At 36.1% G+C, this 72,089-nt stretch overlaps 2 protein-coding genes across 2 annotated transcripts; both read right to left on the bottom strand.

Annotated features, from left to right (window-relative positions):
* Nucleotides 1-39,626: 39,626 nt before the first annotated feature.
* On the bottom strand, nucleotides 39,627-42,132 carry LOC115927451. The gene is made up of 2 exons (XM_030993358.1): nucleotides 40,474-42,132; nucleotides 39,627-39,777 (listed from the first exon to the last, which is right to left on the bottom strand). The coding sequence occupies exon 1, from the start codon at nucleotides 42,122-42,124 to the stop codon at nucleotides 40,904-40,906; it is 1,221 nt and encodes a 406-aa protein (XP_030849218.1). The 5' UTR covers nucleotides 42,125-42,132; the 3' UTR covers nucleotides 39,627-39,777; nucleotides 40,474-40,903.
* Nucleotides 42,133-42,211: 79 nt separating this feature from the next.
* LOC115927733 lies at nucleotides 42,212-45,139 on the bottom strand. Its single transcript, XM_030993960.1, has one exon. The coding sequence runs from the start codon at nucleotides 45,137-45,139 to the stop codon at nucleotides 42,212-42,214; it is 2,928 nt and encodes a 975-aa protein (XP_030849820.1).
* Between the last annotated feature and the right edge of the window lie 26,950 nt (nucleotides 45,140-72,089).

The following is a 72,089-nucleotide window of genomic DNA, read 5'->3' as shown; positions in this document are numbered from 1 at the left end:
TTGATTTGTGTATGTTGTACTGTTTTATAAGTATATATCTAGGAATGTGAGAAGGAAGCTCAGTACCTAGGAATTATTTTTGAAAAGAATATTTGTGTTTATGGTAAAAGTTTTCATGATGACTTTCAATAAGATGATGACTTTAAATATTAAGAAGAAGGCTGGAAAGGGGGAGGGTAAAAGAGTAGAGAAAAGGATCGGGAGACAGAGCAAGAGAAAAAGAGGGAGGCAGAGCAAGAGAGGGAGAGGCTGAAAGAGTGGGGAGAAAAAAAGCGAGATGTGAGTAGATAGATATATAGAAAGAGAAATTTATTGACATGTAAACAATTCTTTGTCCTAGGGAGCTAGAGACGTAAACATTGCGTATACGTGGGCTGAATAACTGAAAATAACTCATCGTAGATAAAATTGTCATTTTATGTATTAATGCTTTTATAATTAGCACAGTCATGACAGGGAACATGGAAATTGTGAGTATTTTGAGAGCTGTTCTAAAGAATAAAGCTGATATTCTTTGCAACGAGAATATATTTTTGACGAGCCGAAGGCGTACAATCGCCGGGTTAGAGTTATGGTTAGGTTAGGGTTGGGTGTTTATAAAAGCATAATTAATACATCAAATGACAATTTTATCTGAGATGAGAGATATTAGATCATGAAATCATGAGGAGAAAAAAAGTTGGTCGAGCTGTCCCCCGAAGCATCCCACCCTAGACAAGTCGACCTGGTCTGGTCGAGTTGTCCACGGGCTTTGAGTCGGGTTGTTTAGAATTCCAAAATACATAGACATTACACTTTAACGAAAAATAGGATTCTCAAATCACATCTTGTAGTCAGAATATCGACATGATCCCAACATCTGATTTAAAAAAAAAATTGTGACCTTAAGTGTAGAGAATTTTCAGCGACAAAATATTCGAAGCTGGCAGAAAATCGAGAAAAAAATAATCCAGATATTGCTCAAACAAGACTGGAATGTACAATGCAGATTTCAGAAAAAGTCACCTCCCATAGGCATATGACACGCAAATTACGAAAATTCTGACATGTCGCATTTAATCGAAATTTTCACTACGATGACGTCATCAAAATGAAAATGTTGAGATAGAAATATAGAGAAGGAGATCGAGAGGAAGACGGTTATACGAGGGATGAAAGAGAAATAAGAATGCATACCGTTGGAAGGAGAGAGGATAGTATAACGAAACATGGTAGGGGTGAAATAAGAATACAAAGGGAAAAAGAAAGAGCTAGAGGAAATTAAGGAACATCCTATAAGACATAAAAGAGGGACTGGAGCCAAAGGCGGGAAAAGTAGAGAGTGAGAGAGTAGAGAAAGAGAGAGGCACTGAGACAGAGGGAGACATGCAGAGCAGAAAGAAGAGGGAGGCAGAGCAAGAGAGGGAGAGGGTGAAATAGTGGAGAGAGAGAGAGAGAGGTATAGTAGTCGAAGAAGATGATAAAATCAAATAAGAAACGAAAGCAAATTTAAAAAAAATTGACCCACCAGGAATCGAACCTGGCTCACCGGAATGGAAGCTTGTTCTTTAACCAATAGTGGAAATAGAAATAGTGGAGAGAGAGAGAGAGAGAGAGGTAGTAGTCGAAGAAAATGATAAAATCAAATAAACGAAAGCAAATTTTTAAAAAATTGACCCACCAGAAATCGAACCTGGCTCACCGGAATGGAAGCTTGTTCTTTAACCAATATACCAAAATATGTCCCATAGACAATACATGCAAAGCTGACAAACGGCCTAGGCATAGTCGCTATTTCAACTTTCAATTGAAAATTTCGACATGATTTCAACATCTGATCAAAAAACGGAGGGCACACTATAGCTCATAGTATCAGCTATAACATACTTCAATTTGGGGGGAAATAGAGCAAAAATAAGCGAGATACTGCTAAAAAAAAACAATGACATGTAGATGCATGACGTGAACGAAATTCACCTTCCGTACAAGGCATAACACGCAAATTAAAAAAATTCTGACATGTCGCCATTAATCGAAATTTTCACTATGATGACTTCATCAAAATGAAAATTGTAGACAATCATCTAAGCTACAAATTTGGATGAAAATTGATCAATATTTACAGAGATACAATTAATTTTCCAGAAATATGCTGACGTCGAAATATGCAAATTCGTATTTTAGGTTCCAAGGGCATGATGACCTCAAAACATTTGTAATGGCCAAATGAGACATGAAATCATATCTCGATTCATACTCTATCAAAAAATGAGAAAAAATTGGGGTCACCTTGCATCCTAAAGAGATATACAATTGATTTTGTATAGACATGTTTTTACCACTTTTAACATTATATTACCCTTTGACAAGCGCACAAATTTTAAAGTGACGCACGCGTGTGGCATTATGGAAGGTCGAGAATGACTGAAAATAGTTGAAAATTGTCAAAAATAGTGTCAGGAATACAAACCATGCGAAAAAACGGCGTTTTTACGCTTTGAACGCGCCGCGCGCACGGACGGACATTTTTGAAATGCTTAAAATGACCTGATTCGTATTCGTACTTTAATATTTAAGTGATATTGAGCATTTTGAAATTTTGATGAGCGCGTACGCGCGCGTCATGACCTTTATACGACCTTTGATGGCATGACCTATTGACCCTTGACCTGAAGTATATGTGATATGAATATGAATGACCTTTGATGACGCATCATGAAGATATGATTGATAATGTGATTTCACAAAATGGCGCCTGGATGACGTAACGATGACCTGATGACCTTAAAAAAAAATGCCTGCACTTGACCTTGATAAGCCTGATGACTGACAACAAATTGATGAAAATTGATCAACCCAAATTTGAGCAATCACGCTCACAAGAAAGTGGTGGAAAAATAAAAATGAACAATTGAGTGCGTTACCGATATACCAAAACATTTCCCTTATTAGCGATTACACGTAAACGGAAAATGGAATTCTCAAATCCCACTTTGCAAGTGAAATATGAGCATGATCCCGGCATTTGATCGAAAAATAAAGGGCATTTTGTGAAAGCTTATTGTCTCAGCTACAACATACTCAAAGCTCAGCATAAACAAAGATAAAACGACGGAGATATTGCTCGCGAAAGACGAGAATGTAGAATCCAGTTTTGAGAAAAAGTCATGTCCTATAGAGAATACACGCAAAATGTGAAAAATTGACATGCCTCCTTTAATCGCAAAATTACGCCATGATGCCTTTGTCAAAATGAAATATCGTGATGACTACATTTGTAGAGAATATTCTCAGGTAGAACATATCAAAATTCAAAAGAAAATTGATCAATATTTACAGAGATACAATCAATTTTCCAAAAATCTGCTGACGTCATAATATGCAAATTGAAATTATGAGTTTGGAGGCCATTATGATGACGTCATGAGTTAATTGAGGGTCAAATGAGACATGAAATCATATCTCCAACTCATGCTTTTTCCAACCATGATATAAAAGTTGGGGTCAATTGACTATCTGAAGAGCTATTTTGATTTTTAAAATGGAATGTTTTTGATCAAATTTGCATTATATTGCCCATAGCAGTACGCGCGGATTTTGAACTTTGACGCGCGCTCACGGCCTTATGAAAGGTCAAGAGTGACTGAAATTAATGTAAGTTGTCATTTACGGTAAGAGGAATCTAAATCATGTAAAAAAAAAGGAATTTGACCTTTTCCGCGCGTTGTGAGCGCGCGCAACGCGCGCGTGGACACTTACGGACGGAAAATTTTGAAATGCTTAAAATGACCTGATTCGTACTCTACTTTGATAGTTAAGTGATTTTGAGCATTTTTAAATTTTGACGCGCACGTACGCGCGCGTCGTGACCTTTATGTGACCTTTGATGACATGACCTTTAGACCCTTGACCTGAAATATATGTGATATGGATATGAATGACCTTTGCTTATGCATCATGAAGATATGATGGATAATGGGATTTCACAAAATGGCGCCTGGATGACGTCACGATGACTTGATGACCTTGAAAATGTTCCTGTCACGTCTCATGACAATGACCTATGACTGTGCCAAAATTGAATGAAATTGACGAAACCGAACTTGAGTTATCCTAGGCACAAAAAAGTGTAGGAAATAAATAAAAATAAAGAATAATAATAATAATAAAGAAAATTCTGACGAAAACAATAGGTGATCTGTTTTCAACAGACCACCTAATAATAATAAATAACAATCTTGACGAAATCAAAAGGTGATACGTTGACTTCGTTACGTATCACCTAATAACAATCTTGACGAAATCAAAAGGTGATACGTTGACTTCGTTACGTATCACCTAATGATTCCTTCAAAATTTGCAATTTCAACTTTCGATCGAAAATTTTAACATGATCCCAACATCTGATTAAAAAACAAAGTCACCCTTTTTTGTAGCCCATGGTCTCAGCTATAACATACCCCAATTTGGGAGAAAACAGAGCACACATAAGATAGATAGTGCTCATAGATGAATGCCATGTAGATTCATGATGTGAACGAAATTCACCTTCCATAGACATAACACGCAAATGACGAAAATTCTGACATGTGGCCTTTAATTGAATTTTGTACTATGATGACCTCATTAAAATGAAACTTAGTGAAAAGTGATCTTGTAGAGAATTGCCTTATCTACAACATATCGACATTTCAAAGAGAATCGATGAATATTGAGAGAAATACACTACATTTTTCATAAATACAATGACGTCATAATATGCAATTTTGTATTTTTGACTTCCAAGGCCATTATGATGACGTTAAGATGTACTTAATGGCCAAATGAGATATGAAATCATACCTCTGACTCATACTCTATCTAAATATGAAGAAAAAAATTGGCAATCCCTATTCATCCCAATGGACTTTTTATAGGCATGTTTTTGCCCATATATGCAATGTATTACAAAAATCGCGCGTACGGACGGTTATCTTGAACAGACGCTCATTCCGTTTTTAATAGTGATAGAGAGCTAAACATGGTATCAAATTTTCCGGAAAATTATGAGGAATATCGTGTCAAAAGTTTTTGCGGAGGAATTATTTTTCGTTCGGCCGTGACGAACGAAAACGCGCAAAAATGCGTGTTTTGCGCGATTTTTTATGAATGCTTATAATGGCCTGAAACGTATGCAAAAAAAATTTAAGACGATTTTGAGCAATTTAAAATTTTACGCGCGCATTTTTGCGCGCGCCTACGCGTACGCGCATTTTTGCGCGCATTTATTGAACTCAAATTAACCCGACGGATATTGATCTTAATCTTGATAAATATGAATGTAAAATTACTTTCCGTTATGAAGATATGATCATAAGTTGATTTTTACAAAATGGCGCCTGGATGACGTCACGATGACTTTGAGTCTTTGAAAAGTCACGCAGTTCTAAGTTAGACTAAGATCTATCATCATTGAAAGATTCATAACAATGGCTTCATTCAGTCTTGAGATATCCTGCGAACAAATTCGAGGAAGAATAATAATAAATAACTAGACTTTAATTCGTCACTTAGACGAATTAGGTGATACGTATGATAGTGGTTTACATAGCGAATAATGCATTACACGATATATTATTTTGTAAAATGCTTCTCCCATTTATATGCTTCTCCCATTATGATCTATTCATATGTCAAGATTAAATTGTGTCTCCTTGATCATCATGGATCTAGGGAAGATAGATTGAAACAATATATGACCTTTGACCCTGTGCAGTAACCAGTTACACATTTGACTCTAATTTACATCATGAAGAACACCTTTTGACGATTTTTATCTTATTCAAAGAAATGAAAATGTAATTGATAAATGATTATCATCATTATGATAATGATGATCATGATGATCATGATCATGATCATAAGCGCGATCATGACATCTTATTGAAAAAAAAGAGGGTTGATTTAGATAGCATATAGTCTCAGCTACAACATACTCAAAAATCAACAAAATCCAAGCCGAAATAACGGCGATATTGCTCGCAAAAGACAGGAATGTAGAATCCAGATTTGAAAAAAAAAGTCATCTCCCATAGGGATTACACGCAAAAAGTAATGGATTAAGTGAAAATAGGGTAATAATAAAGTAAAAAAGGTTATTTATGACATTATTTGCGAATCTACGTGTTTAAATAATCAAAGGAGATGGTACAGTGAAGGTCAAAAGGAAAAAACAAGTGAAAAAAAAAGTGTTGGAGACACCCGGAATCGAACCAGGGATCTCGAGGTTGGAAGTCAAGTGCGTTACCGATATACCAAAACATCTCCCATAGCGATTACACGTAAACGGGAAATGGAATTTAGAAATCCTACTTTGCAAGTGAAATATGAGCATAATCCCGGCATCTGATCGAAATATAAAAGGCACACGTGTGATAGCTTATTGTCTCAGCTACAACATATTCGAAGCTCAGCGAAAAAAAAGCTAAAATATGGGAGATTTCGCTCGCAAAAGACAAGAGTGTAGAATCCAGTTTTGAGAAAAAGTCATGTCCCATAGAGAATACACGCAAAATGTGAAAAATTGACATGCCTCCTTTAATCGCAAAAGTACGCCTTGATGCCTTAGTCAAAATGAAAAATTGTGGCGACTATACTTGTAGCAAATTGTCTCAGCTAGAACATATCAAAATTTAAAAGAAAATTGATCAATATTTACAGAGATACAATTAATTTTCCAAAAATATGCTGACGTCATAACATGCAAATTGAAATTTTGAGTTTGGAGGCCATTATGATGACATCATGAGTTAATTGAGGGTCAAATGAGACATGAAATCATATCTCCAACTCATAATCTATCTAAATATGAAAACATATTGGGAGTTCCCATCCATTCTGAACAGTTACAATGAATTTTGTATAGGCATGTTTTTGCCAATGTATGGTGGATAAAGATAACGCAGATCTGCGCGTGCTGTCAACTTTGACGGACGCTCATTGCGTTATTAAAAGGTGAACAAGTTATCAAAATGCTTGGAAAAATGTACCAAATATAATGACAGACAAAATTCGGCGATTCTATATTGCAAAATGCCAGTACGCGCGAAAATGCGCGCGCATGCGCGTGTGCGTAATTTTTTTATCAAATGCTCCATATGGCCTGAAACGGATGTAAAAAAAAATTGGGATGATTTGGAGCATTTTAATTTTTTTCACGCGCGTAAACGCGCGGACATAAGCGTACGCGCATTTTTGCGCGCATTTATTGACTTGAAATTGACCGGACGGATATTGAGTTTAATCATGATAAATATGAATGAAAAATGGCTTTCCTTTATGAAGATATGATCATAAGTTGATTTTCACAAAATGGCGCCTGGATGACGTCACGATGACCTTGACTGTCTGAAAAGTCACACAGTTCTAAGTTAGACTAAGATCTATCATCATTGAAAGTTTCATGATAATGGCTTTATTCAGTCTTGAGATATCCTGCGAACAAATTCGAGGAAGAATAATAAAAATAAATAATAATAATAATAATAATAATAAAGAAAAATCTTGACGAAATCAAAAGGTGATACGTTGACTTCGTTACGTATCACCTAATAATAATAATAAATAAATAACAATCTTGACGAAATCAAAAGGTGATACGTTGACTTCGTTACGTATCACCTAATGATTCCTTCAAAATTTGCAATTTCAACTTTCGATCGAAAATTTTAACATGATCCCAACATCTGATTAAAAAACAAAGTCATCGTTTTTTGTAGCCCATGGTCTCAGCTATAACATACCCCAATTTGGGAGAAAACAGAGCACACATAAGATAGATAGTGCTCATAGATGAATGCCATGTAGATTCATGATGTGAACGAAATTCACCTTCCATAGACATAACACGCAAATGACGAAAATTCTGACATGTGGCCTTTAATTGAATTTTGTACTATGATGACCTCATTAAAATGAAACTTAGTGAAAAGTGATCTTGTAGAGAATTGCCTTATCTACAACATATCGACATTTCAAAGAGAATCGATGAATATTGAGAGAAATACACTACATTTTCCATAAATACAATGACGTCATAATATGCAATTTTGTATTTTTGACTTCCAAGGCCATTATGATGACGTTAAGATGTACTTAATGGCCAAATGAGATATGAAATCATACCTCTGACTCATACTCTATCTAAATATGAAGAAAAAAATTGGCAATCCCTATTCATCCCAATGGACTTTTTATAGGCATGTTTTTGCCCATATATGCAATGTATTACAAAAATCGCGCGTACGGACGGTTATCTTGAACAGACGCTCATTCCGTTTTTAATAGTGATAGAGAGCTAAACATGGTATCAAATTTTCCGGAAAATTATGAGGAATATCGTGTCAAAAGTTTTTGCGGAGGAATTATTTTTCGTTCGGCCGTGACGAACGAAAACGCGCAAAAATGCGTGTTTTGCGCGATTTTTTATGAATGCTTATAATGGCCTGAAACGTATGCAAAAAAAATTTAAGACGATTTTGAGCAATTTAAAATTTTACGCGCGCATTTTTGCGCGCGCCTACGCGTACGCGCATTTTTGCGCGCATTTATTGAACTCAAATTAACCCGACGGATATTGATCTTAATCTTGATAAATATGAATGTAAAATTACTTTCCGTTATGAAGATATGATCATAAGTTGATTTTTACAAAATGGCGCCTGGATGACGTCACGATGACTATGAGTCTTTGAAAAGTCACGCAGTTCTAAGTTAGACTAAGATCTATCATCATTGAAAGATTCATAACAATGGCTTCATTCAGTCTTGAGATATCCTGCGAACAAATTCGAGGAAGAATAATAATAAATAATAATAATAATAAATAAATAACAATCTTGACGAAATCAAAAGGTGATACGTTGACTTCGTTACGTATCACCTAAAAAAAAGAAAATCTTGACGAAATCAATAGGTGATACGTAGACTTCGTTACGTATCACCTAATGATACGTATCACTCAATGATTCCTTCAAAATTTGCAATTTCAACTTTCGATTGAAAATTCCGACATGATCCCAACATCTGATTAAAAAACAAAGTACACCGTTTTTATAGCCCATGGTCTCAGCTATAACATACCCCAATTTGGGAGAAAACAGAGCACACATAAGATAGATAGTGCTCATAGATGAATGCCATGTAGATTCATGATGTGAACGAAATTCACCTTCCATAGACATAACACGCAAATGACGAAAATTTTGACATGTGGCCTTTAATTGAATTTTGTACTATGATGACCTCATTAAAATGAAACTTAGTGAAAATTGACCTTGTAGAGAATTGCCTTATCTACAACATATCGACATTTCAAAGAGAATCGATGAATATTGAGAGAAATACACTACATTTTCCACAAATACAATGACGTCATAATATGCAATTTTGTATTTTTGACTTCCAAGGCCATTATGATGCCGTTAACATGTACTTAATGGCCAAATGAGATATGAAATCATACCTCCGACTCATACTCTATCTAAATATGAAAAAAAAAATTGGCAATCCCTATTCATCCCAATGGACTTTTTATAGGCATGTTTTTGCCCATATATGCTATGTATTGCAAAAATCGTGCGTACGGACGGTTATTTTGAACGGACGCTCATTCCGTTATTAATAGTGATCAAGAGATAAAAAGGGTATCAAATTGTTCGGAAAAATATGAGGAATATTCGGTCAAAAGCTTTTGCTGGGGGATTATTTTTCGTTCGGCCGTGACGAACGAAAACGTGCAAAAATGCGTGTTTTGCGTGATTTTTTATGAAATGCTTATAATGGCCTGAAACGTATGCAAAAAAAATTTAAGACGATTTTGAGCAATCTAAAATTTTACGCGCGCATTAACGCGCGCGCCTACGCGTACGCGCAATTTTGCGCGCATTTATTGACCTCAAATTGACCCGACGGATATTGATCTTAATCTTGATAAATATGAATGTAAAATTACTTTCCGTTATGAAGATATGATCATAAGTTGATTTTTACAAAATGGCGCCTGGATGACGTCACGATGACTTTGAGTCTTTGAAAAGTCACGCAGTTCTAAGTTAGACTAAGATCTATCATCATTGAAAGATTCATAACAATGGCTTTATTGAGTCTTGAGATATCCTGCGAACAAATTCGAGGAAGAATAATAATAAAAAAAAAAAAGAAAATCTTGACGAAATCAATAGGTGATACGTAGACTTCGTTACGTATCACCTAATGATACGTATCACTCAATGATTCCTTCAAAATTTGCAATTTCAACTTTCGATTGAAAATTCCGACATGATCCCAACATCTGATTAAAAAACAAAGTACACCGTTTTTATAGCCCATGGTCTCAGCTATAACATACCCCAATTTGGGAGAAAACAGAGCACACATAAGATAGATAGTGCTCATAGATGAATGCCATGTAGATTCATGATGTGAACGAAATTCACCTTCCATAGACATAACACGCAAATGACGAAAATTTTGACATGTGGCCTTTAATTGAATTTTGTACTATGATGACCTCATTAAAATGAAACTTAGTGAAAATTGACCTTGTAGAGAATTGCCTTATCTACAACATATCGACATTTCAAAGAGAATCGATGAATATTGAGAGAAATACACTACATTTTCCACAAATACAATGACGTCATAATATGCAATTTTGTATTTTTGACTTCCAAGGCCATTATGATGCCGTTAACATGTACTTAATGGCCAAATGAGATATGAAATCATACCTCCGACTCATACTCTATCTAAATATGAAAAAAAAAATTGGCAATCCCTATTCATCCCAATGGACTTTTTATAGGCATGTTTTTGCCCATATATGCTATGTATTGCAAAAATCGTGCGTACGGACGGTTATTTTGAACGGACGCTCATTCCGTTATTAATAGTGATCAAGAGATAAAAAGGGTATCAAATTGTTCGGAAAAATATGAGGAATATTCGGTCAAAAGCTTTTGCTGGGGGATTATTTTTCGTTCGGCCGTGACGAACGAAAACGTGCAAAAATGCGTGTTTTGCGTGATTTTTTATGAAATGCTTATAATGGCCTGAAACGTATGCAAAAAAAATTTAAGACGATTTTGAGCAATCTAAAATTTTACGCGCGCATTAACGCGCGCGCCTACGCGTACGCGCAATTTTGCGCGCATTTATTGACCTCAAATTGACCCGACGGATATTGATCTTAATCTTGATAAATATGAATGTAAAATTACTTTCCGTTATGAAGATATGATCATAAGTTGATTTTTACAAAATGGCGCCTGGATGACGTCACGATGACTTTGAGTCTTTGAAAAGTCACGCAGTTCTAAGTTAGACTAAGATCTATCATCATTGAAAGATTCATAACAATGGCTTTATTGAGTCTTGAGATATCCTGCGAACAAATTCGAGGAAGAATAATAATAAAAAAAAAAAAGAAAATCTTGACGAAATCAATAGGTGATACGTAGACTTCGTTACGTATCACCTAATGATACGTATCACTCAATGATTCCTTCAAAATTTGCAATTTCAACTTTCGATTGAAAATTCCGACATGATCCCAACATCTGATTAAAAAACAAAGTACACCGTTTTTATAGCCCATGGTCTCAGCTATAACATACCCCAATTTGGGAGAAAACAGAGCACACATAAGATAGATAGTGCTCATAGATGAATGCCATGTAGATTCATGATGTGAACGAAATTCACCTTCCATAGACATAACACGCAAATGACGAAAATTTTGACATGTGGCCTTTAATTGAATTTTGTACTATGATGACCTCATTAAAATGAAACTTAGTGAAAATTGACCTTGTAGAGAATTGCCTTATCTACAACATATCGACATTTCAAAGAGAATCGATGAATATTGAGAGAAATACACTACATTTTCCACAAATACAATGACGTCATAATATGCAATTTTGTATTTTTGACTTCCAAGGCCATTATGATGCCGTTAACATGTACTTAATGGCCAAATGAGATATGAAATCATACCTCCGACTCATACTCTATCTAAATATGAAAAAAAAATTGGCAATCCCTATTCATCCCAATGGACTTTTTATAGGCATGTTTTTGCCCATATATGCTATGTATTGCAAAAATCGTGCGTACGGACGGTTATTTTGAACGGACGCTCATTCCGTTATTAATAGTGATCAAGAGATAAAAAGGGTATCAAATTGTTCGGAAAAATATGAGGAATATTCGGTCAAAAGCTTTTGCTGGGGGATTATTTTTCGTTCGGCCGTGACGAACGAAAACGTGCAAAAATGCGTGTTTTGCGTGATTTTTTATGAAATGCTTATAATGGCCTGAAACGTATGCAAAAAAAATTTAAGACGATTTTGAGCAATCTAAAATTTTACGCGCGCATTAACGCGCGCGCCTACGCGTACGCGCAATTTTGCGCGCATTTATTGACCTCAAATTGACCCGACGGATATTGATCTTAATCTTGATAAATATGAATGTAAAATTACTTTCCGTTATGAAGATATGATCATAAGTTGATTTTTACAAAATGGCGCCTGGATGACGTCACGATGACTTTGAGTCTTTGAAAAGTCACGCAGTTCTAAGTTAGACTAAGATCTATCATCATTGAAAGATTCATAACAATGGCTTTATTGAGTCTTGAGATATCCTGCGAACAAATTCGAGGAAGAATAATAATAAAAAAAAACTAGACTTTAATTCGTCACTTAGACGAATTAGGTGATACGTATGATAATGGTTTACATAACGAATAATGCATTACACGATATATTATTTTGCTTCTCCCATTCATATGCTTCTCCCATTATGACCTATTCATATGTCAAGATTAAATTGTGTTTCCTTGATCATCATGGATCTAGGGAAGATAGATTGAAACAATATATGACCTTTGACCCTGTGCAGTAACCAGTTACACATTTGACTCTAATTTACATCATGAAGAACACCTTTTGACGATTTTATCTTATTCAAAGAAATGAAAATGCAATTGATAAATGATTAGCATCATTATGATAATGATGATCGTGATGATCATGATCATGATCATGAGCGCGATCATGACATCTTATTGAAAAAATGAGGGTTGATTTAGATAGCAAATAATCTCAGCTACAACATACTCAAAAATCAACAAAATCCAAGCCGAAATAACGGCGATATTGCTCGCAAAAGACAGGAATGTAGACTCCAGATTTGAGAAAAAGTCATTTCCCTTAGGGATTACACGCAAAAAGTAATGGATTAAGTGAAAATAGGGTAATAATAAAGTAAAAAGGGTTAATTATGACATTATTTGCGAATCTACGTGTTTAAATAATCAAAGGAGATGGTACAGTGAAGGTCAAAAGGAAAAAAAAGTGGAAAAAAAAGTGTTGGAGACACCCGGACTCGAACCAGGGATCTCGAGGTTGGAAGTCAAGTGCGTTACCGATATACCAAAACATCTCCCATAGCGATTACACGTAAACAGGAAATGGAATTCAGAAATCCTACTTTGCAAGTGAAATATGAGCATGATCCCGGCATCTAATCGAAAAATAAAGGGCACACTAGTGATAGCTCATTGTCTCAGCTACAACATATCCGAAGCTCAGCGAAAACAAAGCTAAAACAACGGAGATTTTGCTCGCGAAAGACAGGAGTGTAGAATCCAGTTTTGAGAAAAAGTCATGTCCCATAGAGAATACACGCAAAATGCGAAAAATTGACATGCCTCCTTTAATCGCAAAAATACCCCATGATATTTTTGTGAAAAATAAAAATTGTGAATACTACATTTGTAGAAAATTGTCTCAGCTAGAACATATCAAAATTGAAAAGAAAATTGATCCATATTTCTAGAGATACAATCAAATTTTCCAAAAATATGCTGACGTCATAATATGCAAATTAAAATTTTGAGTTTGGAGGCCATTATGATGACGTCATGAGTTAATTGAGGATCAAATGAGACATGAAATCATATCTCCGACTCATAATCTATCCAAATATGACAAAATATTAGGATTTTCTATCTATTCTAAAGAGTTACAATGAATTTTATATAGGCATGTTTTTGCCCATGTATTGTGGATAAAGATAACGCAAATCCGCGCGTGCTGTCAACTTTGACGGACGCTCATTGCGTTAATAAAAGTTGAACAAATTATCAAAATGCTTGGAAAAATGTACCGAATATGATGACAGAAAAAAATCGGCGATTCTATGTTGCAAAATGCCAGTACGCGCGAAAACGCGCGCGCATGCGCGTGTGCGTAATTTTTTTATCAAATGCTCCATATGGCCTGAAACGTATGCAAAAAAAATTTGGGATGATTTAGAGCATTTTTAATTTTTGCGCGCGCGTAAACGCGCGGACGAGCGCGCACGCGCGCATTTACGCACGTTTATTGACCTCAACTTGACCGGACGGATATTAATCTTAATCATGATAAATATGAATGAAAAATTATTATTCGTTATAAAGATATGATCATTAGTTGATTTTCACAAAATGGCGCCTGGATGACGTCACGATGACTTTGAGTCTTTGAAAAGTCACGCAGTTCTAAGTTAGACTAAGATCTATCATCATTGAAAGATTCATAACAATGGCTTCGTTCAGTCTTGAGATATCCTGCGAACAAATTCGAGGAAGAATAATAATAAATAAATAAATAAATAAATAATAATAAAAATCTTGACGAAATCAAAAGGTGATACGTCTACGTACGTATCACCTAAAAAGAAAATCTTGACGAAATCAATAGGTGATACGTAGACTTCGTTACGTATCACCTAATGATACGTATCACTCAATGATTCCTTCAAAATTTGCAATTTCAACTTTCGATTGAAAATTCCGACATGATCCCAACATCTGATTAAAAAACAAAGTACACCGTTTTTATAGCCCATGGTCTCAGCTATAACATACCCCAATTTGGGAGAAAACAGAGCACACATAAGATAGATAGTGCTCATAGATGAATGCCATGTAGATTCATGATGTGAACGAAATTCACCTTCCATAGACATAACACGCAAATGACGAAAATTTTGACATGTGGCCTTTAATTGAATTTTGTACTATGATGACCTCATTAAAATGAAACTTAGTGAAAATTGACCTTGTAGAGAATTGCCTTATCTACAACATATCGACATTTCAAAGAGAATCGATGAATATTGAGAGAAATACACTACATTTTCCACAAATACAATGACGTCATAATATGCAATTTTGTATTTTTGACTTCCAAGGCCATTATGATGCCGTTAACATGTACTTAATGGCCAAATGAGATATGAAATCATACCTCCGACTCATACTCTATCTAAATATGAAAAAAAAAATTGGCAATCCCTATTCATCCCAATGGACTTTTTATAGGCATGTTTTTGCCCATATATGCTATGTATTGCAAAAATCGTGCGTACGGACGGTTATTTTGAACGGACGCTCATTCCGTTATTAATAGTGATCAAGAGATAAAAAGGGTATCAAATTGTTCGGAAAAATATGAGGAATATTCGGTCAAAAGCTTTTGCTGGGGGATTATTTTTCGTTCGGCCGTGACGAACGAAAACGTGCAAAAATGCGTGTTTTGCGTGATTTTTTATGAAATGCTTATAATGGCCTGAAACGTATGCAAAAAAAATTTAAGACGATTTTGAGCAATCTAAAATTTTACGCGCGCATTAACGCGCGCGCCTACGCGTACGCGCAATTTTGCGCGCATTTATTGACCTCAAATTGACCCGACGGATATTGATCTTAATCTTGATAAATATGAATGTAAAATTACTTTCCGTTATGAAGATATGATCATAAGTTGATTTTTACAAAATGGCGCCTGGATGACGTCACGATGACTTTGAGTCTTTGAAAAGTCACGCAGTTCTAAGTTAGACTAAGATCTATCATCATTGAAAGATTCATAACAATGGCTTTATTGAGTCTTGAGATATCCTGCGAACAAATTCGAGGAAGAATAATAATAAAAAAAAAAAAGAAAATCTTGACGAAATCAATAGGTGATACGTAGACTTCGTTACGTATCACCTAACTAGACTTTAATTCGTCACTTAGACGAATTAGGTGATACGTATGATAATGGTCTACATAACGAATAATGCATTACACGATATATTATTTTGTAAAATGCTTCTCCAATTCATATGCTTCTCCCATTATGATCTAGTCATATGTCAAGATTAAATTGTGTCTCCTTGATCATCATGGATCTAAGGAAGATAGACTGAAACAATATATGACCTTTGACCCTGTGCAGTAACCAGTTACACATTTGACTCTAATTTACATCATGAAGAACACCTTTTGACGATTTTTATCTTATTCAAAGAAATGAAAATGTAACTGATAAATGATTATCATCATTATGATAATGATGATCATGATGATCATGATCATGATCATGAGCGCGATCATGACATCTTATTGAAAAAATGAGGGTTGATTTAGATAGCATATAGTCTCAGCTACAACATACTCAAAAATCAACAAAATCCAAGCCGAAATAACGGCGATATTGCTCGCAAAAGACAGGAATGTAGACTCCAGATTTTAGATAAAGTCATCTCCCATAGGGATTACACGCAAAAAGTAATGGATTAAGTAAAAATAGGGTAATAATAAAGTAAAAAGCGTTATTTATGACATTATTTGCGAATCTACGTGTTTAAATAATCAAAGGAGATGGTACAGTGAAGGTCAAAAGGAAAAAAAAGTGAGAAAAAAAAAGTGTTGGAGACACCCGGACTCGAACCAGGGATCTCGAGGTTGGAAGTCAAGTGCGTTACCGATATACCAAAACATCTCCCATAGCGATTAAACGTAAACGGGAAATGGAATTCAGAAATCCTACTTTGCAAGTGAAATATGAGCATAATTCTGGCATCTAATCGAAAAATAAAGGGAACACTTTTGATAGCTCATTGTCTCAGCTACAACATATCCAAAGCTCAGCGAAAACAAAGCTAAAACAACGGAGATTTTGCTCGCGAAAGACAGGAGTGTAGAATCCAGTTTTGAGAAAAAGTCATGTCCCATAGAGAATACACGCAAAATGCGAAAAATTGACATGCCTCATTTAATCGCAAAAATACACCATGATACTTTTGTCAAAAATAAAAATTGTGAATACTACATTTGTAGAAAATTGTCTCAGCTAGAACATATCATAATTAAAAAGAAAATTGATCCATATTTACAGAGATACAATCAATTTTCCAAAAATATGCTGACGTCATAATATGCAAATTAAAATTTTGAGTTTGGAGGCCATTATGATGACGTCATGAGTTAATTGAGGATAAAATGAGACATGAAATCATATCTCCGACTCATAATCTATATAAATATGAAAAAATATTAGGAGTTTCTATCTATTCTAAAGAGTTACAATGAATTTTATATAGGCATGTTTTTGCCCATGTATTGTGGATAAAGATAACGCAAATCCGCGCGTGCTGTCAACTTTGACGGACGCTCATTGCGTTAATAAAAGGTGAACAAATTATCAAAATGCTTGGAAAAATGTACCGAATATGATGACAGAAAAAAATCGGCGATTCTATGTTGCAAAATGCCAGTACGCGCGAAAACGCGCGCGCATGCGCGTGTGCGTAATTTTTTTATCAAATGCTCCATATGGCCTGAAACGTATGCAAAAAAAAATTGGGATGATTTAGAGCATTTTTAATTTTTGCGCGCGCGTAAACGCGCGGACGAGCGCGCAGGCGCGCATTTACGCACGTTTATTGACCTCAACTTGACCGGACGGATATTGATCTTAATCATGATAAATATGAATGAAAAATTATTATTCGTTATAAAGATATGATCATTAGTTGATTTTCACAAAATGGCGCCTGGATGACGTCACGATGACTTTGACTCTCCAAAAAGTCACGCAGTTCTAAGTTAGACTAAGATCTATCATCATGGCAAGTTTCATGATAATGGCTTTATTCAGTCTTGAGATATCTTGCGAACAAATTCGAGGAAGAATAATAAAAATAAATAATAATAAAGAAAAATCTTGACGAAATCAAAAGGTGATACGTAGACTTCGTTACGTATCACCTAATAATAATAAATAACAATCTTGACGAAATCAAAAGGTGATACGTTGACTTCGTTACGTATCACCTAATGATCCCTTCAAAATTTGCAATTTCAACTTTCGATCGAAAATGTTAACATGATCCCAACATCTGATTAAAAAACAAAGTAACCCTTTTTTATAGCCCATGGTCTCAGCTATAACATACCCCAATTTGGGAGAAAACAGAGCACACATAAGATAGATAGTGCTCATAGATGAATGCCATGTAGATTCATGATGTGAACGAAATTCACCTTCCATAGACATAACACGCAAATGACGAAAATTCTGACATGTTGCCTTTAATTGAATGTTGTACTATGATGACCTCATTAAAATGAAACTTAGTGAAAAGTGATCTTGTAGAGAATTGCCTTATCTACAACATATCGACATTTCAAAGAGAATCGATGAATATTGAGAGAAATACACTACATTTTCCATAAATACAATGACGTCATAATATGCAATTTTGTATTTTTGACTTCCAAGGCCATTATGATGACGTTAAGATGTACTTAATGGCCAAATGAGATATGAAATCATACCTCCGACTCATACTCTATCTAAATATGAAAAAAAAATTGGCAATCCCTATTCATCCCAATGGACTTTTTATAGGCATGTTTTTGCCCATATATGCAATGTATTACAAAAATCGCGCGTACGGACGGTTATCTTGAACGGACGCTCATTCCGTTTTTAATAGTGATAGAGAGCTAAACATGGTATCAAATTTTCCGGAAAAATATGAGGAATATTCGGTCAAAAGCTTTTGCGGAGAAATTATTTTTCGTTCGGCCGTGACGAACGAAAACGTGCAAAAATGCGTGTTTTGCGTGATTTTTTATGAAATGCTTATAATGGCCTGAAACGTATGCAAAAAAAATTTAAGACGATTTTGAGCAATTTAAAATTTTACGCGCGCATTAACGCGCGCACCTACGCGTACGCGCATTTTTGCGCGCATTTATTGAACTCAAATTAACCCGACGGATATTGATCTTAATCTTGATAAATATGAATGTAAAATTACTTTCCGTTATGAAGATATGATCATAAGTTGATTTTTACAAAATGGCGCCTGGATGACGTCACGATGACTTTGAGTCTTTGAAAAGTCACGCAGTTCTAAGTTAGACTAAGATCTATTATCCTTGAAAGATTTATAACAATGGCTTCATTCAGTCTTGAGATATCCTGCGAACAAATTCGAGGAAGAATAATAATAAATAAACTAGACTTTAATTCGTCACTTAGACGAATTAGGTGATACGTATGATAATGGTTTACATAACGAATAATGCATTACACGATATATTATTTTGTAAAATGCTTCTCCCATTTATATGCTTCTCCCAGTATGATCTATTCATATGTCAAGATTAAATTGTGTCTCCTTGATCATCATGGATCTAGGGAAGATAGATTGAAACAATATATGACCTTTGACCCTGTGCAGTAACCAGTTACACATCTGACTCTAATTTACATCATGAAGAACACTTTTTGACGATTTTATCTTATTCAAAGAAATGAAAATGTAAATGATAAATGATTATCATCATTATGTTAATGATGATCATGATGATAATGATCATGATCATGATCATGAGCAAGATCCTGAAATCTTATTGAGAAAATAAGGATTGATTTAGATAGCATATAGTCTAAGCTACAACATACTCAACAATCAACAAAATCCAAGCAGAACTAACGGCGATATTGCTCGCAAAAGACAGGAATGTAGACTCCAGATTTGAGAAAAAGTCATCTCCCATAGGGATTACACGCAAAAAGTAATGGATTAAGTGAAAATAGGGTAATAATAAAGTAAAAAGGGTTGTTTATGACATTATTTGCGATTCTACGTGTTTAAATAATCAAAGGAGATGGTACAGTGAAAGGTCAAAAGGAAAAAAAAGTGAAGAAAAAAATTGTTGGAGACACCCGGACTCGAACCAGGGTTCTCGAGGTTGGAAGTCAAGTGCGTTACTGATATACCAAAACATCTCCCATAGCGATAACACGTAAACGAAAATGGAATTCTGAAGTCCTACTTTGCAAGTGAAATATGAGCATGATCCCGGCATATGATCGAAAAATAAAGTGCACGCTGGAGATAGCCTTTTGTCTCAGCTACAACATACCCGAAGCTCAGCAAAAACAAAGCTAAAACAAGGGAGATATTGCTCGCGAAAGAGGGAAATGTAGAATCCAGTTTTGAGAAATAGTCATGTGCCATAGACAATACACGCAAAATGTGAAAAATTGACATGCCTCCTTTAATTGCAAAAATACGACATGATATTTTTGTCAAACTGGAAAATTAAGGACACTGCATTTGTAGAAAATTATCTCAGCTAGAACATATCAAAATTTGCAAGAAAAAAAATCAATATTTACAGAGATACAAACAATTGTCCAAAAATATGCAAACGTCATACTATCAAAATTTAAATTTTGAGTTTGGAGGCCATTATGACGTCATGAGTTAATTGAGGGTCAAATGAGACATGAAATCATATCTCCGACCCATATTCTATCTAAATATGAAAAAAAATTGGGAGTTCCTATCTATTCTAAAGAGTTACAAAGAATTTTGTATAGGCATGTTTTTGCTCATGTATTGTGGATAAAGAAAACGCAGGTCCGCGCGCGCTGTCAACTTTGACGGACGCTCATTGCGTTATTAAAAGGTTAAAAAGTTATCAAAATGCTTGGAAAAATGTGCCAAATATGATGATAGAGAAAATTCGGCGATTCTATGTTGCAAAATGCTAGTACGCGCAAAAAACGCGCGCGCATGCGCGTGAGCATAATTTTTTGTCAAATGCTCCATATGGCCTAAAACGTATGCAAATTTTTTTTTTGGATGATTTAGAGCATTTTAAATTTTTGCGCGCGCGTAAACGCGCGGATAAACGCGCACGCGCGCATTTGCGCACGTTTATTGACCTGGAATTGACCGGACGGATATTGATCTTAATCATGATAATTATGAATGATAAATACTCTTTCGTTATGAAGATATGATCATAAGTTGATTTTCACAAAATGGCGCCTGGATGACGTCACGATGACTTTGAGTTTTTGAAAAGTCACGCAGTTCTAAGTTAGACTAAGATCTATCATCATGGCAAGTTTCATGATAATGGCTTAAGCCATTCTTAAGATATCCTGCGAACAAAATTGAGGAAGAATAATAATAATTTCTTCTATACAGACACAAAATAAATACTAGACTTTAATTCGTCACTTAGACGAATTAGGTGATACGTATGATAATGGTTTACATAACGAATAATGCATTACACGATATATTATTTTGTAAAATGCTTCTCCCATTTATATGCTTCTCCCATTATGATCTATTCATATGTCAAGATTAAATTGTGTCTCCTTGATCATCATGGATCTAGGGAAGATAGATTGAAACAATATATGACCTTTGACCCTGTGCAGTAACCAGTTACACATTTGACTCTAATTTACATCATGAAGAACACCTTTTGACGATTTTATCTTATTCAAAGAAATGAAAATGTAATTGATAAATGATTATCATCATTATGATAATGATGATCATGATGATAATGATCATGATCATGAGCGCGATCATGACATCTTATTGAAAAAATGAGGGTTGATTTAGATAGCATATAGTCTCAGCTACAACATACTCAAAAGTCAACAAAATCCAAGCAGAAATAACGGCGATATTGCTCGCAAAAGACAGGAATGTAGACTCCAGATTTGAGAAAAAGTCATCTCCCATAGAGATTACACGCAAAAAGTAATGGATTAAGTGAAAATAGGGTAATAATAAAGTAAAAAGGGTTGTTTGTGACATTATTTGCGATTCTACGTGTTTTAATAATCAAAGGAGATGGTACAGTGAAGGTCAAAAGGAAAAAAAAGTGAAGAAAAAAATTGTTGGAGACACCCGGACTCGAACCAGGGATCTCGAGATTGGAAGTCAAGTGCGTTACCGATATACCAAAACATTTCCCATAGCGATTACACGTAAACGGGAAATGGAATTCTGAAATCCTACTTTGCAAGTGAAATATGAGCATGATCCCGGCATCTAATCGAAAAATAAAGGGCGCACTTGTGATAGCTCATTGTCTCAGCTACAACATATCCGAAGTTCAGCGAAAACGAAGCTAAAACAACAGAGATTTTGCTCGCGAAAGACAGGAGTGTAGAATCCAGTTTTGAGAAAAAGTCATGTCCCATAGAGAATACACGTAAAATGTGAAAAATTGACATGCCTTCTTTAATTGCAAAAATACGCCATGATGCCTTTGTCAAAATGGAAAATTGTGGATTATTTATTTGTAGAAAATTGTCTCAGGTAGAACATATCAAAATTTAAAAGAAAATCAATCAATATTTACAGAGATACAATCAATTTTCCAAAATTATGCTGACGTCATAATATGCAAATTGAAATTTTGAGTTTGGAGGCCATTATGATGACGTTATGAGTTAATTGAGGGTCAAATGAGACATGAAATCATATCTCCAACTTATAACCTATCTAAATATGAAAAAATATTGGGAGTTTCTATCTATTCTGAAGAGTTACAAAGAATTTTGTATAGACATGTTTTTGCTCATGTATTGTGGATAAAGATAACGCAGGTCCGCGCGCGCTGTCAACTTTGACGGACGCTCATTGCGTTATTAAAAGGTGAACAAGTTATCAAAATGCTTGGAAAGATGTACCAAATATGATGATAGAGAACATTCGGCGATTCTATGTTGCAAAATGCTAGTACGCGCAAAAAACGCGCGCGCATGCGCGTTTGCGTGATTTTTTGTCAAATGCTCCATATGGCCTGAAACGTATGCCAAAAAAATTTGGGATGATTTGGAGCATTTTGATTTTTTTCGCGCGCGTAAACGCGCGTACGAACGCGCACGCGCACATTTGCGCACGTTTATTGATCTGAAATTGACCGGATGGATATTGATCTTCTTCCTGATAAATATGAATGAAAAATTCCTTTCCGTTATGAAGATATGATCATAAGTTTATTTTCACAAAATGGCGCCTGGATGACGTCACGATAATTTTGAGTCTTTGAAAAGTCACGCAGTTCTAAGTTAGACTAAGATCTATCATCATGGCAAGTTTCATGATAATGGCTTTATTCAGTCTTGAGATATCCTGCGAACAAATTCGAGGAAGAATAATAATAAATAAAAATAAATAAATAAATAATAAAAATCTTGACGAAATCAAAAGGTGATACGTCTACGTACGTATCACCTAATAATAATAATAAATAACAATCTTGACGAAATCAAAAGGTGATACGTTGACTTCGTTACGTATCACCTAATGATCCCTTCAAAATTTGCAATTTCAACTTTCGATCGAAAATGTTAACATGATCCCAACATCTGATTAAAAAACAAAGTAACCCTTTTTTATAGCCCATGGTCTCAGCTATAACATACCCCAATTTGGGAGAAAACAGAGCACACATAAGATAGATAGTGCTCATAGATGAATGCCATGTAGATTCATGATGTGAACGAAATTCACCTTCCATAGACATAACACGCAAATGACGAAAATTCTGACATGTTGCCTTTAATTGAATGTTGTACTATGATGACCTCATTAAAATGAAACTTAGTGAAAAGTGATCTTGTAGAGAATTGCCTTATCTACAACATATCGACATTTCAAAGAGAATCGATGAATATTGAGAGAAATACACTACATTTTCCATAAATACAATGACGTCATAATATGCAATTTTGTATTTTTGACTTCCAAGGCCATTATGATGACGTTAAGATGTACTTAATGGCCAAATGAGATATGAAATCATACCTCCGACTCATACTCTATCTAAATATGAAAAAAAAATTGGCAATCCCTATTCATCCCAATGGACTTTTTATAGGCATGTTTTTGCCCATATATGCAATGTATTACAAAAATCGCGCGTACGGACGGTTATCTTGAACGGACGCTCATTCCGTTTTTAATAGTGATAGAGAGCTAAACATGGTACCAAATTTTCCGGAAAAATATGAGGAATATTCGGTCAAAAGCTTTTGCGGAGAAATTATTTTTCGTTCGGCCGTGACGAACGAAAACGTGCAAAAATGCGTGTTTTGCGTGATTTTTTATGAAATGCTTATAATGGCCTGAAACGTATGCAAAAAAAATTTAAGACGATTTTGAGCAATTTAAAATTTTACGCGCGCATTAACGCGCGCACCTACGCGTACGCGCATTTTTGCGCGCATTTATTGAACTCAAATTAACCCGACGGATATTGATCTTAATCTTGATAAATATGAATGTAAAATTACTTTCCGTTATGAAGATATGATCATAAGTTGATTTTTACAAAATGGCGCCTGGATGACGTCACGATGACTTTGAGTCTTTGAAAAGTCACGCAGTTCTAAGTTAGACTAAGATCTATTATCATTGAAAGATTTATAACAATGGCTTCATTCAGTCTTGAGATATCCTGCGAACAAATTCGAGGAAGAATAATAATAAATAAATAATAATAATAAATAACAATCTTGACGAAATCAAAAGGTGATACGTTGACTTCGTTACGTATCACCTAATAACTAGACTTTAATTCGTCACTTAGACGAATTAGGTGATACGTATGATAGTGGTTTACATAGCGAATAATGCATTACACGATATATTATTTTGTAAAATGCTTCTCCCATTTATATGCTTCTCCCATTATGATCTATTCATATGTCAAGATTAAATTGTGTCTCCTTGATCATCATGGATCTAGGGAAGATAGATTGAAACAATATATGACCTTTGACCCTGTGCAGTAACCAGTTACACATTTGACTCTAATTTACATCATGAAGAACACCTTTTGACGATTTTTATCTTATTCAAAGAAATGAAAATGTAATTGATAAATGATTATCATCATTATGATAATGATGATCATGATGATCATGATCATGATCATAAGCGCGATCATGACATCTTATTGAAAAAATGAGGGTTGATTTAGATAGCATATAGTCTCAGCGACAACATACTCAAAAATCAACAAAATCCAAGCCGAAATAACGGCGATATTGCTCGCAAAAGACAGGAATGTAGAATCCAGATTTGAAAAAAAAAGTCATCTCCCATAGGGATTACACGCAAAAAGTAATGGATTAAGTGAAAATAGGGTAATAATAAAGTAAAAAGGGTTATTTATGACATTATTTGCGAATCTACGTGTTTAAATAATCAAAGGAGATGGTACAGTGAAGGTCAAAAGGAAAAAAAAAAGTGAAAAAAAAAGTGTTGGAGACACCCGGAATCTCGAGGTTGGAAGTCAAGTGCGTTACCGATATACCAAAACATCTGCCATAGCGATTAATTACACGTAAACGGGAAATGGAATTCAGAAATCCTACTTTGCAAGTGAAATATGAGCATAATCCCGGCATCTGATCGAAATATAAAAGGCACACGTGTGATAGCTTATTGTCTCAGCTACAACATATTCGAAGCTCAGCGAAAACAAAGCTAAAATATGGGAGATTTCGCTCGCAAAAGACAGGAGTGTAGAATCCAGTTTTGAGAAAAAGTCATGTCCCATAGAGAATACACGCAAAATGTGAAAAATTGACATGCCTCCTTTAATCGCAAAAGTACGCCTTGATGCCTTAGTCAAAATGAAAAATTGTGGCAACTATACTTGTAGCAAATTGTCTCAGCTAGAACATATCAAAATTTAAAAGAAAATTGATCAATATTTACAGAGATACAATTAATTTTCCAAAAATATGCTGACGTCATAATATGCAAATTGAAATTTTGAGTTTGGAGGCCATTATGATGACATCATGAGTTAATTGAGGGTCAAATGAGACATGAAATCATATCTCCAACTCATAATCTATCTAAATATGAAAACATATTGGGAGTTCCCATCCATTCTGAACAGTTACAATGAATTTTGTATAGGCATGTTTTTGTCAATGTATGGTGGATAAAGATAACGCAGATCTGCGCGTGCTGTCAACTTTGACGGACGCTCATTGCGTTATTAAAAGGTGAACAAGTTATCAAAATGCTTGGAAAAATGTATCAAATATAATGACAGAAAAAATTCGGCGATTCTATATTGCAAAATGCCAGTACGCGCGAAAATGCGCGCGCATGCGCGTGTGCGTAATTTTTTTATCAAATGCTCCATATGGCCTGAAACGGATGTAAAAAAAAATTGGGATGATTTGGAGCATTTTAATTTTTTTCGCGCGCGTAAACGCGCGGACATAAGCGTACGCGCATTTTTGCGCGCATTTATTGACTTGAAATTGACCGGACGGATATTGAGTTTAATCATGATAAATATGAATGAAAAATGGCTTTCCTTTATGAAGATATGATCATAAGTTGATTTTCACAAAATGGCGCCTGGATGACGTCACGATGACCTTGACTGTCTGAAAAGTCACACAGTTCTAAGTTAGACTAAGATCTATCATCATTGAAAGTTTCATGATAATGGCTTTATTCAGTCTTGAGATATCCTGCGAACAAATTCGAGGAAGAATAATAAAAATAAACTAGACTTTAATTCGTCACTGACGAATTAGGTGATACGTAATTATGCTCATGTAACATAATGAAGAACGCATTTTCACGATTTCATCTTTTGTTATAAAATACTTCTCCCATTTATGGTCTATCCATGAGTCAAGTTTCAACTGTGTAGGGCAGAGGGAGACAGAGCAATAGAATAAGAGGGAGGCAAGGCAAGAGAGAGAGAGAGAGGCAGAGGGTGAAAGAGTAGAGAGAGAGGGGAGAGGGTGAAAGAGTAGAGAGAGATATAGATAGATGCAGAGACAGACCAAAAAAGGGAGAGGGGCAGAACATGAAACCAAGTAACACATTAATCCATTGCATATTAAGAAACTGAAAAATCTTTAAATTGTTTTCCACCTCATTCCATATTCTGGACCCTTCAGAACATTCAAAGAAGATAAGACGATAGGTTTTTACCTCTTTTCTACAAAAGGAACATACATTTGACTGAGTTAATCCAAAAAGATACAGTTTATCATTACAAAATATGATATTATGTAAAAGTTTATACTGAAATTTCCTGGTGACCATGATTAAGAGTGGTATAGCACCCCTTCAGGTATTTGATAGAGATTGTAGAATCAGGATTTAAGAAAATAGTCGCCTAACACGCAAACTAAGAAAATTCTGACATTTCCGCTTCAATTGAATTTTTCACTATGATGATGTTATCAAAATGATAAATGATGTTCAACATTCTTGTAGATAATTTTCTTAGCTACACCGTATCAAGATTTGGGAGAACATAGAGCACAAATAAGCTAGATAGTGCTCAAAGATCAACGTCATGTAGATTCACCTTACATAGGCATAACACGCAAATTGAGAAAATGCTGACATGTGGCCTTTAATTGAATTTTGTACTATGATGACATCAATGAAATAAAAAGCAGTGTGTATTTATTTTGTAGGCAATTGCCGCAGCTACAAGATACCGCAATTCGGAAGAAAATCAATCAATATTATGAGAAATACACTAAATTGTCCATAAATATAATGACGTCATAATATGCAATTTTGTTTTTTGACTTCCAAGGCCATTATGATGACGTCAGGATGCATTTAATGGCCAAATGAGATATGAAATCATATCTCCGACTCATACTCTATCTAAATATGAAAAAAAACTTGGCAGTCCTTGTTCATCCCAATGGACTTTTTATAGGCATGTTTTTGCCCATATATGCTATGTAATATATGAGCTCGCGCGCACGGATATTTATATTGAACGGACGATCATTCCGTTATTAATAGTGATAAAGAGATGAACATGGTGTCAAAATGCTTGGAAAAATGTGTCAAACATGATGACAGGAAAAATGCGCCGATAATATGTTGCAAAATGCCAGAACGCGCAAAAAACGCGCGCGCATGAGCGTTTGAGTGATTTTTTGTCAAATGCTCCATATGGCTTAAAACGTATGCAAAAAAAATTAGGAATGATTTGGAGCATTTTTAATTTTTGCGCGCACGTAAACGCGCGCACAGACGCGTACGCGCGGATTTGCGCACGTTTTTTTAATCTTAAATTGACCGGTAGGATATTGATCTTATTCATGATAAATATGAATGAAAAATTACTTTCCGTTATGAAGATATGATCATAAGTTGATTTTCACAAAATGGCGCCTAGATGACGTCACGAAAATGTTGAGTCTTTGAAATGTCATGCAGTTCTAAGTTAGACTAAGATCTATCATCATTGAAAGTTTCATGACAATGGCTTTTGCCATTCTTGAGATATCTTGCGAACAAAATTGAGGAAGAATAATAATAATTTCTTCTATACAGACACAAAATAAATACTAGACTTTAATTCGTCACTTTGACGAATTAGGTGATACGTATGCTCATGTGTAACATAATAAAGAACGTATTTTCACGATTTCATATTTCGTTTACTACTCCCATTATGGTCTATCCATGAGTCAAGTTTCAACTGTAGAGCAGAGGGAGACAGACCAAGAGAATAAGAGGGACGCAAGGCAAGAGAGAGAGAGAGAGATAGAGAGGGAGAGGGTGAAAGAGAAGAGAGATAGATAGATGCAGAGACAGACCAAAAAAGGAGAGGGGCAGAACATAAGAGGAGAAGTAAAAGAGCAAGAGAGAGGAGAGAGAGAGATGCAATTGAGAACAATGCCTTCCAGATGACCATGATTGAAAGTGGTATAGCGCCCCCTTTAGGTATCCGATTGAGGATTGTTATATATGATAATTGACATGTCACCTATGATTGAATTTTTTACTATGATAACGTCAATATAATGTTAGATAGTCTACATAAATCTCGTGGGAACTTGTCTCAGCTACAACATACTCAAAAATCAACAAAATCCAAGCAGAAATATTGGCGATATTGCTCAAAACACAGAAATGTAGAATCCAGATTTGAGAAAAAGTAATCTCCCATAGGGATTAAACGCAAAAAGTAATGGATTAAGTGAAAATAGGGTAATAATAAAGAAAATAGGGTTGTTTATTACATTATTTGCGATTCTACGTGTTTTAATACTCAAAGGAGATGGTACAGTGAAAGGTCAAAAAATAAAGTGAAGACAAATATTGTTGGAGACACCCGGACTCGAACCATGGATCTCGACGTTGGAAGTCAAGTGCGTTACCGATATACCAAAACATTTCCCATAGCGATTACACGTAAACGGGAAATGGAATTCTGAAATCCTACTTTGCAAGTGAAATATGAGCATAATCCCGGCATCTGATCGAAAAATGAAATGCTCACGTGTGATAGATTATTGTCTCAGCTACAACATATTCGAAGTTCAGCACAAACTAAGCTAAGACAACGGAGATTTTGCTCGTGAAAGACAGGAGTGTAGAATGCAGTTTTGAGAAAAAGTCATGTCTCATAGAGAATACACGCAAAATGTGAAAAATTGACATGCCTCCTTAAATCGCAAAAATACGCCATGATGCCTTTGTCAAAATGAAAAATTGTGGTTACTATATTTGTAGAGAATTGTTTCAGCTAGAACATATCGAAATTTGAAAGAAAATCAATCAATATTTACAGAGATACAATCAATTTTCAAAAAATATGCTGACGTCATAACATGCAAATTAAATTTTTGAGTTTGGAGGACATTATGGTGACGTCATGAGTTAATTGAAGGTCAAATGAGACATGAAATCATATTTACGACTCATAATCTATCTAAATATGAAAACATATTGGGAGTTCCCATCCATTCTGAACAGTTACAATGAATTTTGTATAGGCATGTTTTTGCCAATGTATGGTGGATAAAGATAACGCAGATCTGCGCGTGCTGTCAACTTTGACGGACGCTCATTGCGTTAATAAAAGGTGAACAACTTATCAAAATGCTTGGAAAAATGTACCGAATATGATGACAGAAAAAAATCGGCGATTCTAAGTTGCAAAATGCCAGTACGCGCGAAAACGCGCGCGCATGCGCGTGTGCGTAATTTTTTTATCAAATGCTCCATATGGCCTGAAACGTATGCAAAAAAAATTTGGGATGATTTAGAGCATTTTAATTTTTTTCGCGCGCGTAAACGCGCGGACATAAGCGTACGCGCATTTTTGCGCGCATTTATTGACTTGAAATTGACCGGACGGATATTGAGTTTAATCATGATAAATATGAATGAAAAATGGCTTTCCTTTATGAAGATATGATCATAAGTTGATTTTCACAAAATGGCGCCTGGATGACGTCACGATGACCTTGACTGTCTGAAAAGTCACACAGTTCTAAGTTAGACTAAGATCTATCATCATTGAAAGTTTCATGATAATGGCTTTATTCAGTCTTGAGATATCTTGCGAACAAATTCGAGGAAGAATAATAAAAATAAATAATAATAATAAAGAAAAATCTTGACGAAATCAAAAGGTGATACGTAGACTTCGTTACGTATCACCTAACTAGACTTTAATTCGTCACTTAGACGATTTAGGTGATACGTATGATAATGGTTTACATAACGAATAATGCATTACACGATATATTATTTTGTAAAATGCTTCTCCCATTCATATGCTTCTCCCATTATGATCTATTCATATGTCAAGATTAAATTGTGTCTCCTTGATCATCATGGATCTAGGGAAGATAGATTGAAACAATATATGACCTTTGAACCTGTGCAGTAACCAGTTACACATTTGACTCTAATTTACATCATGAAGAACACCTTTTGACGATTTTATCTTATTCAAAGAAATGAAAATGTAATTGATAAATGATTATCATCATTATGATAATGATGATCATGATGATCATGATCATGATGATCATGATCATGATCATGAGCGCGATCATGACATCTTATTGAAAAAATGAGGGTTGATTTAGATAGCATATAGTCTAAGCTACAACATACTCAAAAATCAACAAAATCCAAGCCGAAATAACGGCGATATTGCTCGCAAAAGACAGGAATGTAGACTCCAGATTTTAGAAAAAGTCATCTCCCTTAGGGATTACACGCAAAAAGTAATGGATTAAGTGAAAATAGGGTAATGATAGAGTAAAAAGGGTTATTTATGACATTATTTGCGAATCTACGTGTTTAAATAATCAAAGGAGATGGTACAGTGAAGGTCAAAAGGAAAAAAAAGTGGAAAAAAAAAGTGTTGGAGACACCCGGACTCGAACCAGGGATCTCGAGGTTGGAAGTCAAGTGCGTTACCGATATACCAAAACATCTCCCATAGCGATTACACGTAAACAGGAAATGGAATTCAGAAATCCTACTTTGCAAGTGAAATATGAGCATGATCCCGGCATCTAATCGAAAAATAAAGGGCACACTTTTGATAGCTCATTGTCTCAGCTACAACATATCCGAAGCTCAGCGATAACAAAGCTAAAACAATGGAGATTTTGCTCACGAAGGACAGGAGTGTAGAATCCAGTTTTGAGAAATAGTCATGTCCCATAGACAATACACGCAAAATGTGAAAAATTGACATGCCTCCTTTAATCGCAAAAATACACCATGATACTTTTGTCAAAAAAAAAATTGTGAAAACTACATTTGTAGAAAATTGTCTCAGCTAGAACATATCAAAATTAACAAGAAAATTGATTAATATTTCCAGAGATACAATCAATTTTCCAAAAATATGCTGACGTCATAATATGCAAATTAAAATTTTGAGTTTGGAGGCCATTATGATGACGTCATGAGTTAATTGAGGATAAAATGAGACATGAAATCATATCTCCGACTCATAAGCTATCTTAATTTGAAAAAAATATTAGGAGCTTCTATCTATTCTAAGGAGTTACAATGAATTTTATATAGGCATGTTTTTGCCCATGTATTGTGGATAAAGATAACGCAAATCCGCGCGTGCTGTCAACTTTGACGGACGCTCATTACGTTAATAAAAGGTGAACAAATTATCAAAATGCTTGGAAAAATGTACCAAATATGATGACAGAAAAAAATCGGCGATTCTATGTTGCAAAATTCCAGTACGCGCGAAAACGCGCGCGCATGCGCGTGCGCGTAATTTTTTTATCAAATGCTCCATATGGCCTGAAACGTATGCAAAAAAAATTTGGGATGATTTAGAGCATTTTAATTTTTTGCGCGCGCGTAAACGCGCGGACGAGCGCGCACGCGCGCATTTACGAACGTTTATTGACCTAAAATTGATCGGACGGATATTGATCTTAATTATGATAAATATGAATGAAAAATTACTATTCGTTATGAAGATATGATCATTAGTTGATTTTCACAAAATGGCGCCTGGATGACGTCACGATGATTTTGAGTCTTTGAAAATTCACGCAGTTCTAAGTTAGACTAAGATCTATCATCATTGAAAGATTTATAACAATGGCTTTATTCAGTCTTGAGATATCCTGCGAACAAATTCGAGGAAGAATAATAATAATAAATAATAAATAACAATCTTGACGAAATCAATAGGTGATACGTAGACTTCGTTACGTATCACCTAACTAGACTTTAATTCGTCACTTAGACGAATTAGGTGATACGTATGATAATGGTTTACATAACGAATAATGCATTACACGATATATTATTTTGCTTCTCCCATTCATATGCTTCTCCCATTATGATCTATTCATATGTCAAGATTAAATTGTGTCTCCTTGATCATCATGGATCTAGGGAAGATAGATTGAAACAATATATGACCTTTGACCCTGTGCAGTAACCAGTTACACATTTGACTCTAATTTACATCATGAAGAACACCTTTTGACGATTTTATCTTATTCAAAGAAATGAAAATGTAATTGATAAATGATTAGCATCATTATGATAATGATGATCGTGATGATCATGATCATGATCATGAGCGCGATCATGACATCTTATTGAAAAAATGAGGGTTGATTTAGATAGCATATAGTCTCAGCTACAACATACTCGAAAAATCAACAAAATCCAAGCCGAAATAACGGCGATATTGCTCGCAAAAGACAGGAATGTAGACTCCAGATTTGAGAAAAAGTCATTTCCCATAGGGATTACACGCAAAAAGTAATGGATTAAGTGAAAATAGGGTAATAATAAAGTAAAAGGGTTATTTATGACATTATTTGCGAATCTACGTGTTTAAATAATCAAAGGAGATGGTACAGTGAAGGTCAAAAGGAAAAAAAGTGAAAAAAAAAAGTGTTGGAGACACCCGGACTCGAACCAGGGATCTCGAGGTTGGAAGTCAAGTGCGTTACCTATATACCAAAACATCTCCCATAGCGATTACACGTAAACGGGAAATGGAATTCAGAAATCATACTTTGCAAGTGAAATATGAGCATGATTCCGACATCTAATCGAAAAAATAATGGACACACTTTTGTTAGCTTATTGTCTCAGCTACAACATATCTAAAGCTCAGCGAAAACAAAGCTAAAACAACGGAGATTTTGCTCGCGAAAGACAGGAGTGTAGAATCCAGTTTTGAGAAAAAGTCATGTCCCGTAGAGAATACACGCAAAATGCGAAAAATTGACATGCCTCCTTTAATCGCAAAAATACACCATGATACTTTTGTCAAAAATAAAAATTTAAATAATACATTTGTAGAAAATTGTCTCAGCTAGAACATATCAAAATTAAAAAGAAAATTGATCAATATTTAAAGAGATACAATCAATTTTCCAAAAATATGCTGACGTCATAACATGCAAATTGAAATTTTGAGTTTGGAGGCCATTATGATGACGTCATGAGTTAATTGAGGATAAAATGAGACATGAAATCATATTTCCAACTCATCATCTATCCAAATATGACAAAATATTAGGAGTTTCTATCTATTCTAAAGAGTTACAATGAATTTTATATAGGCATGTTTTTGCCCATGTATTGTAGATAAAGATAACGCAAATCCGCGCGTGCTGTCAACTTTGACGGACGCTTATTGCGTTAATAAAAGGTGAACAAATTATCAAAATGCTTGGAAAATGTACCGAATATGATGACAGAAAAAAATCGGCGATTCTATGTTGCAAAATGCCAGTACGCGCGAAAACGCGCGCGCATGCGCGTGTGCGTAATTTTTTTATCAAATGGTTCATATGGCCTGAAACGTATGCAAAAAAAATTTGGGATGATTTAGAGCATTTTAATTTTTTGCGCGCGCGTAAACGCGCGGACGAGCGCGCACGCGCGCTTTTACGGACGTTTATTGACTTGAAATTGACTGGACGGATATTGATCATAATCATGATAAATATAAATGAAAAATTCCTATTCGTTATGAAGATATGATCATTAGTTGATTTTCACAAAATGGCGCCTGGATGACGTCACGATGACCTTGACTGTCTGAAAAGTCACACAGTTCTAAGTTAGACTAAGATCTATCATCATTGAAAGTTTCATGATAATGGCTTTATTCAGTCTTGAGATATCCTGCGAACAAATTCGAGGAAGAATAATAAAAATAAACTAGACTTTAATTCGTCACTTAGACGAATTAGGTGATACGTATGATAATGGTTTGCATAACGAATAATGCATTACACGATATATTATTTTGTAAAATGCTTCTCCCATTTATATGCTTCTCCCATTATGATCTATTCATATGTCAAGATTAAATTGTGTCTCCTTGATCATCATGGATCTAGGGAAGATAGATTGAAACAATATATGACCTTTGACCCTGTGCAGTAGCCAGTTACACATTTGACTCTAATTTACATCATGAAGAACACCTTTTGACGATTTTATCTTATTCAAAGAAATGAAAATGTAATTGATAAATGATTATCATCATTATGATAATGATGATCATGATGATAATGATCATGATCATGAGCGCAATCATGACATCTTATTGAAAAAATTGAGGATTGATTTAGATAGCATATAGTCTCAGGTACAACATACTCTAAAATCAATAAAATTCAAGCAGAAATAACGGCGATATTGCTCGCAAAAGACAGGAATGTAGACTCCAGATTTGAGAAAAAGTCATCTCCCATAGATTACACGCAAAAAGTAATGGATTAAGTGAAAATAGGGTAATAATAAAGTAAAAAGGGTTATTTATGACAATATTTGCGAATCTACGTGTTTAAATAATCAAAGGAGATGGTACAGTGAAGGTCAAAAGAAAAAAAAAGTGAGAAAAAAAAAGTGTTGGAGACACCCGGACTCGAACCAGGGATCTCGAGGTTGGAAGTCAAGTGCGTTACCGATATACCAAAACATCTCCCATAGCGATTACACGTAAACGGGAAATGGAATTCAGAAATCCTACTTTGCAAGTGAAATATGAGCATGATCCCGGCATCTAATCGAAAAACAAAGGACACACTTTTGATAGCTCATTGTCTCAGCTACAACATATCCGAAGCTCAGCGAAAACAAAGCTAAAACAACGGAGATTTTGCTCGCGAAAGACAGGAGTGTAGAATCAATAGTAAAATTGATCAATATTTCTAGAGATACAATCAATTTTCCAAAAATATGCTGACGTCATAATATGCAAATTAAAATTTTGAGTTTGGAGGCCATTATGATGACGTCATGAGTTAATTGAGGATAAAATGAGACATGAAATCATATCTCCGACTCATAATCTATCCAAATATGAAAAAATATTAGGAGTTTCTATCTATTCGAAAGAGTTACAATTAATTTTATATAGGCATGTTTTTGCTCGCAAAAGACAGGAATGTAGACTCCAGATTTGAGAAAAAGTCATCTCCCATAGGGATAACACGCAAAAAGTAATGGATTAAGTGATAATAGGGTAATAATAAAGTAGAAAGGGTTGTTTATCACATTATTTGCGATTCTACGTGTTTAAATAATCAAAGGAGATGGTACAGTGAAAGGTCAAAAGGAAAAAAAGTGGAGAAAAAATTGTTGGAGACACCCGGACTCGAACCAGGGATCTCGAGGTTGAAAGTCAAGTGCGTTACTGATATACCAAAACATCTCCCATAGCGATTACACGTAAACGGGAAATGGAATTCTGAAGTCCTACTTTGCAAGTGAAATATGAGCATGATCCCGGCATATGATCAAAAAATGAAGTGCACATTGGAGATAGGTAATTGTCTCTGCTACAACATATCCAAAGCTCAGCGAAAACGAAGCTAGAACAACGGAGATTTTGCTCGCGAATAACAGGAGTGTAGAATCAAGTTTTGAGAAAAAGTCATGTCCCATAGAGAATACACGCAAAATGTGAAAAATTGACATGCCTCTTTTAATCGCAAAAATACACCATGATACTTTTGTCAAAAATAAAAATTGTGAATACTACATTTATAGAAAATTGTCTCAGCTAGAACATATCAAAATTAAAAAGAAAATTGATCCATATTTACAGAGATACAATCAATTGTCCAAAAATATGCAAACGTCATACTATCAAAATTTAAATTTTGAGTTCGGAGGCCATTATGATGACGTCTTTAGTTAATTGAGGGTCAAATGAGACATGAAATCATATCTCCACCCCTTAATCTATTTAAATATGAAAAAATATTCGGGGTTCCTATCTATTCTGAAGAGTTACAAAGAATTTTGTATAGGCATGTTTTTGCTCATGTATTGTGGATAAAGAAAACGCAGGTCCGCGCGCGCTGTCAACTTTGACGGACGCTCGTTGCGTTATTAAAAGGTTAACAAGTTATCAAACTGCTTGGAAAAATGTGCCAAATATGATGATAGAGAAAATTCGGCGATTCTATGTTGCAAAATAATAGTACGCGCAAAAAACGCGCGCGCATGTGCGTGAGCATAATTTTTTGTCAAATGCTTTAAATGGCCTTAAACGTATGCAAAAAAAATTTGGGATGATTTAGAGCATTTTTAATTTTTGCGAGCGCGTAAACGCGCGGATGAACGCGCTCGCGCGCATTTACGCACGTTTATTGACCTGACATTGACGGGACGGATATTGATCTTAATCATGATAATTATGAATGAGAAATGCTTTTCCGTTATGAAGATATGATCATAAGTTGATTTTCACAAAATGGCGTCTGGATGACGTCACGATGACTTTGAGTTTTTGAAAAGTCACGCAGTTCTAAGTTAGACTAAGATCTATCATCATGGCAAGTTTCATGATAATGGCTTAAGCCATTGTTGAGATATCCTGCGAACAAAATTGAGGAAGAATTATAATAATTTCTTCTATACAGACACAAAATAAATACTAGACTTTAATTCGTCACTTAGACGAATTAGGTGATACGTATGATAATGGTTTACATAACGAATAATGCATTACACGATATATTATTTTGTAAAATGCTTCTCCCATTTATATGCTTCTCCCATTATGATCTATTCATATGTCAAGATTAAATTGTGTCTCCTTGATCATCATGGATCTAGGGAAGATAGATTGAAACAATATATGACCTTTGACCCTGTGCAGTAACCAGTTACACATTTGACTCTAATTTACATCATGAAGAACACCTTTTGACGATTTTATCTTATTCAAAGAAATGAAAATATAATTGATAAATGATTATCATCATTATGATAATGATGATCATGATGATAATGATCATGATCATGAGCGCGATCATGACATCTTATTGAAAAAATGAGGGTTGATTTAGATAGCATATAGTCTCAGCTACAACTTACTCAAAAGTCAACAAAATCCAAGCAGAAATAACGGCGATATTGCTCGCAAAAGACAGGAATGTAGACTCCAGATTTGAGAAAAAGTCATCTCCCATAGAGATTACACGCAAAAAGTAATGGATTAAGTGAAAATAGGGTAATAATAAAGTAAAAAGGGTTGTTTGTGACATTATTTGCGATTCTACGTGTTTTAATAATCAAAGGAGATGGTACAGTGAAGGTCAAAAGGAAAAAAAAGTGAAGAAAAAAATTGTTGGAGACACCCGGACTCGAACCAGGGATCTCGAGATTGGAAGTCAAGTGCGTTACCGATATACCAAAACATTTCCCATAGCGATTACACGTAAACGGGAAATGGAATTCTGAAATCCTACTTTGCAAGTGAAATATGAGCATGATCCCGGCATCTAATCGAAATATAAAGGGCGCACTTGTGATAGCTCATTGTCTCAGCTACAACATATCCGAAGTTCAGCGAAAACGAAGCTAAAACAACAGAGATTTTGCTCGCGAAAGACAGGAGTGTAGAATCCAGTTTTGAGAAAAAGTCATGTCCCATAGAGAATACACGTAAAATGTGAAAAATTGACATGCCTTCTTTAATTGCAAAAATACGCCATGATGCCTTTGTCAAAATGGAAAATTGTGGATTATTTATTTGTAGAAAATTGTCTCAGGTAGAACATATCAAAATTTAAAAGAAAATCAATCAATATTTACAGAGATACAATCAATTTTCCAAAATTATGCTGACGTCATAATATGCAAATTGAAATTTTGAGTTTGGAGGCCATTATGATGACGTTATGAGTTAATTGAGGGTCAAATGAGACATGAAATCATATCTCCAACTTATAACCTATCTAAATATGAAAAAATATTGGGAGTTTCTATCTATTCTGAAGAGTTACAAAGAATTTTGTATAGACATGTTTTTGCTCATGTATTGTGGATAAAGATAACGCAGGTCCGCGCGCGCTGTCAACTTTGACGGACGCTCATTGCGTTATTAAAAGGTGAACAAGTTATCAAAATGCTTGGAAAGATGTACCAAATATGATGATAGAGAACATTCGGCGATTCTATGTTGCAAAATGCTAGTACGCGCAAAAAACGCGCGCGCATGCGCGTTTGCGTGATTTTTTGTCAAATGCTCCATATGGCCTGAAACGTATGCAAAAAAAATTTGGGATGATTTGGAGCATTTTAATTTTTTTCGCGCGCGTAAACGCGCGTTCGAACGCGCACGCGCGCATTTGCGCACGTTTTTTGATCTGAAATTGACCGGATGGATATTGATCTTCTTCCTGATAAATATGAATGAAAAATTCCTTTCCGTTATGAAGATATGATCATAAGTTTATTTTCACAAAATGGCGCCTGGATGACGTCACGATAATTTTGAGTCTTTGAAAAGTCACGCAGTTCTAAGTTAGACTAAGATCTATCATCATGGCAAGTTTCATGATAATGGCTTTATTCAGTCTTGAGATATCCTGCGAACAAATTCGAGGAAGAATAATAATAAATAAATAAATAAATAAATAAATAATAAAAATCTTGACGAAATCAAAAGGTGATACGTCTACGTACGTATCACCTAATAATAATAAAGAAAAATCTTGACGAAATCAAAAGGTGATACGTTGACTTCGTTACGTATCACCTAATAAGTCATAAATATGATCATGTATACATTGCAAAAACAAGGTGTTATTTCAACACCATTGGTGTTAATTTTAACACTTTCCCACCAGGGCTTGGAATTAAACAATTCTGTGAACGCGCCAATAAAGGAAACGTTGCAACGACTTGTTGAGTTCTTATTTCTCTTTATTTCTGTTCCTTTGTAACAAGTCATCTTCATTTAGCGATTCAGCAATCCAATTAGCGAATCATCATCATTAGCAAATCAGCAATCCAATTAGCGGTTCACTGTAAACAACAACAAAGTAACAAAGCATTATAAACATATGCATCATATAAACAGAATTAAATGCATGTAACCCTGTCTACATTACAGTGAATCTTGTAAATACTCTTGACATATAAACGTGATGTTTATATACGAAATAAACTCCAAAAGGAATGTAACTATCCAGCTATACGGTGTATTCATTTATGTCTCTGCTTGATATATATATCTTCATAAATTCCTGTGCTTAGAATGTGCCTGTAATGCACGGTGTTCTACAGATACGGCTTCATAATGCCCCCTTAATTAAGCAATTACAAAGTAGTCTATGTGATTCCAGACCCTATACAACTGACATCAATAATATTCCCTCAGAAACGGTTCTACACACTCCTTATAATGGTAATTAACCTCTTTTAACTCTTACAAGCTGTGCAAGTCACTATAACATATCATACTAATTAAATCATGCACCATCTTAGAGCTTGTTTATATGAATAAACCCTTTTATGCACGACACATACCTGGGTGCAATGCGTTTCATAGCCCCATAGCAACACATAGGCTTCTGTACATAACGTTGCGTTAATCATCCAAAATCAACTCACTATTTGCACATAATTCACAGGAAATGAACAATCATAATTATGAAACAACTAGTTTCATATATTTGACAGTAAATCAGTTATCTACAGTAATCATGTATCGTAGCTTACCAACTATTTGTTCATCCGGAGCAAAGTCATGAATTCTATGGTAACAAACATCAAGTCTGATGCCTTTGACTAGGCTTTCTGTTGCACAAATTTTCTTAACGCCGCAGATGGCGCTATACAAGTTTCGCGCCGCTACATTCCGGCCCCAAATGAGTTACCTATCCTTAAATCATTTTCTACATTACCATAAAGCGGCATGCATTAAACTATGAATGAATTACAGTAACATTTGGTATGCATTAACGCAATGACGATACCTGTAAAATATCTGAAAGCAAAAACAAACATCCATTTAACTTTCACAAATCTTGTCAAAACTGTTTGCATAAACAATTCAAACTGTGACATACATGCAAGTTAGAAATGTTAGAAATTCTTTGAACAATAACATATAAATGTTTCACATCATATATAACAACCTTCGTTGTGTTTAGGAAGAAGCCTCTACATTGGCTTCCAAGAGGCACAGCTTTGAAATTGGCCTCTTGTAATATCGAGGCCCTACTCGAACCTCTACTTGTCTTACAAGGCCACGCTTGTCTGGATAGGTCGTTAACACTCTTTCGATGGGCCACTGTCCACGAGGGGTACTTTCGTTGACCACTAGAACCAGATCGTCGACTTCAAAGTTTCTGTTTGGTCTAGTCCATTTCTGACGTTGCTGCAACAGGGGTAAGTATTCCTTGACCCATCGGGTCCAAAACTGCCCTGCTAGGTACTGGACTTGGCGCCAGTGTCTCCGTAGATGGCAGTCTTCTTTCACAAAGATCTCTGGTGGCAGACTTGGGTTCTTACGAAGCAACAACAAATGATTCGGGGTCAATGGCTCATCATCTCTGGAGTCCATGCTCAGGTGAGTAAGAGGCCTTCCATTCAATATTGCCTCTACTTCTGTGAAGAGGGTAAGTAGCGCTTCGTCTGTAAGCGTCTGCTGTGGGAGACTGGTCAAGATTTTCCTCACTGACCGTATGATCCTCTCCCATACACCTCCCATGTGGCTTGCTCCTGGCGGGTTGAAGTGCCATGCAATGCCCTTCTGTGTGAGGTATCGGTTCACTCTCTCGGAATTCAGCCCTGCAAGAGCATCCTTTAGCTCCTTCTGACCCCCCTTGAAATTGGTGCCATTGTCACTGAATATAGCCTTGGGTTGACCTCTACGGTTGATGAAGCGACGCAGTGTTTGTATGAATGAGTCAGTCTCCAAGCTATAAGCCATCTCAAGATGCACTGCCCTGGTAGATAAACATGTAAAGATACATCCATACCTCTTCTGTGTACTGCGACCATGCTTCGTCGGGAATGGGCCAAAGTAATCAAGCCCTGTATTCGTAAAAGGTGGTTCTCCCGGAGTAACTCTCTCTTCCGGCAAATCAGCCATGAATTGCTGACCTCTTGAAGCATTACGCTTCTTGCATTTGAAGCAGTTACCTATGGTGTGACGGACTGTAGCACCTCCCTTGTTGATCCAAAATCTTTCTCTGAGAGAGGTCCATGTCAAACCCATACTACAGTGTCCAACCTTCTGATGATGATGAACCACTAGAAGCTTGGTAACGTGGTGATCGTTGGGAAGAATCATTGGATGTTTCTCGTCATCCAGAATAGGAGCCTTGCTTAATCTCCCTCCTACTCGTAGCAGTCCGTCAACCATGACAGGATTCAGCTTTTCAAGGGGATTTCCTTGTTTCCTGGTTTTCTTCTCTATCCCCTTCACGTACTCATCAGGAAATGAGTGTCTCTATACGTGTTTGATCACTTCTACCTCTGCATTGTTCAATTCCTGAACTGTCAAGCTTCCTCTTTCTGCCAAGTTGCCCGTTCCTTTGGACCGCAAGTATTGCTTGTACCGTAGTAGCCATGCAATTCCTCGCTTCAGACGATCCCATGATGAGTACCTTGTCATTAGATCATCTATCTCGTCATGTGAGCTGGTAGCGTAGACATGAGTTTTCTTCACCTCACTGTCATTCTGAAGATCAAGTTCTGGTACATCTTCCTTCTTCAAACTTGCTGGATCTTCCGGCCAGACTTCCTTTTCTTGTAACAAGAACTCAGGTCCTGTAAGCCATCTATCCAGGCTTCTTGCAGGGATACCCCGTGAACCATCATCTGCTGAGTTCCTGAGGGTGTCGACGTGTCTCCACTGTCGTTTGTCACTGATCTTGTGGATCTTCGCAACCCTGTTGGCCACAAAGGTACGAAACCTGCGACTCTCATTGCTGATGTAGAGCAGGACCGATGTTGAATCTGTCCAGTATGTCACACGGTCAATTGGTATTCTGAGTTCTTCCTGAATGATTTGGTACAGTTGAACAGCCAATACTGCTGCTGACAACTCTAGTCGCGGTATGGTCATCTTCTTTAATGGACAGAGTCTGGTCTTTCCCATCACAAAGGCAGTGTGAATCTGTCCTTCCTTACCCACGATCCTCAAGTACGCACATGCTGCGTAGGCTCGCTCTGAACCATCACAAAATATGTGTAGCTCATTGGTAAAACCTTCAAAGTCTGTTGGCTTGTAACAGCGCTCAATGTTGATGGATGTTAATTCTGGAATTTCAGCCAACCACTTCTCCCATCGCTGTAATTCCTCCTGGCCCACTTCTTCATCCCAACCTTTGCCTTGGGCACACAAATCTTGAAGAAGTATCTTGGCAGTTACTATGAATGGAGCGACGAATCCTAACGGGTCATAGAGGGAACTCATTGAAGATAGGATCCCTCTTCTTGTAGCTGGAACTTCCTTGGGTTTAACCTTGAAGCTAAATGTGTCTGTCTCCATGTTCCACATGATCCCAAGCGTCCTCTCAATCGGTAAGTGGTCTAAGTCTAAATCAACGACAGAGGCTGCCCTTTCTGATGTCTCTACTGTAGACAGGACTTCCTTGTCGTTACTAACCCACTTGGTTAGTCTAAATCCACCTCTTCTTAGTAGCTCATTCAACTGAGGGATGAGCTTCTTGGCCTCTTCTCTCGTGGAAACTGACTTGAGACAGTCATCCACATAGAAATTGTCCAACACTGTCTCAGCTACTCCTTCATCAAAGTCTCTCTTGTTGTCTTGCACTGTCTTGTTAATCGCAAAGCCAGCACAGCTTGGCGACGATGTTGCCCCAAACAAGTGTACCAACATCTGATACTCTACAGGGGGCTTCTCCAAGTCTCCTTCCTCCCACCATAGGAACCTCAGTGCATCGATATCCTGTGGTGAAACTCTCACTTGGTGAAACATTCCTTCGATGTCACTAGCGAGGGCTATCTTGTCTTGCCGGAAACGCAGCAGTACACCAACCAGCTTGTTAGTGTAGTCTGGACCCTGGAGTAACTGGCTGTTCAATGAAGTCCCTTGAAACTCAGCAGCACAGTCATAAACTATCCGTAGCTTATCTGGCTTCAGCGGATTAATTACTGGGTGGTGTGGCAGGTACCACACACGCCCTACTGGCTCTCTGCCTTCGCCAACCTTGCAGGCAAATCCTTTTCTTATATAATCCCCCATAACAGAGGAATACTTCTGGTGAAGGGAACCATTCTTCTGTAGCCGCTTCTTCAGGCTCTGCAGTCTCGAACCTGCTTGCTGTCTGTTGTTGGGTAACACTGGTGGACACTGACGCCATGGCAAACCGATCTCAAAGTGTCCATCTATATACTTCACAGTTTTCTCCATGATGGTTCTAGCCTTCACATCTTCCACTGATTCACCAACTCTTTCATCTCCTGGACCAGAGTCCATCTCCCAAAACCGCTTCACTTGATTATGAAGCTCCTCAGCTGAGATGTGGTGAATTCCGTACGAGTTTCTGTGACTTGAGCTTGATGCAGGTCCAATCAACGTCCATCCCAAAGGCGTTCTGATCGCATAGGGATCTTTCTTTTGACCCCTCCTTTCTTCCTCTACCCAGAATGCTTCTGGGGTGTCGCCTCCTATCAGGAGCTGAACCTTTGCTTGGCCTGCTGTCACTAGTTGAATGCCCTGAAGATGAGGCCACTTATCGACATCTTCCTGACATGGTATACTTCTGGACGATATGGGTAGAACATCAACAGTCCACATCCTGTCCACATCGATCTTAGTGTCTTCTTGCAAGCCTTGAATGGTCATGCTAACTTCCATTCCTTTCCTTGGAGTGTTCACTCCATTGATTGTAGTCAACCTGAATTCCTTGTTGACTCCGACAATTCCCAGTTCCTCTGCAAGTCTCTTTTCACAAAGGGACGTATCACTTCCTTCATCAAGGAGTGCCCAAGTCGTAACCTCCTTGGCTCCATGACGCACCTTCACAGGAAGTACTCTTAAGCGTACGTCAGCTCTTCCTCTAATTGTATGGCATTCCACACCAGTTGTCACTCCGGCCCCGTTCTGCTGACTTGGGCTGTCTTCATTGTTCTTCTGGTTGGGGCTTTCCTTCCTTTCAAAGTGCAACCATGTGTGGTGTTTCCATTTTAGACTGCACCCTTCTTTCATACAGGTCGAGTCTGAGGGACAGTTCCTTGCTAGGTGTGCCTTCTTAAGGCAATTAAAACAGATGCCACTCTTCTTTAGGAAGATAAATCTCTCCTTCTGAGGCAAGTCCCTTAGCTTGAAACAGGTTTCCAACTGGTGCTCCTTCTTGCAGCATGGACATGCCTCCTTTCTGTTATTAGGCCTGTCAGTTCCTCCTTCCATTGCGAAGGATGAAGCTCTGCCTCCCACGCTCCCTTTCTGTCGCTTTGCACTTGAACTTGACTTGAATGACTGTCCGATATTCTTCCCGAACACGTTGCTTGCTATCTTGCTTCAGCTTCGGCGTTCTCAAGTTCGTTTTCAATCTTGAGTCTATCAAGTTTTTCGTTGAGTTCAAACTGTTCTCGTTTTAGTTCATGTTCTCTCTGTAGCTGTACTACCTTCATCCTAGCAAGCTGTCGCTTCACCTCGGCTTCTCTCATCTTCACGCTTGAGGAGATGCTCGCCCTGGAGGCCATCGATTTCACTTCAGCGTCCCTGGATGCTCTGGTTTCACTCCTTGCCGTTGCATCCCCGTCAACGCCGTTCTTTGGCTCTCCAGCTTCCGACCCCTCATGCTGGTTGCTTGCTTGGACCTTCTCCGACATCTAGAACGTAGTTGTGAACTTTTGTGTGAACGCGCCAATAAAGGAAACGTTGCAACGACTTGTTGAGTTCTTATTTCTCTTTATTTCTGTTCCTTTGTAACAAGTCATCTTCATTTAGCGATTCAGCAATCCAATTAGCGAATCATCATCATTAGCAAATCAGCAATCCAATTAGCGGTTCACTGTAAACAACAACAAAGTAACAAAGCATTATAAACATATGCATCATATAAACAGAATTAAATGCATGTAACCCTGTCTACATTACAGTGAATCTTGTAAATACTCTTGACATATAAACGTGATGTTTATATACGAAATAAACTCCAAAAGGAATGTAACTATCCAGCTATACGGTGTATTCATTTATGTCTCTGCTAGATATATATATCTTCATAAATTCCTGTGCTTAGAATGTGCCTGTAATGCACGGTGTTCTACAGATACGGCTTCATAATGCCCCCTTAATTAAGCAATTACAAAGTAGTCTATGTGATTCCAGACCCTATACAACTGACATCAATAATATTCCCTCAGAAACGGTTCTACACACTCCTTATAATAATAATTAACCTCTTTTAACTCTTACAAGCTGTGCAAGTCACTATAACATATCATACTAATTAAATCATGCACCATCTTAGAGCTTTTTTATATGAATAAACCCTTTTATGCACGACACATACCTGGGTGCAATGCGTTTCATAGCCCCATAGCAACACATAGGCTTCTGTACATAACGTTGCGTTAATCATCCAAAATCAACTCACTATTTGCACATAATTCACAGGAAATGAACAATCATAATTATGAAACAACTAGTTTCATATATTTGACAGTAAATCAGTTATCTACAGTAATCATGTATCGTAGCTTACCAACTATTTGTTCATCCGGAGCAAAGTCATGAATTCTATGGTAACAAACATCAAGTCTGATGCCTTTGACTAGGCTTTCTGTTGCACAAATTTTCTTAACGCCGCAGATGGCGCTATACAAGTTTCGCGCCGCTACAAATTCAATTCCACTTTTGGTGTTAATATTTGACAACTCCTACTGGTGTAGATTAACACCAATATTTGGAATCATAACAAATTAAATTCCACTTTTGGTGTTTATATTCTTGTTCATCCATTAGAGATTTGTCTATGGGTTTCTAATGGTGCCACATTCCATATTCCCTATTATCTACCATTATCGACCAGGGTAGAAGAACTAGTGGTAAACTGATAATTCATAATCGATGTCTGCAACTGTCCACCAATAGGTATATTTTAATCTCCATTGCATTAAACTCCATCACACATATCATTTGAAGTACATTCAATATTAACGTTTAAGTGATACAGGCTGGTACACGAATATATAATAAACATGCATGTTGTTTCTTGGTTAGTAATCATATAATCAATATATCTATTGCTAACACGTTAATATAATTGTAACAAGATCGGACAAATTATCTATTGGTCAATAATTGCCAAAGGAAAATAAAAATTACAAAGTTGATGTGCATTGTCATAATTTGCCTAACAAATCATGATAAATGTATTTTCTGTGAACACGTGTATAAGCGCGCGTACACTTTGTGAAAACTTATTCGACCAATCAACCGCCTTAAACGAAATCACGTGATGATACTTTCAACACCGAGCATACAACTACACCATGTTACTTAACACCCAGTAATTATTAATGCATGTTTAAATCTGACCGGTGTTAAGAATAACACCACTGGTGTCAAAATAACACCAATGGTGTCAAAACAATTCAACACCATACTGGTGTAAGAATTTCTACACCCTGGTTTTTACAGTGTACAATTTGTTTTTTCATGGTAAACTTGAACCATAATGCATGGCAGTACAGATGATTTTTTCCTGTTTAATAGGGACCAGGGGAAAATGCAATCAATTATTGACAATTTATTGCATTTTCTTTTCCTTTTTTGTATTTGTGGGGGCTGCCCCCTACTCTAGCCCCCGCTGCGTACACTCATGATTCAGGGGCAAAGCAATGGCCTCGTTAATGTGAGGCTCAGGATCAAAACGGTGTTGATGTACCATATTAGTGCCCTTTTGTGAGGCATTAATCCTCATTACTGTCAGTTATGACTTAAGGACGCAGGTCCCCTAGTTGATAAGCATAGTAGCACAGACATGCTTTAGCAGTTACGCAAAACAAACATTCACACATTATTTTTCAGTAAAATCTGAGAATGTACACTATTATCTAGATGTATTAAGAATAGATAATTTTCAAAATCATTCCATAAATTTGGGTAAAACAAATTATTCCACCATTATGACCAACAGTGTACTTCCACAATTTTTGAGTTATTTTGATGAAACTTGGTACACTTGATGCTTTTGAAGTAAGGATATGCAAGACATATTGTTTGTGTATGCTAGATAAAGCGTTGTTATGGTAATTTCAATTTTGCTCCAAAATATGCCATTTTGATATACAAATCTTGTTGAGCGAGCTGCTTCAAGTTTTTGAGCAATTTTTATGAAACGTGATGCTCTTGAGCTGAGTATATACAATACATATTTGTTGTGTGTATTGGATAAGTTTTTACCATGGTACCCACAACTGTGCATCAAAAATATGTCATTTTTTTTTTTATATAAAACCCTTGTAGAGCAAACTTCTTGCAGTGTAAAATGTTTGCAGTAACTTGGCATGTTAATTGGTGATGCGGGGGTATTAATCACATTAAGTGATATTTCTAGTTTTGTTTTCTCATGGCTTGTTTCCTGTGGCTATACCATATGGCATGAAAGCAAATACAATTATTACAGTCTTAAAATTCATGCATTCTCTTATTCAATTGTATTTCGTATTAGATTCTTCATTCAACTTGAGCGGTGAGAACAGCCCGACCGAGTTTGACGTCCACTTAGTCTTAGTCTTAGATGTGCTACATCCTACTATAGGGGACCTACCCGAGCATGTGCATGATCCGAGTTGCTGAGAGCATACATCATTACCTTATGGCAACTGATTGTTATTGTTGCTGTTGTATTACAGTCACACTATAACCAATGAGGTGTTTGCTTTATTGAAAAGAGGGTGCAGTGAAGAACACTGCAATATGCAAGCAGTACTACTTATAAACTGATGTTCTCTTGAATGGGCTAAAACCAAAATAAAGCACCACTTGGACTGAAAATTCAATCATATGTGAAAAATGTCAAAGGGGTGTTCCATATTTATTTTTCAGATATTTGTATCTGAAAGTAAATGAATTAATTACAACAAGGATGTGTTTAAATCTGATAACAATATGATTTGAACAAGGATAATGACAGATGCACAAACTCAATTTATTTGGTAGCGTATTTCTATTATAAATTAGGGACGGAACAATATGGAGACATGCATAAAAGGAATACTTTCGACAATGTTCAGCAGTTGATATTGTAATACTCATATACTGCCACATACCGGTGGTAGGAATGTGTGCACCCCACATACAGCACTTGTATGACCATTCTGTTCAGTGGAAGCAATAACTTGTTTATGTCATATTGATGATTATGCTATATGTATCCTCATATTGTCATGATGGTTCATTGTTGGCAACATGAATTTCATCAGGTTGACAATGTTAAGGCTTTGTACTTTAGATTAATTTAATGTGATCTACCACAAAGGGAGGAGGGTTTTCTACATTTTATCTGTCTGTCTCTTTGTCAATATGTCTATGATGCTATGAACCGCTGGGAATTGCCATCAAACCAATTGTATCTTTTCTGCGATGTTGAGGGTAGTTGATCTTTAAAAAATAACAATCATTAATACATTAATGGAATTAAACACTTCACAGAATGTGAAGAATTGAAAGTTTCTTTGCCATCAGTAATTGTTACAAGTACCTATACATACATGCAACATTTATGAACTGACAAAAGGGAGACTTATACTCTGGAGATTATGGCAGTTTGGGTTTTGTTTATTTTCTTGTTTCTTTAACTTTTTTTTGCACTTGTGGAAGAGTCAATGTAGTAACCAAAAAATAGTGAAATGCCAGGTACCAGTCTGAACGCATTTTAAGGTCATGATTGTGATAGATTACCAGTTTAAATCTCACTAAACTTATGAGTGGAAAATACCTGACGATATCTCGTTATAGCGAGAGGTGCATACGTTACATGCTAAAGTATGTAATGAATCAAAACATCAGATAAGAAGAGGGGCATAATTTGAATTTCTTGAGTTCTGCTGTTTTAAAAGATGAAAATTAGCTGTTCCAACTTCCTGCCTAAATATCTTGTCTACATTATATTAAGTTGAGTTGTGTTCATGTATTGGTGTTCTGTTTGAATTGTTGCTGACTTGTTTACTTTATTTATTTGATTTCCATCAAAGTTCTTACCAGTATGCATTTTTAAGAGTAAATTATTATGACTGATTGAAATGCCTTACCGTTGAAGTCAAAAGTCATATAACGCCTGAAAAATTATCTCCGGTCTCCAAACAAAACGATTTACGAAACCTTGCCGTATTAATGTAATTTCTTGGTCTCCACATTCTGCAAATGCATTTTTGTTTTAATCTGAGAAGATGATTGATTTTTTTGTATAAGAAGTTTTTATACGTTGATGTTCATGTGTTGCCCGTTAGAATTTAACGTTGAGTATGACAAAGTGTGAAAATATACACCAGAGGTTGGCGATGGAATAAGTCACAACACTCATACTCTGTTCCATATCTTGCCTTTCCATTCACCTATACGAAAAAGAAGCATGCATTTTAAAAATTTTGACAGGAGAGATTTTATGGCAATGTAATTATCAAACATGTAATTGGAATTCCAACGGGGTTTGAACCCGAGACCTACCTACCTACGGTGCTCTTCCGACTGAGCTATATAAAACACTAGTACGGTGCTAAGCACTGAACCCCTTAATTATCATTACCCGAGTGGTCAGAAGCTTTTATAAACCAAACGTACAGATAATAATGATAGGGGCAAAATGTCCACAGTGCAATCTGATTTTTACTTCCCATGCAGTGGATTGGCAGTTTACGACACGTAAGAAAACTCAATAGTTATTTACAAAGTTCATTTAATTCGTCAAATAGAAAAAAAAAAATACAACGAGAATGTGTCGTTTGCCGTGTGTGTGTGGGTGTGGTTGCATGTATGCAGATGGGCTTATGTGCGTGTGCATTCGTGTCCTTCTGTGTTTGACCTCACATAGTTATTTTGTGTGAAACAGTTAAAAAAATTAAAAATAGTTCAAGCAACCTAAAAGTACGAAAAATAATAGTTCTGCCTCTCCATTTTTTTATATTTTTAACACACCCTTTCGGCCAAACCGGTGGGGGGCTTTGGACGAATGGTAGCGTTCAAGTTAACGCGACGCGACGCTACATTCCCAACGCACCCTTTCGGCAAAACCGGGGGGCTTTGGACGAATGGTCGCGTTCAAGTCAAAGCGACGCGAAACTACCCTACCCACCCTTTCGGCATAATATGACTCCACGTTTCGTAGATCATTTTCGCTGCAAATTGAAGTTTTTTTTTTTGGGGGGGGGGGGGTGGGGGGGGGGGGGGGTGGGGGGGGGTGTAGCCGCGGGGTGTACGCCAGCATCAACATGCACGATACGCTGGATGGGACGAATGAAGAGAGGGATTAACTGAGGGTGTGCGTCAATGGAATGAGTTTGTTGAAGCATTTGATGTGAATACAAACAAAAGATCAATAAGAAAGAGGGAGAAACAACAAATTTGAGCGAATAGGAGCGCAAAACAGAAATGAATTAGTGAGTGGGTTAGAGCGAGGGAGAGAAGGAATGTTAAGAGGGAAATTAAAATATCAAGTTAGAGATAGAGAGAGAGATAGAGAGAGAGAAAGGAGCCGGGAGACAGACATAGAGAAATAGAATGACTGGATGGATGGCTGAAGGGGGGAGAGAGAGATTGTCATTGTGTACCAGTTATTCTGTATCCCAAAAGCGGAAAATGAATCGTAACATGTCATGTCTCGAATAGTTATGAAAACAAGTGTTAATACAAAGATATAATCACTACCTCACTACACTACGCAAGCAATCAATAATGGGTGAACCATGTGAAGAGCTAATCTTTTCAGGTAACATTGCTGCTTTTGCATTCTTCCTCTCTTTGGCCAAGTTAAAATTATTCTTATTTTCCCGTCCCCGCAGGCATTATTTTGGCGCCCACCTCCTTCGTTCTGTGGTTATGTTGTTAATTTCATATTTAGTTATAAATTCAGTGATGTCTTAGAATAAACGTACATCTAAAGTAATTTTAAGAGAAAATGCATAGTACTGATAACTTTTTTTTAAATCTCATATGTCATTTTATGTATCAAACTGTGAACTGAACAAATTAAGGTCTTAAAACATGCATGAAGTTTATCACGATACCATGAGTGTTAAGTCCCATATGGGTTAAATGGTGTAGTGTCAAGAGTAGATCTCCTGACATTACGGTTCTTAACCAGAAAATGATAGAAATTAGATATGTTTACTCAATTAGTCTCAATTTCTTCCATAATTAGTCTTAACTAGTGGTATAATATCGCAAACTTTAGTGTAGCGCGTTGCTGACTCGCCAGCTGCTTTAGCTGTAGGGTGTGCGCAAGAGGGCATTAGAGCCAGAACTTCGGGGGAGGAATCCTAGAGTAAAGAGGCAATGTGAACACGGTGCAACTTCACTAAACAGCTTTCCTTTTTATATGTTGAGGGCATATTACATGTATTATTTTGTTATAAACTTATCATTTCATATTTTGGGTAAGATTACTGACAATATCTTTAACAATTTAAGATGAGATGTGCAATTAGGGTAGTTTTCCGTTTTCAATTAAGTTACTCCTTTTTTGTAAGGCCAGTAGAAACTAAAAGGCACAAGTTAATGTAATGAGTAATCTCCATTATGAAGGTATACCGTTTGGTATTGAATGGTATAAAGTGCAAATTTAGGCAAGATAGTTTGTTACTTTGTCTATGATACATTCTTTTAAAAACATGAATTGTAACAATAACACCACCAAACAGACAAAATTGACAACTTAACTGTTTGATATTGAATGGTATAAAGTGCAGAATTAGGCAAGATAGTTTGTTACTTTGCCTATGATACATACTTTAAAAAAAACATGAAATTTAAAAAACACCACCAAACAGACAAAATTGACAACTTTACTGTTTGTATTGAATGGTATAAAGTGCAGAATAAGCCAAAATAGTTTGTTACTTTGTCTATGATACATACTTTCTAAAACATGAAATTTAAAAAAACACCACCAAACAGACAAACTTGATAACTTTAGTGTTTTGTAATGAACGGTATAAATTGCAGAATTAGGCAAGATAGTTTGTTACTTTGTCTATGATACATACTTTCAAAAACATGAAATATAAAAAAACACCACCAAACAGACAAACTTGATAACTTTAGTGTTTTGTAATGAACGGTATAAATTGCAGAATTAGGCAAGATAGTTTGTTACTTTGTCTATGATACATACTTTCAAAAAACATGAATTGTAACAAAACACCACCAAACAGACAAACTTGACAAGTTTACTGTTTGTATTGAATGGTATGAAGTGCAGAATTAGGCAAGATAGTTTGTTACTTTGTCTATGATACATTCTTTCAAAAACATGAAATGTAACAATAACAACACCAAACAGACAAACTTGACAACTTTAAGAATAAATTTTCCTTCACTCTGTTCTGTATTGTTTCGCTTTGATTTCCTCACATTCATTAAAATACAACCGCCTCCCCAAACCACATGTACAAACCAACACTCATATTAAAGGTACTATGTCCCATTTGCAGGCCCAAAAAAAAAAAAAAAAAGTTAAATTCCAACTGCATTTGAAAGATAATACTAATTTAGAACTTCCCTAAAAAAAGGTGGGGCTTGAAAATGTCTTTAAGTGGGAAAATAACGACTTTTAGTTGTCAAATCGACTTTAGGGCTATAGAGCCCAAAAGTAATAGTCTTGATTTTCAGACAATTGTACCGAATGGTCATACGTTTTATGCTGCGCAAAGATTCAATCAGTTTAATCTCGGCCATCATAAGAAGTGGGTTATTGATGTAGACAAATGCTCATGTACCCTTTACAACTCTTTTCATGTATGTTATTACCAAAGAGGAAAAAGGCCAGTCAGTCACTCAATAGTGTCTGACAGTGAAGTCTAGCAAGTAAACGCGTTTCCTTGCATAATTTGAATATGAGGACACTGCTAACGTTTAAATTTCACAGATAGGACATACATATGACATATTCATAATTCCTGCAAAGTTCTACAGCTTTCGAGGTTGGTTGCAAAAGGGACATAGTACACTGTCGCTCATAAAGGTGGAATATTTTGTTTTAATCCCAATTTATGGAATTATTTTAAAAATAATTTAAAAATAGTAGATCTAGATAATAGTATACATTCTCAGATTTTATTGAATAATAATTTGCCAATGTGTGTTTTGCGTGACTGCTAAAGCATGTGTATGTTACTATGCTTATCAACTAGGGGACCTATGCCCTTAAGTCATAAATGACAGTAATGAGGATGAATGCCCCACAAAAGGGCACTAATATAGCACATCGACACAGTTTTAATCCTGGGGCCTCACAGTTACGAGGCCATTGCTTTGTCACTGAACCATGACTGTACGCAGCGGGGGCTAGGGTAGGGGGGCAGTTTCCATAAATAAAAAAAACACCAGAAAATGCAATAAATTTTCAATAATTTATTGCATTTTACCCCGATTCCCAACATAAACAAATCTTCTGTGTGCCCATGCCTTTTAGCCATAATGCATGGCCGTCCAGAGGATTTTTATATGTTGGGGACTGGGGTAAAATGCAATAAATTATTGAAAATTTATTGCATTTTCTGTGTTTTTTTTTATTTATGGAAACTGCCCCCAACCCTAGCCCCCGCTGCGTACAGTCATGGTTCAGTGACAAAACAATGGCCTCGTAACTGTGAGGCCCCAGGATCGAAACCGTGTCGATATGCTATATTAGTGCCCTTTTGTGGGGCATTAATCCTCATTACTGTCATTTATGACTTGAGGGCGTAGGTCCCCTAGTTAATAAGCATATTAGCATACACATGCTTTAGCAGTCCCGCAAAACACACATTGGCAAATTATTATTAAAAAAAATCTGAGAATGTATACTATTATCTAGATCTATTATTTTTAAATAATTTTTAAAATAATTCCATAAATTGGGGTAAAACTAAAATATTCCACCTTTATGAGCGACAGTGTACCTTTAACACACACACATTAACTAATAGTAACAAAGCCCTCTAAATTGAGGTGAAAAGGGCACTTCTTGAACCAAAAATATATCATATTAAAAACAGTATGAAATACTCACTTTAATTGTATAATCAATCAGTAGGCATTTAAGTGCAGGTCAATGACGTGATTAGCTGGCTTCAGTTTAGGTAGAAGATGAGTTGTTTAACTGGTTAGGACTCCTAAGGATGTTGTCCGTGATAATATTCCGTGTACTATATCCCCGCTCAACGCGTATGACGTTCAATGAACGTCTCAAGCTGGTGTAAAGAGTGAGAATGGAGAAAACTTTAACAAGAGTATTTTGAATCACAATTCCAGCCAAATAATGAAGTGTCCGATTTTGCTTGCATTAAAATCTTCTCATTCGGAAAATACGATAATCCTATCTTGCTTTAGTTGAGAAAGTATGAACAATTATCAAAAGTTGACTCCCTGTTTCGAAGAGACCTACATGAAGCGGCCTACGAGGAAGTACTAACACACAGCGTCAATAAGTCTAGTTGAACGCGATCAGGTCGAGGAAAATAAATAGAAGTTTTGAAAATACCTCGCTCGCATGAATAAACATTATGAATATAAGTATTCGTATCGGGTTATGACGTTGCACTGCAGGGGTGGCGGAGAGTCTTTCACACTCGGGATGCACTATCAAAAAAGAAATGGGGCACTTATCAGAAGCAAAAAGTCCACTCAGAAAGAAGAAGGAATATGACTGTCAAAGTAAAAGAGGCATGTATCAGAGATGTCAACAGGGAAACCTCTCGCATCCGAAAGGGGGCACTTATAAGTAAGGTTAAGGGACATTTATTACAAAGGAAAAAGGCACTTTTCATACTGAAAGGCTACTCATAAAATATGTAAAGGGGCACATATTAAACTGGGAAAGACGTGCTAATAAAAAGGGTAAAGGGCGTTTATTAAAAAGGAAAGAGACACTTGTCAAAGTAAAAGTGGCACCTATCATATTTCAATAGGGGAATTTATGAGAGGGGGAGGGACCCTTGTCAAATTAAAAGAGGTTCCTATCAGATGTGGATAGGGTTCTTACCAGAGGTGAAAATGAGCACTTATGGGAAGGGAAAGGGACACTTCTTAAAGTTATTTAGAAAATATTGGAAGTAGAATGTGTAATACATAAATATGATAATTCAAACAAGACAATTTTGTCATGCTAATCCTCCAGCACCAACTAACCAAGCAACATTTAAGAAAGATGCAAATAAGGATATAGGCCTACTCGAAGACAATAACTTTTTGCCTATTATTAAGACATTTAATTTAAACAAAAATATCAAAACGCTAATCCCAAGGGATAATGAAAGGAGTGCAGGGCCCTCAATAATTAGATGACAATATTACCGCTAATGACGCTACCGGGTGTAAACTATTTCATCATCATTATGTACACGAATGATTCAAACACTCTATCTTGAAAATATTACCTTGGCATACTCACTATGGTAAATCATGCACTTTAAAAGGCCAGTCAATTTCAAACCTGGAAACAGGTAACAATATTTTTGTAATACTATATACATAATAATATTCCGCTTTTATATAGCACTTTATACAACATGTCTCTAAGCAATCTACAGATTTATCATTACAAACATTACAAACATCAACTTCATCATCCTTGTTTCAAGTTTTTTTTTTACTGTCTTAAATAAATTCGTAAAGCAGTTGCAAATATGTCGGGGTGGGGATTAGGGCAAAAGGACTCGAGCACTTTTCATATCGTATTGCAAGAGAGAGCGGGAAGTATGGACTGGGGTTAAAGTTCACTTTCTTTCAAATTATTGAAATGTATTATTGTATAAACCAGCCATTTTTCATCATCATTATGTAAAACGAATGATACAAACTCCATATTGATACTATCTTTTTTTCATCATGACTGTGATAAATCAAAAGACAAATAATTCAAAAGACCAGCCAATTACAAACATTGGAAAGGATAGCCAAAGGAGGTATTTGCATGTACTTCACCGTCCTTGTTTCTATTTTTATTTATTGTAATACCTACTTCCTGTAATCATAAACTATGTATGAAGGAGCTAAATCCATATTTTATCAAAATAGAGTTTTTTGTTTTAACATAATGATTTCCTACATGGGAACAAAATGCACTATATCATAATCTAAAATTTCACCATCGAAGTATGAAAATTTGTAGGTACAATATCATGTTTCATTCCAAAAGGAGCTGAATCCACTTTCGGTACTTTCCCTATAGCCATGTACCTTCACGTTGTTGTATATATTAAAGGTGTCGCCCTGGAACAATAATATATTATTTTAAAAAATCTACCAGTTCTTTCTGATTTTTACTAAATTTTTAGATTTTGTGGATCTAGCTCGTTTTGGAATAAAACATGAATTTAGTTCCTTTTGGAATGAAAGAGATTTAGCTCCATTTAAGATCAAACTGTGATTTGTTGTTTACTTTCTTTTCAAAAGTTATTCTTATTAGTGATTTCACTATCATTATTCAAAAGGAAAGGTTTGCTATAAAACTTTAATAAATTTCAGTGACTTTATTGAGAAAATATATTAAAATTTCACCAGGAAGTATGACAATTTTTTGTTTCTTGTTTTGATTATCCTCTAGTACCAAATAGCGAAACACAACACGGGAAAATGCAAATAAGGGTCCTAACTGCTAAAAGAGCTTACAAAACATTATAATTGTGTCTGGGGGGGGGGGGGGGACTTTCAGTTGTCTGCCCATGGACTGAGTAAATGTGAGTGAGAGAGAGGGGAGCCGGGGAAGAGATTTACTAAGAGCAAAATTAAAATATTGAGTGAAAGAGATAGAGAAAGAGAGGGCCGGGAGATCGACAGTGAGAAAGAGAATGGCTGAAGGAGCAAGAGAGGTAGAGAGATATTAAATAGCTGTTATTGTGTACCAGCTATTATGTATGCCAGAAGCGAAAGAAATTGAAATATGCCATGTCTCGAAAAGTCATAAGAGCGAGTGTCAATATCGAGATTTTATCACTACCTCACTACACTACACCAGGTAAGTCATGCGTGAACCATTGAGGAGATATTCTTTTCAGGGGACATTGCTGCTTTTGTATTCATCCACAGTGAGGCTAAGTACTTTATCTTCCCCGCACGCAATCTTTTGGCGCCCGCCTCTTCTTTTTTTTTAGGGGGGGGGTGGGAGTCAATTTTATATTTTTAGTTTCAGATTAATATATAATTCAGTGATATCTTGAATGTAGATCTGAAATAAATTTAAGAGAAAAGACATAGTTTATACAATTATTATCCAATTGTATTGAGAGAGGTAAATAGAGAGAGAGAGAGAGAGAGAGAGAGACAGAGAGATTGAATGAGTCAGTCGGAGAGAAAGAGAGAAAAAAACGAATGAGTGAGTATGTGAGGGAGAGAGAGAAAAAGAGAGAAAGAGAAAGAGAAGGAAAGAGAGAGAGAGAGAGAGAGAGAGGGTGAGGTGTATGACCCGGGGCCTTTAAATTTAGTTTTCTTTCTTTCGGGAGAGCCAGGAGGGTCAAATCTGACTGACATGAGCGCTATACAAGAACCCACTATTATTATTATTATTATTTATCTGCCATGTGATTGGCATTTAAGGGTTCCACATTTTAGGGCTGTATATTGTACTCAAAGTTAACCTTTGAAGTTCACCTTGTTTTCCTAAAAGTTGTAAGTTCAATGGTTGCTTTACTGTAGACTATGTTTCCCTATTTACCACCAAGTGTGTTCTTTAATGATTAGTCATTGGATGAGAGCTAGTAAGGGGGAGAAAGAATGTGACTAGAGGGAAATTAAAATATCCAGTGAGAGAGAGAGAGATTGAGAGAGAGAGAAGGGTCAGGAGACAGACAAAGAGAAAGAGAATGACTTGATGGCTGGCTGAAGGAGGACGAGAGAGAGAGAGAGAGAGATATTGTCATTGTGTATCAGTCATTCTGTATGCCAAAACCGAAAGAAATTTAAAAATATGTCACGTATCGAATAGTTATGAAAACGAGTGTCAATGTAAAGATATTATCACTACCTCACTACTCTACGCAAGGAATCCATTATCCGTGAACCATTTGAAGAGCTTTTCTTTTCAGGGGGCATTGCTGGTTTTCTATTCTTCGAAACTAAGGCCAGGTAAAACTGAACCCTTGATGTTCGCCCCCGCAAGCATTCTTTGGGCGCCCTCCTCCTTCTCTTTGTGGTTTCTTGTTACGTTATGATTTTATTTTAAGATGAAAAATTAATTCGGTGATGCCTAAGATGTAGATCTAAAATAATTGTGAGAGAAAAGGCATGATACTGATGATTTAGAAATAATAATAACAATAATAACCTAGGCTTTAATAGCGCATTTATTCTTGAGGGAAAATAACAATGCGCTTTACAATAATAAAACAACAACATCGTACATAACTATTAATTCATGAACTAAAGAAATATCAAAATAAGGACAAGATTATGAAAAATAGTCTATGGTGGTGTTGGGTTTATGATTTCTTTACGTTTTTTGTAAATTTTTTGAAACTATCTATGAACCACTACGAAAGATATATTATGATAACAATAATTGTTATTATCTGTTTATAGTGTAGGCTCTAGAGATCTACTTAATTAAACGTTTTTTCTTTAAATAACATTTTATTTGACATCTTATTTATTTTTATCCCAAATAGTTTGCTGTAGACCACTAAAAGCACAAGTTAACCGGGAGCCATGGCTGTTACTATTTGTATGAGCGGCTATCTTATCAGAATATCAATGATATAAACAAGAAACATACACTCCTCATTTTCGAAAACCGGACGAGAAACTAGGGATTGATTTGACATAGCCTAAACCAAATAGACAAGATTCGGTGCGTTGTAAATATTATACCTTTGATCGAGTGCATGCAAGCGCGCATACCCAACGAATTCACCAACAAGAAAAGAAGAAAAAAGGCGTTTATACGGTTGTAGTTCTTAATATAGCTATATCATTACTACCATAATGCTGCTACACGTCAACATATAGTATTCTATGATTTCTTAGATGAAAAAAAGACACTTGTGAGGATGGAAAAGGGGCATTTGTCGGAAAAACGAGCACCTATTACATTTTAAAAGGGGCATTCAACAGTGCTGAAAAGGGGTTCTTATGAAAAGAGGAAAGGTTTCTTATAATAAACGAAAAGGGCCACTTGTCACAAGATAAAAGGTTTTTATCAGAAATGAATATTGTTCTCGTGTCAAAATAAAAGGGGCTTATATGAGATGTAAAGGGTTTTTTGTAAGAAAGGGATGGGGCTATTATTTAAAAGGGAAACTAATGGAAAAGGGGCACTAATTGTAAAGAAAAGGAGCATTCGTTGAAGAAAAAGAAGCACCTATTATATTTCAATAAGAGCATTTATCGGAGGAGAAAAGGGGCATTTATTGGAAGGGGAAAGGCTCTTATTTTAAAGGATTGGGAACACACATCACAAGGAATTAGACACTTATTGAAAAAGGGGCTACGTGTCAAAATAAAAGGGGCACTTATCAGAGGTAAACAGTGGCACTTATTAAAAGGGGAAGGGATTCTTCTTACAAGGGAAAGGGGAACCTGGGAAAGTAAAAGGAGAACCTCTCCTGAATTGTGTAGAGGCAATAATCAGGACAAAGTGTATGCATTTTTTTTTTTTTTTTTTTTTTTTTGGGGGGGGGGTAATTGTAAGGGGTATCCCCTACTCTTCCGCTCTCTCCCCTGGAGTAGCGCCTCTGAAGTAATATAACTCAGCGTCAACAAGTCTAGTTGAACGTGGTCAAATTGAGGACAATAAAAGAAATTTAACAATACCTCGCTCGCATGGATGAACATTATAGAAACGGGTATTGTTGACGGGTATCAATGTTGCTAGGCAGGGACAGCGGAGTCTTTCAAAGTAGGGGTTCACTGACAAAAGAAGGCACTCAGTGCAAAAGGAAGGGGCACCTACAAAGTGACTTGGTTTCGAATCCGAGACTTACCGGTTTTGAGGCCACTGCTCTGCCACTCAGCCATATCTCCTCCTTTCTTTAGTCCCTTTACTTTCTTTAATTTGTTCTGAAATGTTCTCCTTTCTAATTTTGTTTCTTTTCAATTTTGGGTAAAAGAGAGGGGGGGTCGCTAATGTTCTTCAGACCTAAAGGAGAGACAAAACTTCTTCATTCTTTTCTGTAGCGATTTTTTTAAAAAGCGTTTGCAAATTGTGCAGGCTATGCAAGCACTCTGATCTTGAATGTACTGTGAAAGGTGACAAGAAGGAGACTTGTAAGGCTGCATACATTGTTATAAAGGGGTTTTCAGTTTGTGCTCAAACTTGGCACGGGAATATTAAAAACACATCCCGTTCTTTATTTAGCCTAGCTATCACTGCAACGTACAGCTTACTCTGTTTAAAAAAAAAACATATATAGGATATCGACATGAAAGTAGTAGGCAGGGTCATATAGAAAAAAAAAGTAGTATTACAATTCCAAAATCAGACAAACGTAGCCTACAGAACACTGCTGTAAGAGGACCATTTTTAATGCAGCTTCAAATTTTGGAATTATATAGAATAAGATATATTATTTCAGGAAGAGCTAAAAACTGAGACTAGACCCTGCTAACAAAAATGATCTTGAATGACCTCTAGCTTAACATCTCACCATATGTTATTTTCGTGGTTATGTGGTACCTGCTCACATGTATTTTCGAATACCTAATCTTTCTATAGCGATGAACATAGTAAGAGGGCGCTCGACAACAATCCCTGTTTAGTGCCGTTGATTATAGGACACTTTGGCCAACCCGGATTGAGTTTGGCCGAATATGAGGAAAACTGTTTTGTTGGGCTAGCACCAAAACAAAAAGAATATACGCCATGTCGTGACGTACTAAAACCAAGTTGGCCAAACTATGTGTATAGATGGTTGCAATCCTTTCAAAAGACCTTTTAAACATTGAGAAGTCCCCCTTTGTGCGCTTCCGAATAATCAGTTTCTTCAAATGTTATAGCTGCGATACCTTAGGGACGATAATAAATGCACCAGTTACACGTTGTCTCCTGGGTATCGACTGCACATTTGTTCATGTTGGTTGGTTGGTTCTTCGTTTAGATGGCGCTCTTCAATCTCAAAGATTATTTGCGCCAGTCAATTTCGTGTATAGCTTTGGCGTGGGCTTCGGAAATCAAGCCCACGAGCGACTTTCCTTGGTGAAATGAAATTAATAGTGATATGGTTTTATAAAAAAAAAAAATAAAATAAAAAAATAAATAAAAAAAATAAAATAAAAAAGCTGCAATATTAAAATTGCATAAAATGCACATAAAAGGCGAGATGAGAGTTAGTTGCAATTGTTCATGGAAAAACCGCAAATACTTCATTTTATATATTATTACAGGATCGACATAAGTTAAGGGGATCCCTGATAGCTTTGAAAGCTATCTAAAACGATTAGTATCGTATATGTAACCCAATAATTCACGAGTAAAAATTGGGTTAGACATCAATAATTGTTTCAGATTGGGGTTGTTCAATTTAATCCTTTCTTTTAAGAGACGTCTATCTTTGTCGTATTTTGTACAATAGAAAATAAAATGTTTAATTGTTTCATCTTCTTGACAAACTTCACAAAGACCAGTATCGTGTTGGTTAATTTGAAAAAGGTAATAATTTAAACTACAGTTACCTACTCTTAGTTGTTGTATCAAGCATTCTTCTCTGCGAGATAGGCCTTGTCTATGTATGGGCTTTGAAACGTCGCTATGCAAAGCATATAAAAATCTACCGTGTTCTGCATTGTCCCATTCTGCTTGCCATAATTTGTTATAATGGATCAAACGAGAGGCTGCCAATTCACTTCTTGTATTTGGTATAACTATGTCTATACACCTTTTCATGGCTCCTTTTTTGGCAGCCCGATCTACGATCTCATTGCCCCTAATATCGCAATGTGACGGAATCCATTCAAAAGCAACACAAACATCCTTAAACTGCAAAATATTAATTATGGATAAAATTTCATTTACAATAGCACATCTAATAAAGTATGAATCGATCATTTGTAAAGCTGACAAAGCGTCGCTAAAAATTACCACCGAAGAGGATTCAATAAATGTATTAATCCACTCTAGTGCCATTAGTATGGCCACTAGTTCTGCTCTCATAATACAGACATGGGATAATCTAAAAAATTTCACCACATTATAATGAGACACATAAAATGCGGCTCCTGTCTTCCCATCCTCGAGTTTAGAACCATCTGTATATATATGTAAAAACCCATTCCATGAATTTCCAATGCTATCTAGAACAATCGATTTTATTTCAAATGGAGGCATTTCCTTTTTTTGCACTTTGCCATGGTGTTCGAAAGACACTTTTGGTCGTGCTAACCGCCATTCTGGGATTTTCGGCAATAAGTTGGTTTGCCCTTCCACCACTACTTCGTCTCTAAAGGATCGCAGTTTAAAAGGTCCTTCTCCTATCTTCCATTCTAAGTTATTTAAATCATAGTCATCACCCAATACTTCTTTTGTTGGGTGGTTTAAAGTACTAGACAGTAAATAAACTCGAAAGTTATCATTTAACAACCTTCTACGATATCTCAGAGGCAGCTCCCCGGTCAAAACTTGTAAAGCCTCCAAGGACACATTGTGTATTGTGCCTGTAATAATTTTTAAGGCTCTGTATTGGATAGAGTCAAGTTTTTTTGTTAAAGATATACAAGCAGAATCATACATTTCACTCCCATAGTCCAAAATGGATAGGATAAGTCCTTTATAAATCATCATCAAAATCTCATACTTACTTCCCCAGGGGGTGCCGGAGACACAACGTAGCAAGTTTATTCTTTTCTTACATTTATCAATGATAGAATCTATATGGACAGACCAAGTTAAATTGGAGTCAAACCTCACACCAAGGAACTTATACTGCTCGCATATAGGCAGATTATGTCCTTTTATTTGTAGAAGAATATCTTTCTTTTGTTTGTTGGTAAAGACTAATACTGCAGATTTGGTAGGGGAAACGTTTAACTTCCACGTCCAACACCATATCTCAAGCTCATGCAGGGCCTCTTGTAATTTCCTGCGGGCCAGCTCTAAATCCTTATTTGAACACCAGATTGCAATGTCATCAGCATAGCAAGATAATTTAACATCACTTACATTTATCTTGAGATCATTTAACATTAAAGTAAATAATAAAGGACTTAATGAACTTCCTTGCGGGATTCCATTTTCTAACGTGTAGTGGCGAGACATATAGTTATTTATCCTCACATTAGAAATCCTACTCAATAGAAATGCTTTTATAAAAAGTAACATTTTTCCACCAATGCCTAAGATAGATAATTTTCTTAGTAGACCTGTTTTCCATAGTGAATCATATGCTTTTTCTAAATCAAGAAAGACCGCTACGGTATATTTTTTACTTTTCAAGGATATATGTATGTCCGTCTCCAATCTCACTAAGTGATCTTTGACATTCCTATATTTGCGGAAGCCAGATTGAATAGGATTTAATAGTCTGTTTTTTTCTAGAAACCACGTCAGGCGATTTTTTATCATTTTTTCCATAATTTTAGAGAATGTTGATATCAACGAAATCGGCCTATAAGAGGTCACTTGAGTCGGATCTTTTCCGGATTTCAAGATTGGTATTTGAATAACCTCATACCACTGATGTGGAAAAAGTGAGATTTTCCAAATGTCATTATACAAGTTTAATAAATACACGAGTGCCTTGTTCGGCAAATTCTTAATCATAATTAAATAAATATCATCCTTACCGGATGAGGAGTTTTTCATCTCCTTTAAAACATTCCCCATTTCACTCATGTTAAAGTCATCATTGATACAATCATCATCATTTGTTGAAGAATTATTGTACAAGATATTTTCGTTTTCATTTTTAGTTACGGAAAGTGATTCATCAACCGATTTAAAATAGGTTGCCATTGCATTTGCTTTTTCCTCAGATTCTTTCAAGATATTTCCGTCTACAAATAGATTGTGAAAGATGTGCTTGTTCATTGTACTGTCCCGCATTCTTTTAACCTGTTCCCAGACTTTCCCAATGTCTGTAAATCTATTCATTCTACGGCAGTACTCTAACCAATAATCATATTGAGCTCTCCTGATTACCTTCTGAGCGACAGCTTTCTTCTTTAAGTATTTCTTAACATCATTTAGATCATAATACCTTCTTAACCTGTTTTTAAGACGATTTCTCTCTTGCACCGCCTTCTTGCAGGCATTGTTCCACCAGGGATTTACTTTTCTTCTCTTGGCAATCTGCACACGCGGAATGCACTTGTTCGACGTTTCCTTGATCACCTTAACAATCACATTGTATCTGCCTTGAATGTTTAGTTCTGCACCAAGATTTTCATATCCTTCTTTTCTCAATGCCTCTTCAATTTCTTCTCTATACTCTTCCCAATTAACCTTTCTAAAAGACCATCTCTGTCCCATATTCTCACCCCCTGGTCTATTGTACACATGTTTAAAATTTAAGCAAACCAAATTATGATCACTGCCAAAATTATTGGATAGTACTTTCCATTCTGTATTACGTGCTAATTCTTTCGATACTAAGGACAAATCCAGATTTGAGTATGTACCATAATATGGGTCTAACCTTGTAGGAGATCCATCATTTAATAAAACCAAATCATTATTTTCTATAAAAGACTCCACAGTTCTACCGTTTGTGTCTAATTTGTTGCTCCCCCATAGAGGATTGTGACTATTAAAGTCGCCTAGAATCAAATACTTCCCCGGCACATTTCTTATCATGTTATTTAGATCTATCAGTTCAATCTTTTTACACGGATTATAATAGTTGAAGATTGAGATAACTCCGTTTTTACAAAAAATATCAACTTTTTGGTATTCGGCGTTCCTGGGTGTATCCATCGCCTGAAAAGTGATGTCGTTTTTTAAATACATCACCAAACCACCTCTTCTGCCGTCCGGCCTGTTTTTACAAACACAAACGTAATTGGGTATAGACAAAACATTAAAATCGTTAAACCAAGTTTCTTGGATGCACATTATATCTGGGTGAATACCTAACAAATTGTTATCAATAAGGGAAGATAAAAAGTTTGCGCCATGCGCCGTCAAGCCTTGTGCGTTCCATTGTACAATCAATAGGTCTGATATGGACTTATTAGTTATATGAGGCGACTTTTTACCATTTCCATGGTAATGTCTACCTTCAAAATTTCTTTGCCTGCTCTAACTACCGCTTCCAAGAAATTATCATCATTACTGGACTGAGGCAACTGTCGTACCACAAACAGAATAAACATAATCAAATCAATAGATGTCATATTTACTGGAGTTTGGGTTGCAGTTTCCTTCTTTGTTTTTCGTACTGGAATTGGGATCTGGGAATGAGATCTGGGTATTGCCCTGTCCCTTTCTTCCTGTCCCTTTCTTTCTCGTACTGTGTGTGGGGTATGGGCCTGAGGGTTCGGATTGGCTCTCTGAGGATTCGGATTGGCTCTCTGAGGGTTATTTGGCCTTGATTCTGTGTTATGTTTTTTGGCAGGTTTGTTTAGATTTGCACTACCCATGTCTTTCTGATTATCCATGTCAGTAACGGCATTTTCATGTATCTGTGCACGATGGGCCTTGGCCGCTTGGGCATAAGTGATGTTTTCCTGTAATTTTATTTTTTGAATTTGCTTCGCCTCTGCATAAAATTTACAACCTTGGTAAGCTGCAGAGTGGTTTTCACCACATCTGAGGCATTTAGGGTTCTCCTTATTAGGGCAATCTTCGAACTCATGTTCTCCCCCGCATCTAACACATCGGATATTGCCTTTACAAGTTTGCCTAATGTGTCCGAATAACTGACATTTATGGCATCGCGGCACAGGAGGGATATAGTCATCCACTTGCTTTACCTCATACAGAAAATGTATGGACTCGGGTAAGTTTTTACCCTTGAAAGTGAGGAGAACGGAAGGGGTTGCTACCATTTCTCCTTTGATCTTCTTCATAAATCTTTTAGCGTTCACTACATTCTGTTCTTTCAAAACTTCCTCTATTTCCTCGTTACTGATTTGGGGATCAATCTTGTGAATAACTCCTTTAGTGGTTGATTGGCTCCCATGGTATCGTGTAACTTTCACATTAATGCCCGCCAACTGGGTTAATTCCAACAGTTTGGGTATTTGGTTTTCGCTCTCACATCTCACAATCAACATGTTTCTTTCTTTTACCATATCTTTTACTCTGCCTACAAGATCATGAATTTGTTTTACAACCTTCACGGGGTTGGCTCTGCACACATTCTTATTCTCCAATCCAACAATAACTACTTTACCCTCAGAATGAGTTGGTGTCGAGCGGGAGAATTTGGGTATTTTGTTATTCTTTTCATGTAACACTCCATCACTATTGCTTCTAACCCTTGGCCTCTTTTTCGATTTTTTGCGTACTGCCGTTTTCCATGAACAATCTGCAATGTCACTATCTTCCGGGACCGTAGTACCGTCAGAAGATATACCTTCACCTAAATCATGTACATCGTCCCGGTATTTCTCAGCAACGGCCGTCATATAATTCTCTTCCCCCGAAGATAAAGAGGAGAGAGAAATCGACGCCATTCAATTTTCAAACGCGCATAATTAAGATTAGTAGGATAAGTGAAAATTCTTACCTTTCAAGGCTGTGTTATTTAAGTTGTTAATCTTACGTGAATGGAGGGATGAAAATGAGTGCAATAAATCACCACAGGATTGCCACTTAGGGTCACCTCCTAGACCTTTGCCTTGACTACAGTGACGAACGAGTTAAAACGTGAAGATGTGATCCAACAACGAGATTGCTACGGCGAAAGCTCGTATAGTCCGATGGGCTGGACACGGTACAGGATTGACTCAGCTGCCGTCGAGTTCAGAGGGGTGCGGCTGGTTCGAAATTCCCGCCAAAATTCTATATAATACACGCCAATTAGGAGCTTTTAGAGAAAGCGACCGTCTCCGTAGTCCAGCCTCTGTACCGTTTTTACTAAAGCAGTCACTAGGTGGCGCTAGAACAACGCATCCCTTCATAGTAAAAGGGTCATCAATATTCATTTTCAGACATCTGTGATAACATTCATGTTTGCTTTTACCACAAATTCGGGAATCAAGATCCAGATTGATCACTTGACATAACCTGATAACTCAATGTTTATGTATATTCTACATGGAAGTTTTAACAGTCGTAGAGTTGTATTAAAACCAATGTTTATCAATTGCATTGTATATTCATGTCTTTGCTATTTTTTTCCTATTTACCTTTTTTAAGAATACATACACATTTTTATTTGTAACAATTTGTACCTTAATCACCACCATTAAATAACCCGTTATTTCCAGTCTTATCTTTTTATCTTCCTTTGCTTGTATTGTTGTTACGGCGCATAACAATCAACTTCATATCATATTTAAATCATTAAATGAGTAAGATGTGTACTGTATTTGTGTGAATAACAAATAAAGCATTTTACTTCATCTATAGGGCAACCCCTATTAATGATACAAGTGCAATCATAAATACAAGATAGAAACAACTCGTATACTCTCCTAAAATTATCGACCACATATTGTTGGTAAAATGCATATCAATAAAGCATAATATAATAAAAAGTAAGTATGTAACTTGAGTTTCGTATGCAGCTGTAACCTGTAAAGATTAACATCATGGAATTATCACTTACAAAAGCAAATACTATTAGACACAATTACTTAATCTTCCAACACATATATGCATTTGTTTTACATAAACTTCGTGTTTTCTTTCGTCACACAAACCTATTTACATTACAATAAATAGTGATATTCTAGTTAATAACAATCCAAGGTATAGTTGTCGGAGTAATGAATGATATAATATGTGTGTATTTATATACAGGTAGTACATTTAATACATTTAATATAAAAGTTGTCCCTCTTATTTTTGTATCTTCCTCTTTTTCTCTCTCTCTCTCTCAAACTCTATCCTTCTTTCTCTACCTTCCTCTTTCCTTCTCCCTTTGTATACATTCCTCTTTCTCTCTCCACCTTCTCTCAGACTCCCATCTTTTTTCTCCCTCTCGTGGACGAGTGGATATGTCACCGGACTGTGGATCACAAGGTTCGCGGTTCAAGTCCCACCGCGGCACTAATGTCCTTTGGCAAGACATTGATCTACATTTGCCACTCTCCACCCAGGTGTTAAATGGGTACCCGGTAGGATGCGAAAGCTAATGTGGTTAGATTAGCAAGTGTGCGCTTGTAAAAAGACGCCTGGCTGGAATGCTCCCCAGGGAGTGGAGAATGTGCATACATTGTGTGCGGGTAAGCCTGAATCCTATGACCGGGGTAATAATATATACACCTGTAAAGCGCTTTGAGAGGGCCTCCGGTCCTGAAAAGCGCTATATAAGAACTAGCTATTATTATTATTATTCTTGATTGTTCTTTGTTTATGGAAAGAGGATATAAGAGGAACTGGTCAGTGGAAATCTGAGCAAAATCCGATTACAAATATGAAAGTTATGACTTTTTGAAGTTGCGATCAGTGGAACACAAATTGGCAACTCTGTGACGTATCTTCTAAGCTCCCCCCAATTTGCTCTGTACAAAAATATCATATATTTTTATTTTTGCCCTAAAGAAATTTTCAAGTCATACATGCTCCCTAAATTTGATTCTTGCAAATACGTTTTTTATGAAACCCCTTTATGAAACAAATTTCTTCCGTCATCAATAACTAGGAAAATGACGATTTATGAAAATTTCTTTACAGAGCAAATTTGAGAGGAGCTCGCAAGATTAGTCACAGTATGTCCGATGAAGATGCACAAAAGATAAAAACTGTTATCATTATAGCTTGTTTGTAAGTGCATTCGTCTCTCAAACCAATTGAAAACTTACACAGTCCAGTTCAGTTTAGTTTCTTTTATTTCACATGAAAAAATACAATAGCATATTTACAAAATTGATATTCGTGAACAATAACGACATCTACTTAGCATAAGTTTGTATGGCATTTACACTAAATAATTTCGAAATTACATGTGAAAAAAGGAACTTAATAAAAAGCATATAGCTTGTAGAATTTAAGTTCCTCAAAATAATTATGACACAGTGTCATTCATAATAAGGTAGAAGTATAACAATTGAAAAGCAAAGCATACAGACAAAAACAATAAAATAATATGGATGATGGATGTAAGAAATAAGAGAAATAGGAAGAGAAGGTAAAGAATGGGAGTCAGAAGAAGAATGAGGAGAGAGAAAAGGAAGTTTTTATAATAGAATGTTCAATGTAGTGAGTCATAGTCGGGGGAAAAATAGTATAGTTGTGCATTACATGTACGAATTCAATAATAACAATTTGATATGTTTTTTTAAAGCTGCAACAGTTTTTAAGCTGTTTGAGATTCGGATCAATGGTGCTCCAGTAGTTTGGTCCTGAGTATGCAATAGTTTTTTGGGCGAAAATTGTCCTGGTTAGAGGAAGATTATAGTTTGCACGTGTTGCATGTCGTGTTTAGTATGTGTGTATAGCCTCATTTTTTTGTAAAGAGTTCAATTATGGCTGATGGGAGTTCTTGGTGAGACACAACGAGGACAAAGTGAGAAGAAAAAAATACAGCATCCTTACAATGTCATTATAAACATAAAATACAAACAACTCGTATACATTCATCTAAATACCAATCACATATTTGTTATGAAACGCATACCAATGATTTATCAAATAATTAAATTGAGTTTCGTATCCAGTTCTAAAGATCAAGATAATGTAATAATGAAATACGAAAGCAATTACTATAAGACACAAGTACTTTATCTTCCAACACATATATTCATCTTTTGTATGAACTTCGTGAATTCCTTCGTCACACAAACCTATTTACAATACAATAAATAGTGCTATTCTAGTTAGTAACAATCCAAGGTATAGTTGTCAGAATAATGAATGATATAATGTGTGTGTGTATTTATATATACATATATACATGTAGTACATTTAATATAAAAGTTGGTTCATAATTCAGATACGTACATTTTTACAACAAGTACTTTAAATAGCTACATGCATTCCATTGAACTTATTGTGTATAATCTCTCAAATTTTAATGATGATGTGAAGTACTGACGTAAATTGCATTTTGTAAATATAAATTCTCCGAAAATATAAGGAATAATATCAAACGTAATACAAGGCCATTAACAAATATTTGGCTGTATAATGATATAACCGTAATTGACCAAAACCAAAGAAAATGAGACAAATGAACAAACATAAATATTGCACTAAACGGACCAAAATACTTAACAAAAATAATATTGTACTGTGTTATACCGTAGCCCCTCCGGGCCGATGACTTCCGTCTCTCGCGCATTCACCATTGCTACATGTACTATAATTCCAACTTCTTAATTATTGATATATTCTATTCTGCAATAAAAGAAGTTTCATTTGGTATGATGAAGTATAATTTGGAAAATAACAAAATAGGTCAGAATGATTCAGAGGAGCGGAGGTCGTTTCAAGAAAAGTGGGAGGGAGGTTTTGTAGTAAGAATTAAAGTGCTTAGAATAGGACATAATTATACAGCAGATGATTAAATAATTAACTGGATACACTTGGGTATTCTCTACCAGTGGTGTAGGGTCGGCTTAGTCATGGAGGGGGGGGGGGGGGGTCACCAGTCTTTCTTTAGTCTATTGGATCAGCGTTTTTCAACCTTCTTTTGGTTGTCAACGCACCTTTTTATGTGAGTTAAACAAATTTCGTCACCCCAATCCAAAATAATATTTGTTTCTATCTCTAAAAGGGCCTGTTTTCCTGAAAGGATACTACATGTATTATTTCTGTTTCCTTTTCCTTCATCTCTCCCCCCAAACGAAGGAGGGGGGGGGTACGAAGCGTTGAGTGTGTAGCTATAAACATGCATTTTCTGCAGTATTTCTCCATCAAAATCATCACATATACAAGTTTCATGTTTGTACAAAGATTAGAGAAATAGTCTCATTCCAGATTTAAGTAATTTTCACACAGTTTGGAAAAGGCAAAACAAATTAACACAAATTATTGAATGAAACGTTTACCTAAAACCATATCAAACTTTATAAAAAAAAAAAAATCGTACGTTTCCAAAAATGTTCACAACATTTCCCTAACATCTGGGTTTTTATGAATCTACATCGTAGCTCATCATTACACTTTATTCATAAA

Source organism: Strongylocentrotus purpuratus, unplaced genomic scaffold, assembly GCF_000002235.5.
Source record: "Strongylocentrotus purpuratus isolate Spur 01 unplaced genomic scaffold, Spur_5.0 spur5_scaffold_20, whole genome shotgun sequence".
Lineage (NCBI taxonomy): Eukaryota > Metazoa > Echinodermata > Echinoidea > Camarodonta > Strongylocentrotidae > Strongylocentrotus > Strongylocentrotus purpuratus.
This window is presented reverse-complemented; position numbering and strand designations above follow the sequence as displayed.

Coding starts and splice junctions, on each gene's coding strand:
- LOC115927451 (XM_030993358.1), bottom strand. CDS start 42,124: ATGGTTGACGGACTGCTACGAGTAGGAGGGAGATTAAGCAAGGCTCCT.
- LOC115927733 (XM_030993960.1), bottom strand. CDS start 45,139: ATGGAAGGAGGAACTGACAGGCCTAATAACAGAAAGGAGGCATGTCCA.